The sequence below is a fragment of the Cupressus sempervirens genome, chromosome 11, assembly GCF_028749045.1.
Source record: "Cupressus sempervirens isolate cs-2001-9-10 chromosome 11, ASM2874904v1, whole genome shotgun sequence".
NCBI classification, from domain to species: Eukaryota; Viridiplantae; Streptophyta; class Pinopsida; order Cupressales; family Cupressaceae; genus Cupressus; species Cupressus sempervirens.
In genome coordinates this window covers 196,025,324-196,097,412 of record NC_143128.1, presented here as the reverse complement: position 1 = coordinate 196,097,412, position 72,089 = coordinate 196,025,324, and the positions used below count along the sequence as shown (strand labels likewise).

Below are 72,089 nucleotides of genomic sequence, written 5' to 3'. Positions count from 1 at the left end.
ATTTTTTCCCTTTCAACCCTTCTTCTAATATTGTTAAATTATGTATGATGTTGCTCTTGGCTCTTTCTTGTGCTTCTTCTTTGGTTTTCATTACTTTTTCACCAAGGGAACATACCTAAAATAAAATCATTATGACAACATCAAATTAAGAATGAACATAATAAAACCTACATATTGGTATTAGTACGAACATAACATATTTATATTGTACACTAAACTTGAGTTGATGTTGTTTTGAGATTTGGTTATAAACATGCAATTTATTGGCTTATTCACTAAAATAAACATGGGAGAATGAAGTGGATGTTGACATTGTAGTCAAGTTTGTTATTAGTGACACACACTTATTCAAATAGTAAGTATCTACTAAGCTTATTGTATAGTTAGCAATATTAACCAAGTAATTCATACTATACTGAGTTATATAGTTGCTACTAAGTTCAAGCTACAGTATTTAGTTTGTGCTAATTAGTTTCTACTAGGTTAGTGATTATCAGTGTAAACTGAGCTTCTTAGTGTTTACCGAGTTTCTCAGTGCAAACTGAGTTGTGTAGTGCTTATCGAGTTCACAATTATAGTGATATGAATCTAGTGTTGACCAATCCACATAGTATTAACCAAGTGATTCAGTTTATACCAATCTCGTTGTGATAGCATTGACCAAGCTATGCAGTGTGAATCCAGTGATTCAGTTTATTTGTCGAGTTTCACAATATTCACCAAGTCACTAGTGTAGACCCAGTTCAAACTACTTGGAAGTGATCAGTATGGACTGATCTTCTACATCTATTGAAAGCATGATGATGTCAAGCATTGATAGTGGATGCTGAGTATTAGAACCTCACCAAGTTAGTCTTCAGAACCCGAGTTCTTGTAGTTGGGCCAACTTTGTGTATTTTGTGTATACTTATATTGTGGCTGACTTTGTTGAATTGTAATTTGGATTGGTATATATGTAATGTATTGTATCACATCCAAAATAAGTATTGAACATAATGTAACAATCAGAGAAGAGAAAAAGTGCAAAGTTAAAAGGTTACAATAGTATAAGGAGCAAGAAAGATTTATCTATCATAGCAAGGTGATCATTACACTCAAATAAATCTCACTCAACAAACCAAGTTGCAGATCAGAGATCAGCTATTGTTTCATCCTAATAGGTGGATCAGTTAAATCTTTTCACAAGGTAAACTTAATAGTCTTTTGTAAATCTCTTTACTAAGTGCATACTTCATTGTATGTCTGTAAATCCTTTTGCAAGGTGAACCTAGCAGTCCTTATTGCTCCTAACTGGGAAGACCATCAAAAGTGATCATTGTAAGCCTTAAAAGGCCAACTTTATACTGCAGTACTAAAGCTTGTGGGTATCATCCCCACCCTAGTTTTACTTTCTATTTGGAAGGTATCTAGGTCACCATATTGTGTGTCAAACTGTTATGAATGTTTTAATGGTTTTAGTTTTTCATGCATGCAATTAGATTAGAATACACATGAAGGATTAATTGGTAAATAAAGGATTAATTTTTATTGGTTACTAATTCACCCCTCCCCTCTCAGTAACTTAGCCTATCATATATATTTCCAATAGTGGAGATAACTCAATAATCTAATGTGAGTTTTTAAGTGTTAAGTGGGAAAAAATGGTACATTTAATGGTAAAGTTCACTTGATTTGAATCATTTAAATGTGTGAAAAGTTGTTACTACTCACAAATTCTTCCTCAAATTATTGGGAAAATTCTACCCACTCTTGATGTGGGTTGTATGTTTTGTGTAATAGGGTTGTTCATTGACATAGACTTGTTGTATGTGGTATCTTGGTGACCTTTGGAATGTTTTGAGTGGTATATTTTTGGTCTATGTCTCTCTACCTTTTAAGCTTGTTGTAAAGGGGCCAATACCCTAATTTGTTGCATAATCAATCAAAAACATGTACAATATAGCGAGAAAAGCATTCTTACATACTATGATTTTTCAATGATATTGTAGTATAATAAAAAGATGCACTAAAGGATCATAGTTCAATTATTTGCGCAATATTAGTGAGGCTATTGGCATGTTACTTGATTACATGATCCATCAAGATTCAATCCCCTAGAATTTGAGAAAGAAAAAATAATATGATAATCTTTGTTAGAATTAAAGATAGTGTAACTGAGAGGGGGGGTGAATCAGTTACTCCCAAAATTTAATTCACAAATCCCTTAGATGTCTTGAAGATCTAGTTACTACTTGTACTTGGTAAATAATTGTTGTAACTCAATAAATTAAACTATTACTTTCTTTTCAAGCATTCATGCATGTAACTGAAAATAAACTGACCACAAGAGACACTAGATCTAACTTGGAAACCCAATATGGGAAAAACCACCAAGTAACTAGTTACCAATTTTTCACTCTTATGAAGTGAGCCCTATTAGGAGCCAACCTTGTTAAAGGTTATAATACACACTATTAGGTGTGACTCTGTTAGAGGATTTAATCACCCTGCTAGGAGTGGCCTTGCTAGAGGTCTTTTGAACAATTCAACTAAACTGTAACCTTGTTAGAGGATTTACAAAATGGCTGTTAAACCAACTCTATAAAGAGATTTGAAATCAATGCTACAATGGTTAGAAAGAAACAATGAATTGACCTAAACAAGATGCAACTAAATTTTTTGGATACAGGTCTCTGTTCAGCATCATTAGATCCTCCTTGATCAAATATGGCTCTGCTACTTCTCAATGATCTCTAATCATCCTTCGAATCTAATATCACAATAATTAGTCTTCATATCACATTAACTTCTCATTTTTGTATACTACAATTAAAATTCACAACTTGACTTCTTACTTATACCATTTAGATTGTCAAGTTGGCCTATTTACATGTTTCATTTACCAATAAACCATTCATCAGTCGGCTACAGATATTATTCTTAAACAAATAAATGTTCTATACTGGTCGACCTTGCTCTATAAATACTGCTTCTAGGAATTTCTTGAGTTAACCATCTTGACTCGATTAACATTGCAATATCCTTAAAATTCTTTGTCTGCCAAGTGTACTCAATAAGAACTACTTTTACCAAATTACCTTTGATGACTGAGTGAACTCAGTAAGAACGAAATTTTTATCATATTTCCTTTGATTACCGAGTGATCTTGGTAAGAACTACTTTCTTCATGTTTTCTTCGATTATTGAGTGAGCTTGGTAAGAGCTAAATTTCTTTGATTACCTTGAAGGCTCGGTAACCAGCTATCTACTCGGTAGACACTACAAGCTATCTTTACTAACCTTTTGGGCTTGGTAGACACTCTCTATTTCCTTGCTAACCTTCTGAGCTCAGTAGACACTATCCTTTTCTTTTTTGACTTTTTGAGTTCGGTAGGCACTATCTAATGACTGATATGACATTTGTGTGACATCAAAGACAACACACAATTGAACAATTGTAACCAACAATCTCCCTCTTTGGCATTGATGGCAACACAACATGTCATTTCAGAATGAAATTTGAAAACAAGTCTTTTAATGACAAAACTCCCTCTTAAACAAACTCTTATTATTTGCAAATTTCAGAAAGATATGACAATATATATTCTCCCTCTTTGATAACACATGCCAAAGATAACTCAAAACAACTGAATAGCATTGTACCTGATGTATTAATTTATATGCAATGTCTTCATTGGTTTGCTACATCAACTGATAGATCTTCAATTCTATTTCTATTGATGCATCACAAAGATGTATTTTAGTGAGCTTCAGATAAGGGAATGACTCCTAACTTACCTCTTAGATACAAGAATGCATCTTTAGGTTAAGGCTTTGTGAATATGTCAGTAATTTGTTCCTTTATATGCACATATTCCAATCTTATTTCCTTTTCTTGACCAATTCTCTAACAAAGTGACACTTTATGGAAATGTGCTTGCTTTTTGAATGCATCAATGGATTTTTGGAGATGTTAATTGTACTTGTATTATCACAAAACATAACAACTGGTTCTATAATTTCTTACTTCATACCTTTCAATAATTGTTTAAACCACACAATGTTTGAGCAATTTACTGCTACTGCAACATATTCAGCTTCTGCTATGGATTGAGATGTACAATTCTGCTTTTTGCTTGTCCAAGAAACCAACCTTTTTTCAAGAAAGAAAGCTCCTCCACTTGTGCTCTTTCTATCATCAATATTTCCTGCCCAATCTACATCAGTGAACACATTTAAATCCAATTTTCCTCCAAGTTTATACCATAATCCATATACTTCAATTCCTTTCAAGTATCTCATGATCCTTTTGAATGCCATCATGTGATTTTCTTTTGGTTTTCCTGAGAATCCTTCTACAATTCTTATTGCAAGGGCAATGTCTGGTCTTATGTGCACTACATATTGCAACTTTCCAATCATAGATCTATACAATGTTTGATCTACTTCCTTTGATTCATCATCCTTGGTAAGTTTTAATCTGGTACACATGGGAGTCCCAATTGGTTTACAGTCTTCCATACCAAAAAAATTCAGTATCTCCTTGATGTATTTAGATTGAGTGATGTAGATGCCATTCTTACTTTTCTGAATTTGAAGACCAACAAAGAACTTTATCTCACCAAACATTGACATTTCAAATTCCTTGTTCATTTGTTCTAAAATTCTTTGCAAAGATCATCATTGCCTGTGAACAAAGTATCATCTACAAATATTTATGTCAAAACAATTTTATTATCTGGTCCTTCCTTTATGTACAAACTAATATTGTCATTAGTTCTTTGAAAACCAATCTGAATAAGATAGTTATGCAATCTTTCATACCATGCTCTAGGGGCTTGCTTTAGACCATATAATGCTTTATGCAAATTGAAGACCATGTCCTTCTTGTTTGGATCAACAAAACCTTCAAGATGCTCAATGTAATCCTCTTCATCCAATATGCCATTAAGAAATGCTGACTTAACATCCATCTGATAAAATTTGTATCTTTTGAATGCACCATATGCAAGTAAGCTTCTAACACCTTCCAATCTTGCAACAGGAGAAAAAGTTTCTCCGTAGTCTACACCTTCTTCTTGTGAATATCCTTTGCATACTAGTCTAGCTTTGTTCCTTGATACCTTACCATCTTCATTTAGTCTATTTCTAAATACCCACTTTGTTCCAATCACATTCTTGTCTTTGGGTCTAGGTACAAGAGTCCATGTTTTATTTTTCTCTATCTGTTCTATCTCTTCATTCATAGCTTCAATCCAACTTTCATTGTCTAGTGCATCTTTGACATTTCTGGGTTCAAAATCAGCAAGTAAACAAGTTCCTTTCAACTTACTTCTTGTCATTGTTCCTTCTGATTTATCACCAATGATCTGATCTGGTGCATGATGCTTTCTGACATATTTAGCTAACACAGGCTCCTTTCCTTTTGAATGAATTGCATTCTTGTCCTTCTGTCTCTCAACTTTTGGTTCTGATTCAAGTTGCTCGGGCTTGGTAGATGCTAACTTGGTAGCTTTTGTTTGCAACTCGAGTTCTTGCAGCTTGGTAGATGCTGACTCAGTTTGAACTTCTTGTGACTCGGTTAATGAAGACTCTAGAGTTGAGGATTCCTGATTGATAGGTATACTTGGTATTGTGTCAGGTTTAATGTAAACAAATCTTCTATAGTCTTTAGGTTCCTTTTTACTTTCTTCTTCTGTTCTTTCTGCAACCTCATCAACTTTCACATGTGCACTTTCTATAACTTTGTGAGTAGATAAATTCAAACATCTATATGCTTTGCTTTTGCAAGAGTATCCCAAAAATATTCCTTCATCACTTTTTACATCAAATTTACCTTTCCTAGATTCTTTCAAAATGTAACATTTGCTTCCAAATACCTTTAGATAACTTACATTGGGTTTGTAGCAATACCACAATTTATAGGGTGTTTTGAATGAGTCCTTCTTCAGCTATACTCAGTTCAATGTATGAACTACAGTGTTGAAGGATTCCTTCTAGTATTTGATAGTAATGTCTTTCTCAATCATTAGAGTTCTTGCACAATCCATGATAGATATGTTTCTTCTTTCTGCTATTCCATTTTGTTCAGGAGTTCTAGGTGTTGAAACCTATCTTTTGATTCATCTTGCAATACAAAAGTTATTGAACTCATGTGAAATGAATTCACCACCTTTGTTAGACTTTAGGCATTTCAATCTTTTGCTAGTTTCCTTTTCTACTCTGGCCAAATGCCATTTGAACTTTTCAAATGCTTCTGATTTCTCTCTAAGGTACATGACAGTTATCATTCTTGAATAATCATCAACAAATAGAATGAAGAATTTTTCACCAGTATAACTTTCAATGCCAATAGGTCCACACAAATCAGTATGCACAATTTCTAGAACTTCTTCAGTCTGATAGTTCTTGCTTTTAAAACTAGTCTTTTCCATTTTACCAATTTGACAATTCTTGCATAGACCAACCTCACGTTTCTTTATGTCAAGAATACCTCTTACTTTTCTAAATTTACTAATCTTTATTAAGTTGTCAAAGTTTACATGACACAACCTCCTATGCCATAACCAACTTTCTTCAATTTGAGCAATGAAACATGAACATTCACCAAGTTCAAGATAAAATAAGTTACCTTTTGTTTGAGTGCCAAATCCAATTAGCTTTCCTTTGCCATCTAGTAATCTTGTTTTTCCATGCATGAATTCTACCTTGAATCCATTATTGAGTAGTTGTGCCACACTAAACAAATTATGCTTTAGTCCTTCTACCCAATATGCATTATCACACACAAGTTCCTTGGTTAGAGAGATTCTTCCTTTTCCTCTTATACAACAAGGTTCACTTTTACCAAATCTTACACTGCCACCATCATAGTCTTCAAAATATTCAAACTTAGTTTTATCACCAGTCATGTGATGAGAACAACCACTATCTATGATCCATGTATCATTTTTTCTCATATGAGAAATTAGTGTCATTTCCTCATCATTATCAAATTCATCTTTTATAGCAATGTAGACAATTTCATCTTCTTCTTCATCATCAAAATCATTGAAATCTTTTGCTATAAAACATGTTTTCTTACCTTTATCCTTGAAAGATTTGAAGTCTTTCTTGCCATTGTACTTGTGACCTTTCTTTTCATCTTTGTTCTCCTTATTTGGGCACCTAGCAACAATATGTCCAATTTCTTCATAAGAGAAACAAATTAGAGTAACTTTACCTTTGTATTTTCCTTTGCCTCTTGAATATTTTCTTGCTAGTAGAGCTTCAACCACTTCAAGATCACTGTCTAAACTTTGTTCTGATTCTTCATCAGTTTCTGATTGTGGTTCCTTCATCTTTTCCCCTTTTTCTTTGAGTGAAAGCTTGGCTTCAAATGCTGACTTCAACATTCTTGGTAGCTGGAACATAGTTGTCATAGTTGTCTAGTTCAAATGCAGTCAATCTTGCAACTATGACCTCTAAATTTATTTTATGATTTCCTTCACATCTCCTTTCTTGAATTGCAAAAACTCTAATTGCATAAATGGGAAGTAGAGTTCTAAGAACTTACTTATAACTATCTCCTCACTAATATCTCCTCCAAATGCTTTGATTTCTCTAACACATGCTTTAACTCTTTCAACATACTTTGTAATTTTTTCATCCTCTCTCATCCTCATTTGGTCAAATTGTCCTCTCAAACTTTTTTCTTTGTCTCTTCTCACAATATCATCTCCTCCATAGATTTCTTTCAACTTGTTCCACATTTCAAAGGTAGTTTTGCAATCCTTGATGTCATCAAATTCTTCATAACTCAGAGCAGATGCTATATCTATCATCATGTTGCTGTGAGTTTTCTTTTCAGCAATATCATTGACAGATAATATACCAATAGGTTTTGCATATTTTTCATCAAGGTACTTTAGTCTTGTATCTCCAATAGAAGCTAGATGAAGTCTCATCAATCCTTGCAATGCTGAGAAGTTGTCCTTATTAAGTCTTGAAATTTCTCTTTTGTAAGACATCCTGATCTTTAGCTTAGATCCTTGAAATATTTTCCTGTAAGCACCAAAAGCTCTAATACCAGTTGTTGGAATTAAAGATAGTGTAACTGAGAAGAGGAGTGAATCAGTTACTCCCAAAATTTAATTCACAAATCCCTTAGATGTCTTGAAGATCTAGTTACTGCTTGTACTTGGAAAATAATTACTATAACTCAATAAATTAAACTATTACTTTCTTTTCAAGAATTCATGCATGTAACTGAAAATAAAGTGAACACAAGAGACACTAGATTTAACACGAAAATTCAATATGAGAAAAACCACCAAGTAACTAGTTACCAATTTTTCACTCTTCTGAAGTGAGCCCTATTAGGAGCCAACCCTGTTAAAGGTTATAATACACACTGTTAGGTGTGACCTTGTTAGAGGATTTAATCACCCTGCTAGGAGTGGCCTTGCTAGAGGTCTTTTGAATAATTCAACTGAACTGTCACCTTGTTAGAGGATTTACAAAATGGTTGTTAAACCAACTCTATTAAGAGATTTGAAATCACTGCTACAATGGTTAGAAAGCAACAATGAATTGACCTAAACAAGATGCAACTGAATTTGTTGGATACATGTCTCTGTTCAGCATCATTAGATCCTCCTTGATCAAATATGGCTCTGTTGCTTCTCAATGATCTCTAATCATCCTTCAAATTTGCTTCCACAATAATCAGTCTTCATAGCACATTAACTTCTCATTTTTGTATACTACAATTAAAATTCCCAACTTGACTTCTTACTTATACCATTCAAATTATCAAGTCGGTCTATTTACATGTTTCATTTACCAATAAATCATTCATCAGTCGGCTATAGATATTATTCTTAAACAAATAAATGTTCTATATTGGCTGACCCTACTCGGTAAATACTGCTTCCAAGAATTTCCTGAGTTAACCATCTTGACTCAGTTAACATTGCAATATCCTTAAAATCCTTTGTCTGCCGAGTTTACTCGGTAAGAACTACTTTTACCAAATTACCTTTGATAACCGAGTGAACTCGGTAAGAACTAAATTTCTATCATATTTCCTTTGATTATCGAGTAATCTCGGTAAGAATTTCTTTTTTCATGTTTTCTTTGATTATCGAGTGACCTCGGTAAGAGCTAAATTTTTTTCATTACCTTCAAGGCTCGATAACTAGTTGTCTACTCAGTAGACACTGCAAGTTATCTTTACTAACCTTTTGGGCTCGGTAGACACTGTCTATTGCCTTGCTGACCTTCTGAGCTTGGTAGAAACTGTCCTTTGCTTTTTTTACTTTCTGAGTTCGGTAGGCACTATCTAATGACTGATATGACATTTGTGTGACATCAAAGATAACACACAATTGAACAATTGTAACCAACAATATCCCTCTTTGGCATTGATGGAAATACAACATGTCATAGCAGAATGAAATTTGAAAATAAGTCTTTTAATGACAAAACTCCCTCTTACACAAACTCTTATTATTTGCAAATTTCAAAAAGATATGACAATATATATTCTCCCTCTTTGACAACACATGCCAAAGATAATTCAAAACAACTGAATAGCATTGTACCTAATGTACTGATTTATATGCAACGTCTTCATTGGTTTTTTGCATCAATTGATAGATCTTTAATTCTATTTCTATTGATGCATCACTAAACTATATTTTAGTGAGCTTTAGATAGGGAAATGACCCCCAACTTACCTCTTAGATACAAGAATGAATCTTTAGGTTAAGGCTTTGTGAATATGTCAGCAGTTTGTTCCTTTGTATGCACATATTCTAATCTTATTTCCTTTTCTTGCACCAATTCTCTAACAAAGTGATACTTTATAGCAATGTGCTTGCTTTTTGAATGCATCACTGGATTTTTGGAGATGTTAATTGCACTTGTATTATCACAAAACATAACAACTGGTTCTATAATTTCTTGCTTCATACCTTTCAATAATTGTTTAAACCACACAATGTTTGAGCAATTTACTGTTGCTGCAACATATTCAGCTTTTGTTGTGGATTGAGATGTACAATTCTACTTTTTGCTTGTTCAAGAAACCAACCTTTTTCCAAGAAAGAAAGCTCCTCCACTTGTGCTCTTTCTGTCATCAATATTTCCTACCCAATCTACATCAGTGAACACCTTTAAATCCAATTTTCCTCCAAGTTTGTACCATAATCCATATTCTTCAGTTCCTTTCAAGTATCTCATGATCCTTTTGATTGCCATCATGTGATTTTCTTTTGGTTTTGCTGAGAAATATCCTGCAATTCCTACTGCAAGGGCAATGTCTGGTCTTGTGTGCACTACATATTGCAACTTTCCAATCATAGATCTATACAATGTCTAATCTACTTCCTTTGATTCATCATCCTTGGTAAGTTTTAATCCAGTACACATGGGAGTCCCAACTGGTTTGCAGTCTTCCATACCAAAAATTTTCAATATCTCCTTAATGTATTTAGATTGAGTGATGTAGATGCCATTCTTAATTTGTTGAATTTGAATACCAACAAAGAATTTTATCTCACCAAACATTGACATTTCAAATTCCTTGTTCATTTGTTCAAAGAATTCTTTGCAAAGATCATCATTGCCTATGAACAAAGTATCATCTACAAATATTTATGTCAAAACAATTTTATTATCTGGTCCTTCCTTATGTGCAAACTGCTATTGTCATTAGTTCTTTGAAAACCAATCTGAATAAGATAGTTATGCAATCTTTCATACCATGCTCTAGGGGCTTGTTTTAGACCATATAATGCTTTATGCAACTTGCAGACCATGTCCTTCTTGTTTGGATCAACAAAACCTTCAGGTTGCTCAATGTAAACCTCCTCCTCCAATATGCCATTAAGAAATGCTGACTTGACATCCATCTGATAAACTTTGTATCTTTTGAATGTAGCATATGCAAGTAAGGTTCTAACACCTTCCAATCTTGCAACAGGAGCAAAAGCTTCTCCATAGTCTACACCTTCTTCTTGTGAATATCCTTTGCATACTAGTCTAGCTTTGTTTCTTGATACCTTACCATCTTCATTTAGTCTATTTCTGAATTCCAATCACATTCTTGTCTTTGGGTCTAGGTACAAGAGTCCATGTTTTATTTTTCTCTATCTATTCTATCTCTTCATTCATAGCTTTAATCCAACTTTCATTGTCTAGTGCATCTTTGACATTTCTGGGTTCAAAATTAGCAAGTAAACAAGTGCCTTTCAACTTACATCTTGTCATTGTTCCTTCTGATTTATCACCAATGATATGATCTGGTGCATGATGCTTTCTGACATATTTAGCTAACATGGGCTCCTTGCCTTTTGAATGAATTGCATTCTTGTCCTTCTGTCTCTCAACTTCTGGTTCTGATTCAAGTTGCTCAAGCTTGGTAGATGCTAACTCGGTAGCTTTTATTTGCAACTAGGCTTCTTGTAGCTCAATAGATGCTGACTCAATTTGAACTTCTTGTGACTCGATTAATGAAGACTTTGGAGTTGAGGATTCTTGATTGATAGGTATACTTGGTATTGTGTCAGGTTCAATGGGAACAAAGCTTCTGTAGTCTTTAGGTTCTTTTTTGCTTTCTTCTTCTGTTCTTTCTACAAACTCATCAACTTTCACATGTGCACTTTCTATTACTTTGTGAGTAGATAAGTTCAAACATCTATATGCTTTACTTTTGCAAGAGTATCCCAAAAATATTCTTTCATCACTTTTTACATCAAATTTACCTTTCCTAGATTCTTTCAAAATGTAACATTTGTTTCCAAATACCTTTAGATAACTTACATTGGGTTTGTATCCATACCACAATTAATAGAGTGTTTTGAATGAGTCCTTCTTCAGCTGTACTCAGTTCAATGTATGAACTACAGTGTTGATGGCTTCCTTCCAGTATTTGATAGCAAGGTCTTTCTCAATCATTAGGGTTCTTGCACAATCCATGATAGATCTATTTCTTCTTTCTGCTATTCCATTTTGTTCAGGAGTTCTAGGTGCTGAAACCTATCTTTTGATTCCTCTTGCAATACAAAAGTTATTGAACTCATGTGAAATGAATTCACCACCTCTGTCAGACCTTAGGCATTTCAATCTTTTGCCAATTTCTTTTTCTACTCTGGCCAAATACCATTTGAACTTTTCAAATGCTTCTGATTTCTCTCTAAGGTACATGACAGTCATCATTCTTGAATAATCATCAACAAATAGAATGAATAATTTTTCACTAGTATAACTTTCAATGCCAATAGGTCCACACAAGTCAGTATGCACAATTTCTAGAACTTCTTTAGTCTAATAGTTCTTGCTTTAAAACTAGTCTTTCCCATTTTACCAATTTGACAATTCTTGCACAGACCAACCTCACGTTTCTTTATGTCAGGAATACATCTTACTTTCCTAAATTTACTAATCTTTATTAAGTTGTCAAAGCTTACATGACACAACCTCCTATGCCATAACCATCTTTCTTGAATTTGAGCAATGAAACATGAACATTCACCAAGTTCAAGATAAAATAAGTTACCTTTTGTTTGAGTGCCAGATCTAATCAACTTTCCTTTGCCATCCAGTAATCTTACTTTTCCATGCATGAATTCTACCTTGAATCCATTATTGAGTAGTTGTGCCACACTCAAAAAATTGTGCTTTAGTCCTTCTACCCTATATGTATTATCACACACAAGTTCTTTCATTAGAGAGATTCTTCCTTTTCCTCTTATACAACAAGGTTCATTGTTACCAAATCTTACTCTACCACCATCATAGTCTTCAAAATATTCAAACTCAGTTTTATCACCAGTCATGTGATGAGAACAACCACTATCTATGATCCATGTATCAATTTTTCTCATATGAGAAATTAGTGCCATTTCCTCATCATTATTAGATTCATCTTTTATAGCAATGTAGACAATTTCATCTTCTTCTTCATCATTAGAATCATTGAAATCTTTTTCTATAAAACATGTTTTCTTACCTTTATCCTTGAAAGATTTGATGTCTTTCTTTCCATTGTACTTGTGACCTTTCTTTTCATCTTTGTTCTGCTTATTTGGGCACCTAGCAGCAATATGTCCAATTTCTTCACAAGAGAAATAGATTAGAGGAACTTTACCTTTGTATTTTCCTTTGCCTCTTGAATATTTTCTTGCTAGTAGAGCTTCAACCAATTCAAGATCACTGTCTGAACTTTGTTCTAATTCTTCATCACTTTTTGATTGTGGTTCCTTCATCTTTTCCCCTTTTTCTTTGAGTGAAAGCTTGGCTTTAAATGCTGACTCAACATTCTTGGTAGCTGAAACATAGTTGTCATAGAACTTGTCTAGTTAAAATTCAGACAATCTTCCAACTATGACCTCTAAATTTATTTTATGATTTTCTTCACATCTCCTTTCTTGAATTGCAAAAACTCTGATTGCATAAATGGGAAGTAGAGTTCTAAGAACTTTACTTATAACTGTCTCCTCACTAATATCTCCTCTAGATGCTTTGATTGCACTAACACATGCTTTAACTCTTTCAACATACTTTGCAATGTTTTCATCCTCTCTCATCCTCATTTGGTCAAATTTTCCTCTCAAACTTTCTGCTTTGGCTCTTCTCACATTATCATCTCCTCCATAGATTTCTTTTAGCTTGTTGCACATTTCAAAGGTAGTTTTGCAATCCTTTATGTCATCAAATTCTTCATAACTCAGAGCAGATGCTATATCTATCATCATGTTGTTGTGAGTCTTCTTTTCATCAATATCATTGGCAGATAATGTACCAGTAGGTTCTGCATATTTTTCATCAAGGTACTTCAGTCTTGTATCTCCAATAGAAGCTAGATGAAGTCTCATCAATCCTTGCCATGTTGAGAAGTTGTCCCTGTTAAGTCTTGAAATTTCTCTTTTGTAAGACATCTTGATCTTTTGCTTAGATCCTTGAAATCTTTTCCTATAAGCACCAAAAGCTCTGATACCAATTGTTGGAATTAAAGATAGTGTAACTGAGATGGGGGGTGAATCAGTTACTCCCAAACTTTAATTCACAAATCCCTTAGATGTCTTGAAGATCTAGTTACTACTTGTACTTGGTAAATAATTGTTGTAACTTAATAAATTAAACTATTACTTTCTTTTCAAGCATTCATGCATATAACTGAAAATAAAGTGAACACAAGAGACACCAGATTTAACATGGAAACCCAATATGGGAAAAACCACCAAGTAACTAGTTACCAATTTTTCACTCTTCTAAAATGAGCCCTATTAGGAGCCAACCCTATTAAAGGTTATAATACACACTATTAGGTGTGACCTTGTTAGAGGATTTAATCACCCTGCTAGGAGTGGCCTTGCTAGAGGTCTTTTGAACAATTCAACTAAACTATCACCTTGTTAGAGGATTTATAAAATGGTTGTTAAACCAACTCTGTTAAGAGATTTGAAATCACTGCTACAATGGTTAGAAAGCAACAATGAATTGACCTGAATAAGATGCAACTAAATTTGTTGGATACAGGTCTCTGTTCAGCATCATTAGATCCTCCTTGATCAAATATGGCTCTGCTGCTTCTCAATGATCTCTAATCATCCTTCGAATCTGCTTCCACAATAATTAGTCTTCATATCACATTAACTTCTCATTTTTTTACACTACAATTAAAATTCACAACTTGAATTCTTACTTATACCATTCAGATTGTCAAGTCGGCCTATTTACATGTTTCATTTACCAATAAACCATTCATTAGTCGGCTACAGATATTATTCTTAAACAAATAAATGTTCTATACTGGCCGACCCTTTTCGATAAATACTGCTTCCAAGAATTTTTTGAGTTAACCATCTTGACTTGGTTAACATTGCAATATCCTTAAAATTCTTTGTCTGCCGAGTTTACTCAATACGAACTACTTTTACCAAATTACCTTTGATGATCGAGTGAACTCGGTAAGAACTAAATTTTTATCATATTTCCTTCGATTACTGAGTGATCTCAGTAAGAACTACTTTTGTCATGTTTTCTTCGATTACTGAGTGAGCTCGGTAAGAGCTAAATTTCTTTGATTACCTTGAAGGCTCGGTAACCAACTGTCTACTTGGTAGACACTGCAAGCTATCTTTACTAACCTTTTGGGCTTGGTAGACACTATCTATTGTGTTGCTAACCTTCTGATCTCGGTAGACACTGTCCTTTGCTTTTTTGACTTTCTGAGTTCGGTAGGCACTATCTGATGACTGATATGACATTTGTGTGACATCAAAGACAACACATAATTGAACAATTGTAACCAACAAATTGTACCCTACATTATTTGTATAGAATAGATAATGCACAATGTTTGAATAATGTCCAATGCTTTATTAACAACAAATGAATTCTTATAGCTTTACAATGGATAATGGCCCCATCCTTAACTCTAAGCCAAAGAGACATCAATATAGATTTGTGCTTTCTTATTACAACATGTAAAATCATGTGATCAAAGTATATGAGCACCTCCAATGTTGAACAAATTTGATGAGGATATTAGTTTGTTACTTGATTATATGAGCCATAAAGATTCAAACCTCTAGAATTATATAAACAAAAATAAACCTCTAGATCTATAGAAAAAAATTGAAACAATCATTACTCTAAACAATTTTGATAGAATAGATAATATCAAATCCATAAATAATCTTGAATCCTCCACTGAAAACAAATGAACACCTACAACCTTGTATTAAAATTTGAGAGGTTTTGGGAGACCTTCAAAGAAGCCAATATGATGAAAATTAATCTTGAAAACTAAATCAAACTAGCAGAGTAACTTGTATGCACATTCCTTCTTGTCTATAAAATGATTGCAATGGCTTGGTCATATGGATTAGATGGAAGAACTCCAAACCTGGTTTATGCATTAAAGAATTATGAAAGATTCATAAAGAGGCTTGCCATTATAAATGAGAACAAGATCCTTCTTTTATATGGGATTCTTTTTCAATAACAAGGGACTCTTGTTCCCTCGACTCATGTCTTGCTCAATACACTCATAATTGATACCCTTTTCTTCGAGCCCAATAACAATATCTTGGGAGATAGTTATATTTGTTTGGATAGAGTAAGAGTTATAATCTTGTAAGATGTGTTAAGGAGAGTTATGGGATTCCATCTATTTACATTGTCTTCATTCTTCCCTTTGGGGATAAGATTAATTAGACCTTAATTATAGTAGCTCCAAGAGACATTGTTTTGATGCCCTCAAGATAGACATTGTAAAAGTCTTCTTTTATATGGGGCCAAAGCTTTCTTGCGATAGAATTCAACTAGTAAGCCATCCATTCTTGGACTATTTTCTAAAGCCAAATTGTGTATATCGCCTCTTCAATCTCATCCAAAGAAAGATAGTGATCAAGAAAGGCATTGTAGTCATGTTGAAGGCTATTTCTTACTCCCAGACTACAAATATCCTAAGATAGGAGAATTAGGTGAAATACCAGAGTATGCCTATATTTAATACATTGTTTGCAAGGTTGTAATCTTCTTCAAAATAGTTTTACATGAATAGCAGAACTTCATGAACCTATAACCCTTTTTCATACAAGAAGAAACACCTAAACCTAAAAGAAATAATAAAGTTCTTCTAGATTAAACAATTGTACATGTTTGATTAATTGTTCAAGATTAACCAAATACTATTTGATGCAATTGTACATAAGAAAAAGGAATGCACAATAGCAATAGAAGACAATAAACCAGAAACCACCTTGTTGACAAATGAGCACCATTACATAACATAAAGCCTTGAGCAAGTGAAGAGTAGAGGCATGATCAAACAAATAAAAAATAAAAAATAAAAACTCAGCTAGTAAATCAAACTAAGCACTAATGTAAAAATAAATTTGAGCATTTAAGATGAAATATGGGTATTATTGATGTTGAAATTACTAAAGATAAAAATTGAGTAGCATTGACATTATTAAAGGTAAAGATCTCAAAAAAAGATTTATTTCACAAGATGCCATCTTCCATGTTTATGTGTGGTATGTATAACAAGATAGTATTACATTTAGAATAAGAGTATGGAGAAAACATTGTTAACATTATTCAATTAATTTGAAGGTAGTAAATTTATTTGGATTTGTATTACTTGAAGCAGTGAGACTGGATTCATGATATTGAATAAAGAATTTAAATATTTAAGATTTTCAAAATTTTGTTGGGCAATCCAATGAATCTAAGAAGACGTCCTCAACTAGCAATCACGAAGTTGCATGGGACAAATTTCTTATAAGCCTTTTGACAAATAGCTGATGTGCCTTACCTATGCTTCCATATTTTTGTGCATTTTGAAATCATGGTAATGTATGAAAGAATTCTTTGAGACATTCTATTAAGCATTTCGTGCGCTTATCAAAGTGTACACATTTTGCATAAATATTGACTAGGGTGATTGCACAGCTACAACATCAAATAAAATTTACTTTCAGTAAGTATCCCATGGTCGATATCCATGCCCTATAATAAAGCTTTCAATTTAGTACAGGCTAGGAGGATGGGAGAAAATGTTGTGGGGTTTGGGCTTATGACTACCTTTTTCTAAATGCATTCTATGCATGCCCTACAATCATAGTGTTCCATGTCACCACATTCCCTTGAGGTATACGCTCAAACAATTTGCATTCCATGTAAATGCTTTCACATTTTTCTTACATGTCTATCAGAGTATTTACCCTTGTAAAATATGACAATAGTCACCTTATTTTATGCTTATACATTGTTGGAAATCCATTGCATGCAAAATTCACTCCCGTAAAGAAAGTGTGTCTATAGATACCTCACAAAAAATTTGGAAAGAACGAAAGTCTTTACACCTGAAACTTTTCTTTAATGCCCATTCCATCAAACACATTCAAAATTCTAAGGGGGTTCTTTTGAAATTCAAATGTATGTTAACTGCGACTATTACTTAGACCAAATAGATGTCATGGAAGAGACGTTAGGCAAACAAAATAGAGGAAAGAAAAAATTTGATAACAAGAAGATGTGAAATCAAGCCTGGAATTTGATGGCTGTATTAGTCGTTTATGCACTTTTGAACTGTATATGATAGGTTAAAAAATTGTAAGACCGTATGAATTGATAGGCTAAACTTTTAGAGAACCGTCAATATGAAAAGTAAATTTATTACTAAACCATCAATATTTGTTATAGGCAATTTAGTATTTTATTTAATATACATAATTGTGATGTTATAAATAATAAATATATATTATTTTATATTTATAAGTCTCTCTTTTTCTTTCTTGTTTAGGTATGTTTCTATTTTGTATTTTGGTGATTGCATATTCATATTAATTTAGAAACTTGCTTCTTTTATTTTAGACTTTTGTATAGATTACTAATTTATAATTATAAGTTATTCGTAATAGAAAATTTTGCATATATTAGTAATTAATATTTATTATTTTCTTAAATATAAACTTAAATTGATCCATTAAATTATTTTAAAACAAAAAATTTGACAATTAACTTTTTTGAGGTATAAAAAAATTAGTCATCATGAAAAAATCATATGGACCCCATCAAATTCCAGACCTAAGAGTGGGCCCGGCCACCCAAGCGTCAATGCTTGGAGCGTGACGATTAAGCCCAGCTTTGTCATTTTTGTGTTTTCACTTTTCAATTCTAGTCTTATAAATATAGAGTTCTGCTACTACAAATTGGAAAACACTCGCCTCTGATGAGGCTGGGTGGGATTGGGATCGTATTGCAGCATCCAATTTCAGTATGGCGTATCATTGTTTTGTTCTTCTTGTTCTTTGCTTTCAAACTTGACCATGGTTTTTTAAGAAGTATGGCAACATTCAAAAGTTGAGCATGTTGATAGTTTGATATTCAATGATTCCTATGTTTGTTATGAGTTAAATTATTCTTCTACATCAATTTATGCTGCCTTCTTTTGGGAGTGGAGTTATGATTATTTAGATCATAGGCTGTGATTATTTTCTCTTAAAGCTTTTCTGTTTTCTATCATGTTGGAAAAACAAGGGCCTTTTAGCAGAGCCTACATTGTTCTTGTCTCTGCTAGTCTTTTATTTCTGAGATGGTTTGATCTTACAATGGTTTAAAAACACTGCATCTTATGGTCATCATAAATAACGTATGACTAGCTTTTGTTACGGTAACCCTGTAATTTTCAACTCTTTTTTCCAATAAAACATAAATAATGTATACCCAGGCTTTTCTACCATTTATATTCATAATAGATAATAATTATTTTGATATTTCCAATATTCAAATTTACAGTTTTCTACAATACATCTATGTTACTATTTAGCAAATAGTTACGTTAAGCTTTTCAGTAAATGATTATTTACTTGTTAATATCTTATTATTATTATTAAATAAAATGTTTCTAATATCTAAATTTTTAGTTCTCTGCAGTACTTGTTAACCTATAATTAAGTTCTGCTATTTTTGATGTCTAACTTTTTTTTATTTTCTACAATTCATTTCTATTTAAGATATGATATTTTTAATATCCAAACTTTATTTGTATTAACATTATTGTTATTTCTAATATACTAATTTCTAGTTTTCTAGAATTCATGCTAATATATTTTAGCAAATATTTAGTTTGTACAATCTATTTGTATTAACTTTAAGATATTTCTGATATACAAATTTTTATTTTTCTATAATATTTTCGTAGCGTTAAGACTTTTTAGACATGCAAATATTTAGTTTGTACAATCTATTTGTATTAGCCTTATGATATTTCTAATATACAAATTTCCAATTGGTAATATAATCTGAGCAAATAGTAGGGCTAGACTTTTCACCATATGAACGATATACCTTTTAAAAGGTCATGTACTAAATTAAGTCTCGAATAGCTGGACTTTCATTTTGATTCTTTTAATTTTAAACTCACTTATTCCATTTCATTTTGTTTCTCTTTACTTTTAAGTTGTTCCATTTTAAGAAAATAAGAAAACAATTAACGTAACGTTCCTAAGACTCTATTCGGCACTGATCTCAAGCCCAAGATCATAGACATTCTGGTTCCTTTACATCGATTGAAAGGTGAGGTAGAAGAACTCAATTTTGTCGAACAATATTTCTTTTTGGTACAAATCATTTGTTCAGATACACATTATGTTGATTGGGCATATAAGGTAAGTGAACATTCATCTAGATCCCTTAGTGCCACAAAGTTTTACAATACCTTCTACATGTCTTCTTTCCTGATTTATATGTTAGCTTCTCTACAATTGTGGCTAGGCCTTCCCAGAATAGAGAACTTTCCTGATGATGTGAAAAGTTATGAATTTTATCCATGTTATTCTGTAATTGCAATGGCAGAGGCAAGGGCGGCTATTAGTCAGTTTGGTAGCTATTTTATTCAGTTCTCATCCTTTTCGTATTTACATCTTGCAACTTTCAACGAATTTCCTTTGAAGCTGCCCAGATACCCAAGAGATCTGCTTGTGCTAATAGAGATCATGAGGCAAGCGATCCAAGTGAACGTGCTGAGCGCAAGCTTGAGGAAGAAAGGGTATGAATTCCCTATGAAGGTTGGAGCTTATAGTTGTGAGTCTTGGTCTAATGCCAAAAACATGCTCAAGGCACTTGAAACTAAGTACAAGGGTATGTACAGGATCATGGTGTGCCAAAAAGTGGCGATGTGAAAAAAATAGAGTTTGAACACGTCTAAAAGCACTTCAAAATCTGCTCTTCCTTTTTTCCACCTATCCAGGTACCAAGCCTAGAAGGAAAGGCCGAGCCTTATCGGATATCCAATATTCATGGCATTATTATAATAATATAAAAACATTATATTATAACAGTATAATACATTATAATATAATATTATTATAATATTATAATATAATATTGTTATTAAATATATAATATAATATTACTATAATAATAATAATTATACTATAATATAATATAATATTTCAAAGCTATATGTTATATATAAAATATAACTGGCGATCGGATATCCGATTCAATATCGGATATTCGATACCTGCGGCATTACATTAAAAAAAAAGAACAAACCCATGGGCCCTTATTTCTCACATTTTGGGGGCCAGTATCAACGCGCGATCAAATATCAGTTATAAAATTAGATATCGGATATTGAGGTATTTTTTTTTTTTTTAAACTAATTTTTAATCTAAATTCAATAGATTTTAGCATGATTTTGTTTTTTTTAGTTGAATCTAGGGTTTTTTTGAAAAAAAAAATTTAAAATTAAGATTTTTTTTAAATATATATTACGTTTTGCAATTCAATAGGAATGGCTGATCATAATGATAACACTGAGGCAGGGAATAATATTCCTCGTAACCCCCCACCAAACAATCCAGTACCCCCACAAAACCATGCACCAAACGATCCTCTACCCCCTCAAAACCCTCCTTGAATCGAGGATTTGATAAATGAAAATCTCACCGAGTTGAGAGGTTTGCATAGAATATATAATAATGTACCTGCATTGGCTCCTATGTTATCCATGTTAAACACCATATTGGATAACATTGAAACCCTTACAAACCAACAAAATGCCGCTCTTCATTGGCGTGATCAAATGCATGAGATGTTTGATGATGGTTTGGATTATGATGAGGTTGCGACCCTCAACATAAGCAAAGACAATTTGGCCAACCCTTTTGTGAACCCAAAAACAGGTTTACTAGTTGATCCAAAAAATCCAAACTATCGATTAAATGGTGCACAAATGATGCCATACGTGCAAACTTTTGGAATCGTTGGTGGATGGTCTTTGATATCCCTCCACATGGCAATTTAGACATACCATTTTATTTCCTTAGAAAATTATATGCTGAATTTGTGTTGAAATTTAAAGTGAACTATTGGAGCATGAAGCCCAACATGGGCTTAGGACTAGGAGCTCCTCAGGATAGACCCTCTTCCCATCGGAATAAAGCTGGCACTTTTGTCCCCCCCACTGATATCTCCCCTCCTCCTCGAGTGCAACATCTAGATATTATGATAGAGGCTAGCTCTCAGACTATCAGAGCCATTCATAGGCTGAGTAGCCTAATGATATCTCAAGCTAGGTCAATCCTGCCTCCTTGTGTTGATGATGCTGGTGCCAGTTCATCATCGACTAGCTCATCACATGTTTGTGTGCCTCACACTTGCATTATGTGCAAGAATATTTGCCTGGGTCCCATAGGTGATCTTCTTGAGTATCATTTTTTATTAGACGAAGATACACTAGACACACACACAGAGGCTACAGACCTTGATCAAGAGAGGAGGGGAATGCAGAGGCATGGACTCCTTTGGTGTCGGTACATGTATATTTTTTTTTGTTATGAAATATGTGATTTAAAGTTAATTTTTATAATAGAGTAATTTTAATTTTTAAGCCATATTGACTTTTATATGTATGTGATATTCATTCACGTTTAGTTGATGACCGAGGAGGAGCTTAGATAGATTGATGATGCCATGCTCTCGGCCATTTCATTTGGCCTTGAGACATCTACAGTACATTATGTTGTGTTCGCATTTTTTTTTCTATTTGATATTCTAGCATATATGGTTGTTGATCTTTCTTTTATTTTGTAGGTAGCACCTGTCCCAGAGGGACAAAGTGCCGAGGGTGAGCTAGCATGCACTGACAAAGGAAAGGTAATTAGGCACTTTCTATTTGATTAAATATTGATGCATTCTTGTAAAATGTTTGTGGTAATCCCATTTAATTACATTCTTTATTGTATATAGGGTGTCGCTACTGGTGATGAGCCTATACAGATTTTGCGTCGTATACCATCAAGGATTTCCATTTGCACTGAGAGCCCCATTGTATGTATAAGTATCATTTATTTTTTATTATCCTTATCTTCATAAATCAATTCAAAACTGATTTCCGTGATATTAACAACTACTATTTTGTATCTCATAGGAGACTCCTAGTGCACAAGAGGTCCAACGGGAGAGTTATGTAGATTTGATGACACAACCACTCACTCCCGAGGAGGAGCCTACAATAGTAAGTTGTAGTTTGAATTCATGATTAAATATGTTATAAATTTAGCATGCTATGAATTATAATGTTATAGTTTAAATTGTAGATTCATCTGACAAAGGTATTTGAACATATATAGCCCACAATCAGAGAGGTACCAGCATTGTTGAGGGCATACGAGAGGACTCTTGACTGGCATAGGAGGTCGAGGAGAGAGGTATTTATTATGAAATTTTGATAGTATTAATCTCCATTACAAAAAAGATCATTATGCATTTGAGTAATTCAATGTTGGATACGTAGAATCATATAAATTTAGTAGTCTTACTTTGGGTTTTCCTTTTTTGTTTATGTAGGAGGCATTCGATCCACCTAGTGCAGCGAAGAGGCTGCATTTTGATCATCCACCAGCACCCTAGGATAGTATGGTTGTCGTAAAAACACAACAATTTTTTTTTTGTAGCTTATGAAGTCGCATAAGAAATTACATATTGTAAAACAAGGTTATCATTGAATAGGAGTTCAAGACTCATGTGGATAGTGTCATTTAGCTGTAACATTTCAATCACATGTGGTTTTCAAATAGATTGGATGACAGTCTAGTTCAAGTTAGCATCACGAGTCAAAAGAGCAAGTTCAAGATACAACACTCATAAATTAGTGAGGTAATTCATATCCTAACAAGCCTCTGATACTAATATTCTATTAACGTCTGTTGGTCGTATCATATGGACTAGGTCGTGATTCTAGCATGTAAGGGAAGGGGATCAGAATTACTTATTATCCTCATTACCAATGTATACACATTCATTAATCATTACAATATATATTAATGTGACAATTACTATATGGTGTGGAAGTGTAGTATATCTTAATCGATTAAACACACGTATCTAGAGAATTTAGATTTAGTACTCATCACATGAGCACCCTTAGTCAAATAAGAAAATGTACACTTATCTACCACACTATATCGGATCTAACCATTGGAAATTAGAAAAGATATGCCCCAAAGGTAGCTTCGAAGTCTACATGATGGAGAAGGGGCCACTTTTATTGATAGTATCCATCATTCAACACATACTATACAAAACTTATGGAATAAACAATTTGTTTTATGTGCCAAATGTGTATCATGTGCTTGCATCCATATCTTACTAGTTATAGGTCCTCTCAAAGATTGGACCAATACTGAGCCATTTTCTCCATCTTTACTCTATTTTGTCATCCTTATGCATTCTATCAACATTGCTTCCTCACCAAACTAGCACTCACTACAATTTCCTAAACACAAAAATTACTATTTCAATACATAAATTAAACTCACACTAACAAAAGACAATTACTAACTATCTAGCTCATCAACTACTAACTAATCTAGCTACATTGCCATGCTTTTACATTTACTATTTTAATTACTATAATTACTATACTATTACATTTACTTTTTACGTTATTACATCTAATTATTCACCATAAGCTTACTTTCTCACTATCAATATTATTATTATCAAAGCATGTTAAGATTCAAAGTAGTTTCATAGTATGAATTAGTAAGCACATAAAATGAGAAACTCTTAGTAAGTCTAAGGACCAATTCAAAGTACTTAACTCAATAATAATTCATGATCAGTATTTAAACACATCCTACTACATCATTGTATTGAGTGTGTCAATTTAAATTTGTTAGATGAATTTTTTATGCAAGGATTAGGTGCAAGCATATAAATAACTTTTGTATATAACATACCTTGTCATTCTGACATATATGTATTCATCATTTCATGCAACTAACGTAGTAAAATGTGGTGTACATGAATCATATTATCATTAATTATACATAGGGTACATGAGCCGACGAGCTACCTCTAATGACATGCCTATTGACCCTTATTACATACTAGCTAACTAATGCTTTATTCCTACACTACATTTTCAAATTGGTATATATATTCTAGCGACTTTGATATTCTACTAATATCTTCAATCAAATCCACAACATTCATTATCTAACTAACATTCCCTCAAGCCAAATATAAAATTCACTTGACATTAAATCCAACATCTACACATGTTTGTCATGCATTCAATTCTTCTAGTAACTCTTATCTATCAATGTGCTTTATTGAATAGATAAAACTAGATTTGAGTTATTATTTTAATCCACCATCCATCCTTATCCTTGATTCTCCAATCCCATCATCCTGACAACTTACTTCATATTAACCCTATTATATCTACATCCAACTATCCTAATTTATAGTCTTAACACTAATTTAATTAAACCCTCCTTACTTAACATCATGTTCAATTATATATGCATTCTCATAAACTTATTTATTTCATTTAATTTATTTTCCTATATTGATCTTTTCCATTACCATATGGTTTAATTGTTACATGTTTCTAAATGAGTCCCTTGATATAAACATTACCCTTAAACTAAGCTCAAATACACTAAGTGTCATTATCCTCTACTCAAGACTTGAAATGATTAAATAATTATCTAATAAAAATAAAAACAAATATAAAGGGTGAATCTCCTATCTATCTTAAATCTTCATCATTCCCTAACTCTTACCAAGGCCACATTTCTTCCTACACGTGGTCCCCACAAGGTCCCACGTGGGTCATGTGTAGAATTTTGACTAATACAAGCCTTAGGACATCTTTTTCCCATCCCTCCAATCGGCAATCCTAATGTGAACAAGTCATATTAAATGTCAGCTTGACATTCTCCTAAGTACGAATCCCTTGGGATTGCTATCCCACTCCCCCTTAATTTCAAGTCGACTACCTATGCTTGGGAACACTTGACCACTGCTGCAAGAAATTTCAAGTTGACTACCTATGCTTGGGAACATGTGACCACTGCTACAAGGAGGGGACAACTAGTGCATAAGACAAGGATGTGACATAAACCCTTTCTCCTATGCACCCAAGTATATTAATGGGGATGAAACCCCTTTTCAAGGAGGCAAGCTCAAGGATAAAATTTTTGACATGACATGTCAGAATGAATGTTAGATTTAACAATACACCTTGGGGAGTGGAGAAATTTTTTTGCATTATGATGGCTTAGGAAATGTTGGGGGCTACTCTAGAAGGGCAGTCAAGATCAATCTTGGCTTTTATTGAGTGCATGTGATATGAACATAAAATTTTCCTTCCAAATTATTGAGTGCACAACAAGATTGTAAGAAATCTACTAAGTTTTAAATTTATACAATCAATGGTATCACATAACATCTATGGATTGTTATTATCAACTAGTCATTTACAATACCACAAGGAGAAAACTTTCTTTCACATTTTCAAATGATAACAATGATGTCAAAGTAAATTTGCGACTCATACCAATGCTTTCATAACAATATAAACTCCAAATGAAACATGCATATACAACCTTATCAATCATTTCCTCTACACGTACATTAGGTAACAATGATACAATCTCCTTCCATTACAATAGGGAAACATAAGGGACTTTTCAAAATCATAAGGAACATGAACATTGAAAGATATGGACAATGAGTAGCATGAACATTGTCCAACATGATCGTTGAGAATGTGAACAAGCTGGTGAATCCTCCTTCACAAATGAGGGCACAATCTCAAGTTTTCTCATCCAACATCAATCTGCAAGATGAGCATTCCAAGCCATTTCCATTGCTCCCTTGGACACAAATCTGCATATGCAACACAACAAAATAACAAGGACCATGGGTGCTTTCCACCCAACCATAGGCCTCAAAGAGACCACCCCTGCACTAGGGAAAAAGGCTCAAACTAGGATACATAAACATTACATTTCAAACTTGAACAATTTCCCCCCAAGGCTATTTCACAATGGCTTCACGGATGGAACCATAAACATAGGGTGAAGGTGTGTTCTAAAATGGAGACTTGCCATACTAAACCATATCTACAATAAACAATTTTCATGCCCTCTCGGGGCTATCATAATTCAAAAAATTTCATGCCCTCTCAGGGCTATCATAAATCAACAATTTAATGCCCTCTTAGGGCCTCCACATTTCCTCCTCCAAACCCACTACCATTAGCTATAACTCCTCAAACATCCTTTCTACAACATACTTTCCTTATCACCCCCAACAAAATATGAATGGTTATGGCATACAATGGATAATACAACACCCATAATACAACAAGGAAATAGAGGAAATCCAAACCTCATACTCACAATACTCCACACAATACAACAAGATGCACAATGGTGTCACACTAATCAACATGGAATGAACACCATTCAAGCACTCACATGAATGCTACTCCACAATGCAATGCAATGCATACTCCATTGATAAACTCCACACTTGCATATTTGCTTAACCATGCTCAAAGAAAGAAATGGAAAAGAAGCAAGTTTGAGATACCAACCTTGGTCTAAGCTAGGGTAAGGATAGTTGTAGTAGAGCTCCCCTAATCTCCCTCCAAAACCTAACTATCTCTAAAATTAGAGAGCGGGTAGACACACCACTAGTTTGGCCAAGACCCTCTAATAAAGCCTTCCCACTAACTTATTTTAGATAAAACACTAAGCCACTACTTCTTACAAACTTGTCTCCTCTAATGGTTCATTGATAGCCCTCACTAGCTCTGAGCTATGACCCTCAAAATATCGACCTCGAAATGCACTTGGAGCACCTTGGAGACTCCTTGATACGGGGTGGCCGCAAATGATGGATGGTCTCCATGGCTGGAACAAGGGTGTGACTAGGGTTCACCCGCCCATCTGGAGCTAATAGTACTGATGATTCGATGCCAAGATCAGTAGTTTCAAAGTTATGCTATGGTGCACCTATGAATTGAGGCACACTATGAGTTTTGGCATCGAGCAAGATCATTGTGTCGAATCGAAATGGAATGTGATCTCTCAAAAAAGAGATAGGTTATTTTAGGCCTCAGTATCACCATCTTGTAGCATTTGATAGTTCATCGATAGCCCTCATGAGCTTTGAGAACTTATGACCCTTGAAAGATCGACCTCGAAATGCACTTAGAGCACCTTGGAGACTCCTCGGTACGGGGTGGCTACAAATGATGGATGGTCTCCATGGCTAGAACAAGGGTGTGGCTAGGGTTCACCCGCCCATCCGAAGCTAATGGCACTGATGATTCGATGCCACGATTAGCGGTTTCAAAGTTACGCTGTGGTGCACCTATGAACTGAGGCACACTACGAGTTTTGGTATTGAGCGAGATTGCTATGCCGAATCCAAATAGAATGTGATCTCTTGAAAATGAGATAGGTTTTTTTTGGCCTCAACATCACCGTCCTGCAGCATTTGATAGTTCATTGATAGCCCTCACAAGCTTTGAGTTATGACCCTCGAAAGATCGACCTCAAAATGCACTTAGAGCACCTTGGGGACTCCTCAGTACGAGGTGGCCGCAAATGATGGATGGTATCTGTGGCCAAAATAAGGGTGTGACTAGGGTTCACCTGCCCATCCGAAGCTAATGGTGCTGACAATTCAATTCCATGATCAACGATTTCAAAGTTACGCTTTGGTGCACCTATGAACTGAGGTACATTGCGAGTTTTGGCATCGAGCGAGATCGTTGTGCCAAATTCAAGAAATGTGATCTCTCAAAAATGAGATAGGTTATTTTAGGCCTCAGCATCACTGTCTTGTAGCAATTGATAGTTCATCGATAGCTCTTACGAGCTTCGAGTTATGACCCTTGAAAGATCGACCTCGAAATGCACTTAGAGCACCTTGGGGACTCCTTGGTATGGGGTGGCCGCAAATGATGGATGGTCTCTATGGCTAGAATAAGGGTGTGACTAGGGTTCAACCACCCATCCAGAGCTAATGGTGCTGACCATTTGATGCCACGATCAGGGGTTTCAAAGTTACGCTATGGTGCACCTATGAACTGAGGCACACTACGAGTTTTGGCATCGAGCGAGATCGTTGTGCCGAATCCAATTGAAATGTGATCTCTCAAAAATGAGATAGGTTATTTTAGGCCTCAACATCACCATCCTGTAGCATTTGATAATTCATCAATAGCTCTTACGAGCTTCAAGTTATGACCCTCGAAAGATCAACCTCGAAATGCACTTAGAGCACCTTGGAGACTCCTCGGTACGGGGTGGCCACAAATGATGGATGGTCTCCATGGCCAGAACAAGGGTGTGACTAGGGTTCACCCACCCATCCGGAGCTAATGGCAATGACGATTTGATGCCACGATCAATGGTTTCAAAGTTACGCTGTGGTGCACCTATGAACTGAGGCACACTACGAGTTTTGGCATCGAGCGAGATCACTGTGTCAAATCCAAACGGAATGTGATCTCTCAAAAATGAGATAGGTTATTTTATGCCTCAACATCAATGTCCTATAGCATTTGAAAGTTCATCGATAGCCCTCACGAGCTTCGAGTTATGACCCTTGAAAGATCGACCTCAAAATGCACTTAGAGCACCTTGGGGCTCCTCGGTACGGGGTGGTCGGAAATGATGGATGGTCTCCGTGGCTAGAACAAGGGTGTGAATAGGGTTCACCCGCCCATCCAGAGCTAATGGTGCTAACAATTTGATGGCATAATCAGTAGTTTCAAATTTACGTTGTGGTGCACCTATGAACTGAGGCACACTGCAAGTTTTGGCATCGAGCGAGATCGATGTGCCGAATCCAAACAGAATGTGATCTCTCAAAAATGAGATAGTTTATTTTAGGCCTCAACATCAATGTCTTGTAGCATTTGACATTTCATCGATAGCCCTCACGAGCTCTGAGTTATGACCCTCAGAAGATTGACCTCAAAACACAATTAGAGAACCTTGGGGACTCCTCGGTACGGGGTGGCCATGGACGATAGATGGTCTTTGTGGTTGGAATAAGGGTGTCACTAGGATTCACCCACCCACTCGGAGCTAATGGAACTGACGATTCAAACAGTTCTAGCCATTAGGAGTTAGATTTTGAAAAGTTGTCAAGAAAATTGCAAAAGTTGCTAAGCAACTTTTTGCAATTTTTGTGCTAAGACAAGTTTTATTGCAAATTTGATTGCAAATAGACTCTAAAAACTCCTAGGGACCCTAATAATGTTCTAAACATCTAGAATTACCTAAAAAGCATGGAATTTACCAAAAATCCACTTTATTGGACCAATTGGTGGCCAAGGCTTATAGTTGCACCATGGGGTCTTGTGTCCATTATAAATGTGGATGGTCACAGGCAGATCATTAGATCTATCCCTAGACTGTATTACATCAAGAAAAGAAAAATGATTAGGTGCTTTGCACTAGTGTTCCCTATATTTCATAAAATTTAAACTATAGAGTTTCCTTCCAAAATGCTCATGTAGCCGTTACATTCAAGATTTGAATTTTCTAAAGCAATAAGCTAAATTTTAAGTGACTTATTGAATGTTTCAACTTATGAAATGACTTGAGATTATTATGAGACCTTATTAGGACCTATGTAATGACTCACTTACCCTATGTAAACTTAGACATTACTAAAGTTCAAATCTCATGGTCCTTTACAACTTTTCAATATGAAAGTCTTTCAAAACATTATACAATATTATGACTCTTTATGCTTTCAAATGCCATCATTGGTTGCAAAATAGAAGAAATCAAGTATTCTAATTGTTCATCCATACTTTCTAGATTTTTCTTATTTGATTAGTTTGATAAAAATAGTTTTAATAATCATAATGTCAGCTTTATGTCAAATAAGGAAAAAACCAAATTTGTAATAAGATATCCGCAAGCATCTTTCATATAGTTATAAATGCTCTTAAAATTGTCCTTATAGCCTTGTATCACATGCAAATATGATTTGCAAGAACTTGTTCAATATATTCCTCTTATAATTCCTTACAAAGAACCTACCAAAATACAAATTAGAATGTGCAACTAATTTAACCTGTCTTTTTCATTATTACAAAAACCATATACAAAAAAAGTTCACATTTTACATCATAATACATCATAAATCTTAGGAATTCTCCCAAATAGAACCCCCCCCCCCCAACTCTTCATGATGTACCTACATTCCAATATCATAAAAAAATTAGTAACTTATTGTATTAAACAAGATAATCATCAGTTCATTGAATCATTATGAAGAAAATAACATAAGAAGTAAATATACCTAGTCGAGTGTTCCAACAGGTTCCTCTCTCTATTTTAGCGTCTCCAATAGGGCTTCATGATCAACATTAGCAATAGTAAAAAGTTCTTTTACTTTTGGTCTTCCTTTATGCTTCAACAACTTTACATTTGTTGCTATAATAAGATACGAATATATGAGAATTATTTTATGCTTCTGATAGTCTTCGAATGCAGGAATTTTGTTCCTTCTAAGCATGTATGTCCGCAACCATGTTCCACCGACAACCACTGAACCGGTAGGATATGTGAATCCATCATCATCGATGATTGGTTGTGCAAGTTTTTTTTTACCTCTTACACAACATGCTAACCAATAATTAGATTTCTCATCATTCCCTTGTGGTGCAACCAATGCAAAGACATGTCCTGGCTGAAGTAGATCTGATAGATGGTTATGCTCAAGTGAACTTTCCATGTCATCATTTCTGATAGAGGATATGATAGACAATGGAGTAAGATAATGTGGAGCCCATGTGTCCACCCACTCACTTGACTCACAGCGATCCCAATCACACTGAAAATAACTAGGACAAAAGCAAGCTAGTTGTCCTGTCCAAATGGTCCATGTACTAGAATCAGAGCTTCGGAATGAATGCATTTTTGATGAGTCTCTCACTGTAGCACAATCTAATCTATCATCTACGAACCCTTCCTCAACTAAACAAAAGAACCTATGTACCACTGAATCAAGAGTCCCCCCCTGTGATAATGCTAAACTACACCCATCAACAATGCTATGAGCATCAAGAAGCTCTGCTGCTAAAATCTTCAGTTGTTCCTTGACTAGAGCTCTCTTCACACATGCCCCCGCTCCATCATGCTCCCCTTTTCCATGGCCGAACTCAAAAAAAATCCAAATATGAGGCACCCCTCTCTCTACGTGCATCCTACACAACCAATAAAACATGCAAGCATTCTTGAATTGACCTGTATAGTTATCTGACCAAATGATATGTCTATCCATAGCAATTGCATGCTCATGTAAGAAATCAAAATAATTCTTGAAACAATGTTGCACAAACTCATGAGAGTGAGATTTATCATCACTCATATAAAAATGATACTCTCTAATAATCTTTCGATTATCTTCCACAATATCAGGGGCATGTCTATATGTTATGTGAACAAAAATAGCAATCTGAATAGAGTTGTAATACTGAGATTGTGTCTCATTTTGAGGTTGCAATGTGTAGTTCTCAGCAAAATCAATAACTAATATAATAGTGCCAATGGAAAAAGTCTCCTTGCACATTGTAAATTGTTCATCCAACCACTTAGACCTGTGACTATGTCTTGCATACTTGTAAAAAAGATTTTCCTTGAAATCTGAAACAAAACTAGCCACACTAACATCTTTTCCAACCAATTCACATCTAGAGCTCTCACCTCCACTCTTCAATGTGTATTTCATCGTTTCATATACCTTTTTTTTCACTATTGTCTTTCCAAGATCTTGTTCGCACCCCTCATGGAAACATGTGTCAAACTTGGATAAGCCACCACATTCTGAACACTTCTCATTTAAGCAAGCATTTCCATAAAAGAAACAACCATCAACTCTATGACATAAAATTTGATCTAGCAAGTCTCTTGATGATTTTGGAAGCTCACTAGCACCACAATCCTTCAACATTTCTTTACTATGCAAAGTAGAACGGATGGAGCGTAATAGTTCATAGTGCATAGAAAACTCAACATGATATTTGCAACAACATGTATTTCAAATTTTGAGTGGGAGACAATAAAATGGCTTCAAAGATTCAAAAGCCCTTTGTGATAAATGAAGACTTGGATGACTCGCTCTAAATTGTTTGAACAACATAGTTTGACTTACCTCCAAATAGTGTTTAGGATGTGGCGTGTGATCTCTGATGCCAATTCTCAACTTTAACACGTCTTTAGCATTGGGTGATACTCGTGAGTTAGAGTGCCAAAATTGTGTAATTTCTTCCTTCACATCATCGGATAGCTTCTTATCAAAATGTGGAAGTCTCCCACGAAATGCTCATGTTTCATTTTGAAGAGGATCATCAATTTTCTCTCGTTGACTAAGTTCTCTTCTCAAAGTAGTGCGATTTAGATTTAAATTAATACAAGTTTGTCTCATATATCTACCCTTTCTCAAATGATGACTTACCAAAGAGGTTGTAATAACCCTTCGAGCAGCTCTATTATTCTTCTCCCTGTTATTTTTTCAATGCTATTGAGAGCACTAAAAAGATTCTTCACAACAATGGCATTTCTTTCCAACTTTTTATTGACACAAATCTTCAATTTGAAAAGCATAGGTCTCATCTTTTGCATCTTTAATAAGTGCATGAAAAGCTGACATTGCTCTACCACTGTCTTGTTGCCAAAAAAAATTGATATAGTCTTGAAGCCCATAATCGAATGGTTCTTTCTGATTTTTTCCCTTCTAAACTAGTAATAATCATTTCATCAATTTCAATTATCCATTTTGGTGTTTTAGAACCTTCATGTCGATTATAATTAGGAGAGATGTAATGTTCTTGTGCATTAGGTTCATGTGCATTGTCATGTTCGACATGGTCAATTATGCAATTTGGATTATGACTTGGTAGCATTTCATCTTCAAAATTTTCATTCTCTAAATTTTCAATTTTGGCATTATCATTTTCAATAGGTACATTTTCATTCCCCAATTGTACATACTCATTATCTGACTCTATGATTTCACCTTCGACCAATTCATCGTCAACTTGACTAATATTTAGCATACCTTGTCTTTTTATTCGGTGTTCCATTTTGTCTCTTTCCCTATATGCCGCAATGTCATCATTGGATATCTTCCTTTTGCATTTATCCTTTCGACAACTATTGCTCCCCATTGAGATGAAAAATTTGAACACCTAAGGTTATATTTTTGAATTTTTTTCGATTGGTTGGGCCCCAACACACACTTTTTTGCAAAACCCATGAAAAAAGAACAGAAAAAGCGATGTTGTCAGGTCTGCAGGGATAGGGATATGTTAGAAACTGGTGCCAAGGAAAATCAGATATCCAATTTCAGATCGAATATCCAATTTCATATCAGATATCCGATTTGAAATCGGATATTCGATCTTATCCAGTGAGATTTGGAGGGAAAACAACCTTTGCTATATTAGTATTAATATTAGAATAATAATTAGAGGGAAACCGACTTTGGTTTATTAGTATTAATATATAGTATCAATATTATTATTATACCTATAATAATATTCCTATTATTACTATAGATATAATAGTATTAATATTTAGTGTTTATTTATATTATTATTATTATTATGCTACAATAGTATTAATATATATATTAATACTATGCCATAATAGTATTAATATATATATTAATATTATAGCTATAATAGTATTATTATTATTACTACAGATATAATAGTATTAATATTTAGTGTTTATTTATATTATTATTATTATTATGCTACAATAGTATTAATAGTATATAAATATGTCATCATTTAATGGGTCAAAGGGGGTCATAGGTCACCCTATGACCCCCTTTGACCCATATGAACGATTCTAATATGTCCATAGAGGTCTTAAGACCCCTAGGGACATATATCATCATTTAATGAGTCAAAGGGGGTCATAGGTCACCCTATGATCCCCTTTGACACATATATACAATTCTAATATGTCACTAGGGGTCCTAGGACCCTTAGGGACATATTTTGTCATTTAAAAGATCAAAGGAGGTCATAGGTCAACCTATGAACCCCTTTGACCCATATTAACCATTCTAATATGTCCCTAGGGGTCCTACGACCCCTAGGGACATATATCATCATTTAATGGATCAAAAGGGGTCATAGGTCACCTTATGACCCCCTTTAACCCATATATACGATTCTAATATGTCACTAAGGGTCCTAGGACCCCTAGGGATATATATCATCATTTAATGGGTCGTGGGGGGTCATAGGTCAACCTATAACCCTCTTTAACACATATTAACCATTCTAATATGTCCTTAGGGGTCCTAGGACCCTTAGAGACATATGTCGTCATTTAATGGGTCAAAGGGGTTCATAGGTCAACCTATGACCCACTTTCTCACATATTAACCATTCTAATATGCCCCTAGGAGTCCTAGGACCTCAAGGGACATATGTCATCATTTAATGGGTCAAAGCGGGTCATAGGTCACCCTATAACCCCCTTTGACCCATATATACCATTCTAATATGTCACTAGGGGTCCTAGGACCCCTTGAGACATATCTCATCATTTAATGGGTCGTGGGGGCCATAGGTCAACCTATGACTCCCTTTCACACATATTAACAATTCTAATATGTCCCTAAGGACATATCTCATCATTTAATGGGTCGTGGCGAGTCATAAGTCAACCTATGACCTCTTTTTAATAATTTTAACCATTCGAATATGTCCCTAAGGGTACTAGGACCCATAGGAACATATGTTGTCATTTGATTGGTCAAAGGAATATGTCCCTAGGGGTCCTAGGACCCCTAAGGACATATGTCATCATTTAATGGGTCAAAGCGGGTCATAAGTCACCCTATGACCCCCATTGACCCATATGAACGATTCTATGTCATCATGTAATAGTTAAAAAGGGGTCATAGGTCACCCTATGACCCCCCTTGACCCATATTAACCATTCTAATATGTCCCTAGGGGTCCTAGGATCCCTAGGGACATATCTCATTATTTAATGGGTCAAAGGAGGTCCTAGGTCAACCTATGACCCCCTTTGACACATATTAACCATTCTAATATGTCCCTAGGGGTCCTAGGACCCCTAAGGACATATGACATCATTTAATAGGTCGTGGGGGGTCATAGGTCAACCTATGACCCCCTTTCACACATATTAACAATTCGAATATGTCCCTAGAGTTCTTAGGATCCCTAGGGACATATGTCATTATTTAATGTGTCAAAGGGGGTCATAGGTCACCCAATCAACCCCTTTGACCTATATAAACAATTCTAATATGTCCCTAGGGGTCCTAGGACCGCTGGGAACATATGTCATCATTGAATGGGTCAAAGGGGGTCATAGGTCACCCTATGACCCCCTTTGACCCATATTAACCATTCTAATATGTCTCTAGCGGTCCTACGATCCCTAGGGACATATTTCGTCATTTAATGGGTAGTGGGGGGTCATAGGTCAACCTATGACCCCCTTTCACACATATTAACCACTCTAATATGTCCCTAGGGGTCCTAGGATCCCTAGGGACATATGTCATCATTTAATAAGTCAAAAGGGGTCATAGGTCAACCTATGACACCCTCTGACCCATATTAACCATTCTAATATGTCCAAGGGGATCCTAGGATCCCTAAGGACATATCTTGTTATTTAATGGGTCAAAGGGGCTCATAGGTCAACCTATGACCCCCTTTGACACATATAAACTATTCTAATATATCCCTAGGAGTCCTAGGACCCCTAGGGACATATGTCGTCATTTAATGGATCGTGGGGGGTCATAGCTCAACCTATGACCCCCTTTCACACATATTAACCATTCGAATATGTCTCTAGGGATCCTAGGACCCTTAGGGACATATGTCATCATTTAATGGGTCAAAGGGGGTCATAGGCAAACCTATGACCAGCTTTGACCCATTAAATAATGACATATGTCCCTAGGGGTCTGAGGACCCCTAGGGGCATATTAGAATGGTTAATATGTGTGAAAGCCTATGACCCCCTTTGACCCATATTAACCATTCTAATATGTCCCTAGGGGTCTTAGGACCCCTAGGGACATATTTCATCATTTAATCGGTCATGGGGGGTCATAGGTCAACCTATGACCCCCTTTCACACATATTAACCATTTGAATATGTCCCTAGGGGTCTTAGCACCCCCAGGGGCATATGTCATCATTTAATGGGTGAAAAGGGGTCATAGGTCACCCTATGACCCCCTTTGACCCATATGAACGATTCTAATATGTCCTTAGGGGTCCTAGGACCCCTAGGGACATATGTCATCATTTAATGGGTGAAATGGGTCATAGGTCACCCTATGATCCCCTTTGACCTATATATACCATTTTAATATGTCATTTGGGGTCCTAGGACTCCTAGGGACATATCTCGTCATTTAATGGGTCGTGGGGGGTCATATGTCAACCTATGACCCCCTTTCACACATATTAACCATTTTAGGACCCCTAGGGACATATGTCGCCATTTAATTCGTCAAAGGGGGTCATAGGTCAACTTATGACCCCTTTTGACTCATATGAACCATTCTAATATGTCCCTATGGGTCTTACGACTCCTAAGAACATATGTCGTCATTTAATAGGTCAAAAGTGGTCATAGGTCACCCTATGGCCCCCTTTGACCCATATAAATGATTCTAAGATGTCCCTATGTGTCCTAGGACTCCTAGGGACCTATGTCATCATTTCATCCCCTTTGACCCATATGAACGATTCTAATACGTCTCTAAGTGTCCTAGGACTCGTAGGGACATATGTTGTCATTTCAAGCATCGACCTATGACCCCCTTTGACTCATATGAACGATTCTAATATGTCCCTAGGGGTCTTATGACCCTAGAGACATATCTCATGATTTAATGGGTCAAAGGGGATCATAGGTAACCCTATGACAACCTTTGACCCATATTAACCATTCTAATATGTCCTTAAGGGTCCTACGACCCCTAAGGACATATTTCATCATTTAATGGGTCGTGGGGGGTCATAGGTAAACCTACGACCCCCTTTCACACATATTAATCATTTTAATATGTCACTAGGGGTCCTATGACCCCTAGGGACATATGTCGTCATTTAATGGGTCAAAGGGTGTCATAGTTCACCCTATGACCCCCTTTGACCCATATATATCATTCTAATATGTCCCTAGGGGTCCTAGGACTCCTAAGGACATATCTCATCATTTAATAGGTTGTGGGAGGTCATAGGTCAACCTATTACCCCTTTTCAGACATATTAACCATTTTAATATGTCTGTGCGATATGTCCCTAGGGGTCCTAGGACCCCTAGGGACATATCTCATCATTTAATGTATCGTAGGGGGTCATAGGTCAACCTATGACCCCCTTTCACACATATTAACCATTCTAATATGTCCCTAGGGGTCCTAGGACCCCTAGGGACATATGTCATCATTTAATGGGTCAAAGGGAGTCATAGGTCAACCTATAACCCCCTTTCACACATATTAACCATTCTAATATGCCCCTAGGGGTCCTAGGAGCCCTAGGGACATATGTCATCATTTAATGGGTCAAAGCGGGTCATAGGTTCCTTTTAACCCATATTAACCATTCTAATATGTCCCTAAGGGTCCTAGGACCCCTAGCGACATATGTCATCATTTAATGGGTCGTGGGGGGTCATAGGTCAACCTATGACCCCCTTTCACACATATTAACCATTCGAACATGTCCCTGGGGTCCTAGGACCCCCATGGACATATATCGTCATTTAATGGGTCAAAGGGGGTCATAGGTCACCCTATGATCCCCTTTGACCCATATGAAAGATTCTAATATGTCCCTAGGGACATATGTCATCATTTAATGGGTCAAAGGGGGTCAGAGGTCACCCTATGACCCCCTTTGACCCATAAATACCATTCTAATATGTCACTAGGGATCTTAGGACCCCTAAGGACATATCTCGTCATTTAATCGATCGTGGGGGGTCATAGGTTGCTTTCACACATATTAACCATTCTAATATGTCCCTGGGGGTCCTAAGACCCCTAGGGACATATGTCATCATTTAACTCATGAAAGGGGGTCATAGGTCAACCTATGACCCCCTTTGACCCACATTAACCATTCTAATATGTCCTTAGGGGTCCTAAGACCCCTAGGGACATATCTCGTCATTTAATGGATCAAAGGGGGTCATAGGTCAACCTATGACCCCCTTTGACCCATATTAACCATACTAATATGTCCCTAGGGGTCCTAGGACCCTTAGGGACATAGGTCAACCTATGACCCCCTTTGACCCATATTAACCATTCTAATATGTCCCTAGGAGGCCTACGACCCCTAAGGACATATGTCATCATTTCATGGGTCAAAAGGGGTCATAGGGGTCATAGGTTTGATCCATATGAACGATTCTAATATGTCCCTAGGGGTCCTAGGACCCCTAGGGACATATCTCATGATTTAATGGGTCAAATGACCTATGACCCCCTGTGACCCATGTTAACCGTTCTAATATGTCCCTAGTGGTCATATGACCCCCTTTGACCCTTATTAACCATTCTAATATGTCCCTAGGGGTCCTAGGACCCTTAGGGACATATTTCATCATTTAATGGGTCGTGGGGGTCATAGGTCAACCTATGACCCCCTTTCACACATATTAATCATTCTAATATGTCCCTAAGGGTCCTAGGACCCCTAGGGACATATGTCATTATTTAATAGGTCAAAGGGGGTCATAGGTTTTGATCCATATTAACCATTCCAATATGTCCATGGGTCAAAGGAGGTCATAGGTCACCCTATGACCCGTTTTGACACATATTAACCATTTTAATATGTTCCTGGGGGTCCTAGGATCCCTAGGGACATATCTTGTTATTTAATGGGTCAAAGGGGGTCATAGGTCAACCTATGACCCCCTTTGACACATATTAACCATTCTAATATGTCCCTAGGACCCCTAGGGATATATGTCATCATTTAATGGGTCAAAGGGGTTCATAGGTCACCCTATGACCCCCTTTGACCTATATGAACAATTCTAATATGTCCCTAGGACCCCTAGGGACATATGTTATCATTTAATGAGTCAAAAGGGGTCATAGGGTGACCCATATGAATGATTCTAATATGTCCCTAGGGGTCCTAGGACCCCTAGGGACATATGTCATCACTTAATGGGTCAAAGGGGGTTATAGGTCACCCTATGACCCCTTTTGACCAATATGAACGATTTTAATATGTCGCTAGGGGTCCTGAAACCCCTAGGGACATATGTCATCATTTAATGGGTCAAAAGGAGTCATAGGTCACCCTATGACCCCCTTTGACCTATATTAACCATTGTAATATGTCACTAGGGGTCCTAGGACCCCTAGGGACATATGTCATCATTTAATATGTCAAAGGGGGTCAATGGTTGACCTATGACCCCCTTTGACTCATATATATTAATAATATACATATATATATATATATATATCTATATATATATATATATATATATATATATATATTTATTTACGTTATTATATATATTAATAACATATATATTTATATGTATGTATGTATGTATGTATGTATGTATTACGTTATTATATATATATATTAATAACATACATATTAATATAATAATATATAATACATATTATATATTTATATATAATATATTATGTTATTATACATATATTATATTATTATACATATTAATATAATAATATATAGTACATATTATATATATATATATATAAATAATTTTATTATATTTAGTAAAAATAGTAATAATATAAATTATATTTATAGATTGTAATAAGATTAACATAATATATTATTACATAGTAATAGATTATATCTTATATCTTTACATTACGTTATTATATATATATAATATATTAATATATGTCTTTACATAGTAATATAAGTGAAATAATTTATAAATCATAAGCTATAACTTTTAAACGCAATTTTCTCTCCAAAATGGGTTGGAATTTGAAATTTCTCACTCAAATTTTGCCAAACCATATTGGATATCCGATTAGGCTTGGTATTTACCCAGCCTACCCGGTGAATCCAAAAGACGTGTTTGAAGAGGGTTTTAGTGATACTCAGACTTCGGGTAGCCGTTTGACAATGTTATTTTGATCGAAATTGAATGAAACAAAAAGAGTTTTTTAATATCACTCTCGAGATTCCATCAATATAATTTCTGTCAAATTCTGAGTTTGATAAGTATTTATTAGTTAATTATCAATGAAGATTATTATAAAGTGCTGATTGACATACTGATTGAAAAATAGCTATAACTTTCAAACGGTATAACATTTTTTTAATCTAAAAGTTGCGTCACATTCTATGCTTTGCCTAGTATAAGAAAAAAATAAATTTAAATTAAATTTGGTAAAATTTTCTATTAGTTAAGGTGGTCAAACACGAGAATTTTTTTTTCCAAATTTTTTTTGGTGGAAAATTCATATTTAATTATTTATTTGGAATAAAAATACAGAAAAATATGTGTCACATCCGAGCATGAGTCTAATTTTCATATCTATAATTATATTAAAAAAATATTAACATTTGATTTTGATTAAGGTGGTCAGACATACACCTACTTTTTATTTTTGCCCTAAAATTTTCGTAGTACTGCATTAAAATTCAAACTTTTGACCAATCAATTATTTTTTTCTCCTAATAAGGCCTAGTAGTTTAGAAACTACATTCAATTTCTTACAGATTATTTTCTTACAACTTTTTTGATATAATGTCTATAACGACTTCAAAATTATGTGTCAAGTTGACATAACCCTGATGTGTTGATTTTTCACTGCTACTTAAGGCCATAGTTTGGTACACCATGATCCTGCACATGCCCACAAGTTGGAAGAATATGAGGTTGTGAGACCCATGTTCGATCCAAATGGATATGAAAGAGAGGTACTACAAATTGGGAGTGTGATCAAGCATGCCACCATTATAGAAGATTATTGGGCCAATTGCAAAGATCGTGCTTTCGCCAGGCTCATGGTGGAACAAGTAAAGACATATGGTGTCAATCTCAATGTTGAAATATTAGAGGATGATGGTCAAAATATGTATAGCAATACCTATTTGACTAAGTTAAGGGGGATTCCCATCAGTTTTGAGCCATATGTAGATGTGGAAGAGAATCTTGATATCATGATGGCTAGGATTGAATCAAGAGAATGGGGAAATGTGTTGAGTGGACACCCAGGAAGAGCCAGAGTAAAAGTGCAGCCACCCAAGTGTCTCTAGCAGCTACAACACCTACTTCATCTTAGAGTGCTACACCAGGTGTGACCATAGCTTCTACTCAAGGGCCAACTCAACCTTCAGGTGGAGGTGATCAACCTTCAGACAAGAATGTCCCTATAGCTAAGACTTGTCATAATGGTTCTCTCCCAGTCATAGGAACCCAAGCTGGTACTAAAGAGAAGAAGACAAAAGAGCCAAAGGATAGTGTCTCCACTCTAGTCCCATCCCCTCACACTACCCTGGTTCCTTCCCCTCATACCACTCCAATTCCATCTCCTCATCATAGCCCTGTCCCATTAGTAAGTGCTTAACTTCTAAGGCCAAGTGGTTCCCCTATACAGATAGTAGACTTAGGGGATGGAAAGAGTAGCAGCAGCGAGTCTACTGAGTCAGATGAGGCGGGGAAGAAAATTTCAGAAGTGGAGAAGGGCCAAACTTCTTCCAGGTTCATCTCTAAAGATTTGAAAAATCCTTTCTCTTCAACTGTTGTAACAATAACTCTAGTTAAGAAAAGGATGTTCAGTATTGAATCACTTGGAACGGCTTCCAAAGTGATAGGAATAGATTCCTAGTTGGAAGATACTTTGGAAAGGAAGAGAAAGAGAAAGGATGAAAGTGTTTCCACAAAAGATAATGTATCTCTCGTAGTTCATTCTAGCACTACATTGACAAAAGTTAAGAAGCAAAAGACTTTGTCGATACTTGGGCAAGATCCAGAAATAGGGCACTTGATAATGGAAATAGCCAAGCCAAACAAAGGAGGGAGAATTGAGGACATGACACCTGATGATTTCACTCTACACTCTATCGATCTTGGAGAGGCCAGACATGACACAAAAGTGGGCTTGTGGAGGTCAAGTAATGAAGTAATAGAAGAAAAATTAGAAAGTCTTAAGTTATCAAAGATCAAGATGAAAGCCAAGATAGAAGAATAGAACAAATTCATCAGGCAACTAGTCACTCCGCTAGCAACTATCTCTAGTGTGTCTATGACCCAGACTCCTACTACAGCTGAAGTGCAAGCCCTCATTTCCCAACTCCAAGAAGATAGGCATTATGGCCAGATTAGTAAGGAATGAATCGAGAAACTCAATCGGAAGGCGTCACAATTGTGGAGCAGATTGGTAATGTTATCTTAAGATTGGAAACATAAAAGATAACATTATATCAAATAGCAATACTTTGGTTGGAGAAAGAGTGAAATGTGAAGATTGCATCTCCCTCTTGAATATGATCATCCAAATGAAGGCCAAAGAAGTGGTGGAAGCTAAAATCTTACCAAAGGGAGATGAGCCTCTGTTCGAGTGGCTTCAAAGAATGCAATTTAAAACTGAGATGATCCAGTTTGCAAAAAAAGGGCTAAGAGAAATAGAGAAAAAGGTGAAGAAGACACAAGACAGAGGATTTGAACTAATGAGGGGATTACATACAGATTCTGAAACTAGTGGCCAAGGAAAAGCACTTATTGGGGTCAATGTCATGAAGGAGAACTTTTCCAGATTCCTGGATAGTTTTTCAGATATAAACTTCCATAGTCAAGATAGGATCACTGAATTACAAACACTCAATGGATGTATAGATATGGCCAAAGAGGAACTGCCAAATCAGTCCAATGTTGTGAAGGAATTGGCTAGAGAGCATTCTAAATGGCTCTTAAGGTATACCAATCTCCACGTACCTAGGCATGAAGAGCTAATTCCAATAATAGTTGCTGCTAAGGCATATAGGGCAAAAACAGAAAAGGGGAAGAAGTCTAAATGATTCATATTATGCCCCCTTTCCATTTTCTTTTGTAATTTTGTAATACAACAAACTGGCATCTTGCCATTTTTCATTTTCAAAAGATGAACCGATTAAGCTTCCATTATAATGGTCATCTCAAAACTCTATATGTATGAAATGGAAAGATTAATGAAGGGTCAGCAAATTTTTGGTGTGAATTACTTTTTGTTGTAGAGACAATTGAATCTTATTTTATTTCAATCATTTTCTATTCCAGTTGTTGTTATATTTAGTTTACGTTTTCTCTTTTGTTGAGTTGGAACAAGGAAAAAACAGAGTTTCACCTCCCCTGTTTTGAAGAAACAAATGAATGTAATAGGTGTTGTTATTGTTCATTCAAAGAGAAATCTCTTCAGCATTTTTTTTTCAATTTATTAATCACAATTCATATTCAAATTCACTTAGTTCAATATTAGCTATTATTTAGATAAGTTTTATGAATTCATAAGATGTGTGAATATGCATAAACTATTTTGGGTTTTCAAAAACTTCTATTCGCCTGAGTTAGATTCTATTTAGGTCTAGCTTGGTTATACCTCTTCTATTCTCGGGTCAAGAATATACCCCCAAATTAATTCAGGAAGAAAACATAATTAATTGCAAATCTATTTTAGGGAGTTGTACCGACCAATTCAAAGAGAAGACAACTTATCCACAAGTGGCTTTTCAATTGTTTGTAATCAGATATTGTTCCAAGTTGGGCATTTAAGAGTTATAATTTGAAAGAACAAATCTGTTTACCAACACAATCTCATCCAAAGAAAGATAATGATCAAGAAAGGTAGTGTAGTCATGTTGAAGGCTATTTCTTACTCCTAGACTACAAATATCCTAAGATAGGAGAGTTGGGTGAAATACTAGAGTATGCCTATATTTAATACATTGTTTGTAAGGTTGTAATCTTCTTGAGAATAGTTTCACATGAATAGCAGAACTTCATGAACCTATAACCCTTTTTCATACAAGAAGAAACACTTAAACCTAAAAGAAATAATAAAGTTGTTCAAGATTAACCAAATACTATTTGATGCAATTGTACATAAGAAAAAGGAATGCACAATAGCAATAGAAGAAAATAAACCAGAAACCACCTTGTTGACAAATGAGCACCATTACATAACATAAAGCCCTGCACAAGTGAAAAGTAGAGGCATGATCAAACAAATAAAAAATAAAAAATAAAAACCCAGCTAGTAAATCAAACTATGCACTAATGTAAAAATAAATTTGAGTATTTAAGATGAAATATGGGTATTATTGATGTTGAAGTTACTAAAGATAAAAATTGAGTAGCATTGGCATTATTAAAAGTAAAGATCTCAACAAAAGATTTATTTCACAAGATGCCATCTTCCATATTTTATGTGTGGCATGTATAACAAGATAGTAAATTACATTTAGAATAAAAGTATGCAACAAACATTGTTAACATTATTCAATTAATTTGAAGGCAGTAAATTTATTTGGATTTGTATTACTTGAAGTAGTGAGACTAGATTCATGATATTGAATAAAGAATTTAAATATTTAAGATTTTCAAAAATTTTCTGGGCAATCCAATGAATCTAAGAAGATGTCCTCAACTAGCAATTAGGAAGTTGCATGGGACAAATTTCTTATAAGCCTTTTGACAAACAGTTGATGTGCCTTACCTATGCTTCCATATTTTTGTGCATTTTGAAATCATGGTAATGTATGAAATAATTCTCAGAGACATTCTATTAAGCATTTCATGCGCTTAGCAAAGCTTACATATTTTGCATAAATATCGACCAGGGTGATTGCATAGCTACAACAGCAAACAAATTTTACTTTTAGTAAGTATCCCATGGTCGATGTCCATGTCCTATAATAAAGCTTTCAATTTAGTATAGGCTGGGAGGATGGGACAAAATGTTGTGGAGTTTGGGCTTATGACTGCCTTTTTCTAAATGCATTCTATGCATACCCTGCAATCGCAATGTTCCATGCCACCACATTCCCTTGAGGTATATGCTCAAACAGTTTGTGTTCCATGTAAATGCTTTCACATTTTTCTTACATGTCTATTAGAGTATTTACCCTTGTAAGATCTGACAATAGTCACCTTATTTTATGCTTATACATTATTGGAAAGCCATTGCGTGCAAAATTCACTCCTGTAAAGAAAGAAAGTGTCTCTAGATACCTCACAAAAAATCTGGAAAGAACGAAAGTCTTTGCACCTAAAAATTTTCTTTAATGCCCATTCCATCAAACACATTGAAAATTCTAAGGGGGGTCTTCTGAAATTCAAATGTATGTTAATTGCGACTATTACTTAGACCAAATGGATGGCATGGAAGAGGCGTTAGGCAAAAGAAATGGAGGAAAGCAAAAACTTGATAACAAGAAGATGCGAGATCAGGCCTAGAATTTGATGGTTGTATTAGCTATTTTTGCACTTTTGAACCATATATGACGGGTTAAAAAATTGTAAGACTATGAATTGATAGGCTAAATTTTTAGAGAATCGTCAATATGACAAGTAAATTTATTACTAAACCATTAATATTTGTTATAGGCAATTTAGTATTTTATTTAATATACATAAATGTGATCTTATAAATGATACATATATATTATTTTATATTTATAAGTCTCTCTGTATGTTTCTATTTTGTATTTTGGTGATTGCATATTCATAATAATTTAGAAACTTGCTTCTTTTATTTTAGACTTTTGTATAGATTACTAATTTATAATTATAAGTTATTCATAATAGAGAATTTTGCATATATTAGTAATTAATATTTATTATTTTCTAAAACATAAACTTAAATTGATCCAATAAATTATTTTAAAACAAAAAATTTGACAATTAACCTTTTTCTTAAAAAGAAAAATGAAAGATATGAAATAAAATTAGTCATCATGAATATGGACGGCCGTCAAATTTGAGACGTAAGAGTGGGCTCAGCCACCCAAGCGTCAATGCTTGGAGCGTGATGATTAAGCCTGGCTTTTTAAGTTTTGGGTTTTCACTTTCCAATTCTAGTCTATAAATACAGAGTCCAAATTGTAAAACACTCGCCTCTGATGAGGCTGGGTGGGATTGGGATCGTATTCTAGCATCCAATTTCAGTATGGCATATCGTTGTTTTGTTCTTCTTGTTCTTTGCTTTCAAACTTGACCATGGTTTTTTAGAAGTATGGCAACATTCAAAACTTGAGCATGTTGATAGTTTGATATTCAATGATTCTTGTGTTTGTTACGAGTTAAATTATTCTTCTAAATCAATTTCTGCTGCCTTCTTTTTGGAGTGGAGTTATGATTATTTAGATCATAGGCTGTGATTATTTTCTCTTAAAGCTTTTCTGTTTTCTATCATGTTGGAAAAACAAGGGCCTTTTAGCAGAGCCTACATTGTTCTTGTCTCTGCTAGTCTTTTATTTGTGAGATGGTTTGATCTTACAATGGTTTAACAACACTTCATCTTATGGTCATCATAAATAGCGTATGACTAGCTTTTGTTTCAGTAACCCTGTAATTTTGAACTCTTTTTTCCAATAAAAAAAAATAATGTATACCCAGGCTTTTCTACAATTTATATTCATAATGGATGATAATTATTATGATATTTCCAATATTCAAATTTACAGTTTTCTACAATCCATCTGTGTTACTTTCTAGCAAATAGTTACATTAAGCTTTTCAGTAGATGCTTGTTTACTTGTTAATATTTTATTATTTTTATTAAATAAAATGTTTCTAATATCTAAATTTTTAGTTTTGTACAATCTATATATAGCACTCGTTAACCTATAATTAAGTTCTGATATTTCTGATATCTAATTTTAAAAATTTTCTACAATTCATTTTGTTGGTAATTATATAACTTTTGCAATTTGAATGTGATCAAGTTTTGATCTTTTTATTCTTTATCTTCTCTTGCATTTTGATGATAGATCAAGGAATGTGATGGGAAATATTCATGATAAATATTTCTATACACAATTAAATTTTGGAAACTATTATTAAAACCAATATTGTTAAATCACTTGTCTTAAATTCAAATGGAAGTAGTGAATATATCTTTACCTCCATTCCATGAGAATTTATTCAAGGAAAGTCCAGTGCTATTCTCCAATATACGAAAAGGTCCAATTTCCTTTGAAGCTCCATAAGCCACTGATGAGCATCCGAGACCTGCAATTTAACCATTATCAATTAAATTAAATTCGGGTCGAAATCAAAGTAATATTCAAGCAAGCAACTGCATTCAATTGTTTGAGTACAATTAGTGATGATAATTATATACTTTGTGAAAAAATATGGTTGAAAATTAAAATTGTGTTCAAAAGACTCTAGTTCAAACACTTCTTAATTGTTTGAGTATAATTTGAGCAGGTGATTGTATATTTTCTAATATCATTATCTATTAATTAAAGAATAAAAAAGTTTCAGTCTATTATAATTATTCTTTTGTTTCTCAATTTTATTCTATAGAACAATTATTATTATTATTAGTTCTATTGCATCAATTAACTATTTGATTCTGACCAATAAAAATGAAATATTTTTCAACTCAATCAGCTGTTTCCAAAGTTTGATATTTATCATTCATTTATTCTTTACAAATAAAATTAGTTATCTGAACTGTAATTGGCTGCTGGAAATTTATGTAAGGCAAAAAATGATTTTCTAATACTTTAAATTGGCCCAAAAAATATCTACCCTAGCGTTAGGCTAAAAAATTATCCCCCATACTAAATGCAATAGTACTGACAGAGGCCACTCACAATTAAAAAAAACATATTTTCTAGACTGTTCACCAACTATAATTAAGAGCATCTAATGATGTGTGGAAGCATTAAATTTAATACGTGTCATGCGTCTTGCCACATTCATTGTTATCGTCTTATTCCAGTGTCTTCAGTGTTGCCATTTACATCATCTTGGTTGTTTTGCCAAATTTCAGAGGATTTTTATTTGTTTGAGGTAAACCGTTTCCCTTCTACATTACAATATCATTCTTCCATTTCCGTTGATTGTTCATGCCTGCAATTGATTATTTTATTACTGACTGAAATAGATATGTTGTAGGGTATCTTCGGACACCAAAATTTTTGGGTGATTTTCATTTGTGCTCCATCTTCACTGTGGCCATACACGCCAGTTATTGCGAGGTAGGAATTTTTATTTGTTCTGTGTATTGGATTTTCAAAGAATTTTCGTCATTACATGCAATTGGTCTACTTTTGGCTTCCAAAAAGAAGTTTTTCTCATAGCTCTTGCAAAGCTCTCTCTTGTAAAATATCCATTTTTTTCCTCCTTCCAGAAACAGACTCTCTCAAGAAGGTCAGACTCTCTCAAGAAGGTCATGGTAGCAGGGGGTAGATTTGCCATCTCGGACGGGAACAAATTTGTAAGACAGTACATAAGGCATGTTAATTATTGTTAGTTGGACAGCTGTTATTTCTGACCCGGAAATAGCAACACTATTTATGGGTAGCTTGGACAGCTATTCGTCCTTATCTATGAATAGCGGTTGTATTTATGGGTGGTTTGGACAGCTGTTTGTCCACTTGCCAAAAATTAGTAAATAGTTATTATTTACTAATTTTAGTGATTCCTTTTGGACACCTTGCAACCAATTCTATTATTGGCTGTTGAGTTGTCTTAATCTCAGCCGTTGGTTTGATTTAATCTCGGTCGTTGGTTTACCAACGAGAGTAGTATAAAAAGGGGTCTAGGGGGCATTTGGAGAGCAAGGCGGTGATGCTTTGGTGAAGTTGTTTGCAGTGTTAGCAAACAGTCTTGCAGTGTTAACAAGGGCAAAGGCAGAAAGCTTTTGGAGAAGCAGTTTGCAGTGTTAGCAAACAGTCTTGCAGTGTTAGCAAGGGAGAAGCTTTCGTGAAGCAGTTTGCAGTGTTAGCAAACAGTCTTGCAGTGTTAGCAAGGGCACAAGGAAGAAGCTTTTGTGAAGCAGTTTGCAGTGTTAGCAAACAGTCTTGCAGTGTTAGCAAGGGCACAATGAGAAGCTTTTGTGAAGCAGTTTGCAGTGTTAGCAAACAGTCTTGCAGTGTTAGCAAGGGCGCAGTGTTAGCGCAGGGATAGCAGTGAGAAATATCAGCAGGAGAAATTAGGAGGTTGTCGGAGTTCTGCCAGTGTGAGGCAAGGAATTTTGTATCTCTTGATTTGCTGAAGTTTAATATAATTTTTCATCTGTAGAACTGGTTTTCCCTTAGGGGTTTTTCCAGGGACAATTTGTCCGAAAATATTGTGTTGATTCTGTTGCGCATTTCTTTCCGTATTTTAAGTGAAGTTGCAGTTGTGTTATTTTTCGATATTAGCTGGGAATTTATTTTCAGCAGTTTAATAATCATTTGTGATAGGAGATTAATAATCAGTGACTACAATAGTTTGATTTTTCACATGGTATCAGAGCATTGTTAAGGGTAGAAGAGTTTTGCCCTAGGAAAGAAATTTTGATCTCTTTAGATTTACTATTGCCTTAAACCCTTGAGATGGCTTCAGCTGGTTTGAGAGATCAGGATAGATTGGATGGTGCCTCAAATTTTGGTGTCTGGAAGGCCAGAATTTCTTTATTGTTGGAAGAGAATGGTATCAAGGATTATGCTACCAGTGGTGTACCTGTACCAACGGATGCAACACAGCTTGCAGCATATAGGAAGGACGATGCCAAAGCGAGGAGGATTATCCTTGATGGTGTCAAGGATCATATTGTTTCACATATCTCGGAGCTAGATACAGCAAAGAAGATGTGGGACGCCATTCTAAATCTGTACCAGAATGCTACCACTAACAGGAAGTTGATTCTCAGAGAGAAGCTAAAGAATACCTGGATGAATCAGGGAGAAGACGTCACAAGTTACCTCACCAGGCTCAGACTTGTCAAGGATGAGTTAGCAGCTGTTGGAGATAGCCCTAGTGATGATGAGCTAGTGAGAATAGCCCTAAATGGGTTTACTAAACAATGGAGTGTCTTTGTTCAAGTTGTCAGTGGACGAGATACTTTACCGAGTTGGGATCGACTATGGACTGATTTCACTCAGGAGGAGTTTAGACTAAGTCTTGTCAATGGGGCCAACAAGAGTCAGAAAAATGAGGTGGAACAAGAGAACGTTGCCCTAGCGGGTAAAGGGAAAGCAAAGAAGGGATCTAGCAAAGGATCAAATTCACAAAGTGAAAAGAAGAAGAAGGACCTTTCTAAGGTCAAGTGCTTTGGATGTCACGAGTTTGGCCACTATGTCAGTGATTGCCCAAAGAGGAAAAAGGGTAAGAAGCAGGTGGCAGCTTCAGCAAGTGCAGAAGAACTCTCCAGCAGAATGGAAGATGAGTTTGCACTTATAGCTTGTATGGTTAGCTCAACCTCACAGTGTGTTTGGTATATAGATAGTGGGGCATCATTTCATATGACAGGAGTTAGAGAGTACTTCTCCAGTTACAAGGAGGAGGACACCAACATCCAGATTTCTATGGGAAACTTGTCCAAACTCAACCCTGTTGGGAAAGGGACTATTCAGTTTCAGAGGGAGAATGGAAAGATAATTCCTCTTCATGATGTGTTATATGTGTCAGGCTTAGGTATGAATTTGATTTCTGTATCTGTTCTTCAGGATAGGGGGTATAATGTACTCTTTAGAGGGACACATGTGTTGATTAAGCACAAGGATTGGAAATCACCCATAACTATTGGAGTTAGGAGTGGTCGCCTTTATAGATTGCAGTTTGATACTCCTAAGGCACTTATGAGCAACAATAATCCTAGAGATCTTGGAGAGCTATGGCATAGGAGGTTGGGCCATATTCATCATGGAGCACTTAGATTGCTTCGTGAGACAGTGACAGGTGTTCCAGATGTGAGCACAGAGCATGATGATACATCTAAGGAGAAAGATGTAGATCCCACTTTATATAGACAATTGATTGGTTCGCTTATGTATTTGGTCAACACTAGACCAGATATAGCATTTGCAGTAAACTCTCTTAGTCAGTTCATGGTTGAACCAAAGAGAATGCATTGGAGAGCGGCTAAGCATGTGCTACGTTACTTGTGTGGTACAGTCGAGTATGAGATCAGATATGTTCGAGGTGAAGGTATCAGGTTGATAGGCTATACTGACGCAGATTGGGCAGGAAGTACAACAGACAAAAGGAGCACTTCAGGGTGTTGTTTCAGCTTGGGATCAGGAGTTGTATCTTGGTTCAGCAGGAAGCAGAAGTCTGTGGCTCTAAGTTCAGCAGAAGCAGAATACATAGTAGCTAGCATGGCGACATGTGAAGCTATATGTCTTCGGAAGTTGTTAGTAGCCTTGTTTGGTCAGAAGGTTGAGACTACTGTGATACATTGTGACAATCAGAGTTGCATCAAGTTGTCTGAAAATCCAGTGTTTCATGATAGGTCTAAACATATAGATATCAGATATCACTTCATCAAAGATTGTGCACAAAGGGATACTCATGAGTTTGTGGGAGCTCCTAGGAAGAGTACTAGACAGCGAAGACAACCAGCCAAGTTCAATGACTATGTTAGTCAGTTGGTAGATAGTGAGCCTTCTAGCTATCAGAGAGCTGCAGAACATCAGGTATGGCGAAATGCTATGGTTGAGGAATATTCTTCAATAATGCAGAATGATGTGTGGGAGGTAGTACCTAGACCAACAGATAGGGCTGTAGTTGGATCACGCTGGATTTATAAGATAAAGCACGGTGCAGATGGTAGCATCGAGAAATACAAGGCTAGGTTTGTGGCAAAGGGGTTCTCTCAGAAGGAGGGAATAGACTATGAGGAGACATTTGCTCCAGTTGCCAGGTATACTTCTATACGAGCTGTAATCTCACTTGCAACACAGATGGGATGGAAGATCCATCAAATGGATGTCAAGACAACATTCCTCAATGGTGAGTTGAAGGAGGAGGTATACTTAGAACAACCAGAAGGCTTTGTAGCACACAGCAAAGAGACCCACGTGTGCAGATTGAAGAAAGTTGTTCGACTACAATACATACCTACAGATGAGCAGGTAGCAGACATTCTGACGAAGGCTTTGGGAAAGGCCAAATTTATCTTCTTCAGAGATAAGATGGGTGTCATGCAGAACAGCTTCCTCGCTAAGAGGGAGTGTTAATTATTGTTAGTTGGACAGTTGTTATTTCTGACCCGGAAATAGCAGCACTATTTATGGGTAGCTTGGACAGCTGTTCGTCCTTATCTATGAATAGCGGTTGTATTTATGGGTGGTTTGGACAGCAGTTTGTCCACTTGCCAAAAATTAGTAAATGGTTATTATTTACTAATTTTAGTGATTCCTTTTGGACACCTTGCAACCAATTCTATTATTGGCTGTTGAGTTGTCTTAATCTCAGCCGTTGGTTTGATTTAATCTCGGTCGTTGGTTTACCAACGAGAGTAGTATAAAAAGGGGTTTAGGGGGCATTTGGAGAGCAAGGCGGTGATGCTTTGGTGAAGCTGTTTGCAGTGTTAGCAAACAGTCTTGCAGTGTTAACAAGGGCAAAGACAGAAAGCTTTTGGAGAAGCAGTTTGCAGTGTTAGCAAACAGTCTTGCAGTGTTAGCAAGGGAGAAGCTTTCGTGAAGCAGTTTGCAGTGTTAGCAAACAGTCTTGCAGTGTTAGCAAGGGCACAAGGAAGAAGCTTTTGTGAAGCAGTTTGCAGTGTTAGCAAACAGTCTTGCAGTGTTAGCAAGGGCACAATGAGAAGCTTTTGTGAAGCAGTTTGCAGTGTTAGCAAATAGTCTTGCAGTGTTAGCAAGGGCGCAGTGTTAGCGCAGGGATAGCAGTGAGAAATATCTGCAGGAGAAATTAGGAGGTTGTCGGAGTTCTGCCAGTGTGAGGCAAGGAATTTTGTATCTCTTGATTTGCTGAAGTTTAATATAATTTCTCATCTGTAGAACTGGTTTTCCCTTAGGAGTTTTTCCAGGGACAATTTGTCCGAAAATATTGTGTTGATTCTGTTGCGCATTTCTTTTCGTATTTTAAGTGAAGTTGCAATTGTGTTATTTTTCGATATTAGCTGGGAATTTATTTTCAGCAGTTTAATAATCATTTGTGATAGGAGATTAATAATCAGTGACTGCAATAGTTTGATTTTTCACAAGGCAGCCCTTTGACGACCCTCTCGAAAACTTCGATGACGAAACCCCCACTGATCTTAGGATTCTCACCATGGGTTGCAACCACAAGCTGATTAAAACCGTTTTTTAAAGGAACAGCGATTTTGAGCTCTTCGGTGGTGTGAACGGGCACTGCTCACCCGCGGGGCACATTTTTTGACTTGCCGGGCCAAGTAACGTTTGCCAATTCTGATAAATTCTCACTCCCGGACCCGTTAATCCATAACCCCACCGCACAGTACCCGCCAGCCTTGGATCCTTTCACATTGAGAATTTCATATGGGGAATTACCTAGCTCTCCCAGAGTAGTCGTTCTGAGCTGCCCGCTCAAGCCATCGTAATCCATCTGCAAAAGTACCTGCTTCAAACGTTCTCCCTGCTGCAAAATTCTAGTGAGATTCGTCCTCTGGGTCAGTGACAAAGGCGACAATTCGAAGCAGGTTACATTTATCTGCTGTAGAGCCCTAGCAATTATGGAAATAGAATCGTAGGCATAATACGCGTATATATTTATCTTCATGAGCCTGTCGTCAACGGCAAATTCACTTCTAATAGTAAAATACAAACTCCTGCCTTACAGGATACTTTCATACAATAGGTATGTGATCTGTATCGGCTATATGATTATGCCCTGCTGTTTTACTTACCAGCCTCTGTTCAATGTCTGCTTTTGTTCATTGTCTTTAATTACTAATGCCCATTAAATAGCACAACAACCAAGGCAAAGGTTATGCACACTTCTTTTCATTAACTAATGCATAGAGTTTTTTATGGTATCAAAGTTCGGTGATCAACATCATTTACATTTTAATTTGCTCTTTCCTGCAGGTATGATGAAGCTGCCAAACACGTTCCACTGATTCCATTCTTCCATACAGTATAGTCCACGAAAAACCTTACGAATATGCTCCTCCGCACACCTGCACTAAGCTTCCAACTTCAATGCTTAATACTATCTGCCACACATGGCAGGAACTACGACGCTACGCGTCTCTTGTTGTATAAAAATTTTCCATTTAGAAACTCTATAATTGATCATTAGAATGTAAGAGCTGAAAAAAAAAAAGTCCTCCTTTTTAACTTTTCATTGTGATTGTAAATCATGAAATACAATACTATAAGTTAATATAAAACTTATTCTAAAGAACTTAATCCAGAAACAAAAGCACGACAACAATAAGATCTAAAGATATTTGGGGCGTGGTCCACGCGAGTCATAATTATGAACATGACATGACAATGCCATGATTCATATTTTGTGCAGAAAGTTGGGGAAGAGTGCTCCCCGTCTTGATTTTTTAGCTAGTGGTGTCACTGCTGCCATGTGAAGGAGATCCTTTTTCAAAGTTCCTTGTCGTTTGTTATGATTGCATCTTATCTTCGAAATGCGATGCCGAGTGAGGGACCAGTGGGAGTAAGCGTGGAAGCCAAACATGGATTCTGGTACACGATACAGCTGTATATTGTGTCACATCTCAATAAGTTTTGTCGTAAGTCTGATTTTTTCTTTAACACTTCCAATCGATATGCGCTGTGTGTAAGCCACCGTCATGACATGTAGTGCGTCGTTACAAATGCATGCCAGCTATCTATTAATTGGACAACGTTATTTATAAGTGGAACTCAAATGAGAAACGGCATTCCAGAGTATGGATCAGCACTAGGAAAAGGTGGCGGAACACTGCTGTTTCTCAAATTTTGTTTTATTCTCGACCGACTTCGAGAAGATTTTTCCAATCTTATCATCTGAAATACGGCTCTTGTAATTGGGACCACTGGAAGAAAATGGGGAATAATACCCCTTCAGAGGCTCAGAGGCTCAGAGGCTAAAGCTCTCATCGAATGAGGAGGTTTGCAGTTGTAACGCATTTCTCTTTTGTGCGTTTGAAACACTTTGAAGTTGTGTCAAAAGATGCTTTATTGATGTCCGATTCAAATTAGGTTTTATTGTATTCCATTTTTTTCAGCAATTTGTGATGGTTTTCTCTATGATGCTTTATTTTACGTTACTTTTATTTAGAGATTTTTCATGGAATCTATTTTAATTTAAGATCTGCTTTTGTTTATGCATTAATGCAGCCGACAATTTTAACCAATTTTGACCATTTGATAATATAATTAAAAATTTAAAACAATGTTCCAGTTATTTTTAATTTATTCAATAAATATTATTAAATAGTCAAATTATCGGCTGTGTAGCCGTCCCCAGTATAATCTTTGAAAATTTGAGTAGATTTGTTTTTGTATGTTTTATATTTAATAAAATATTATATTATATGCATTTATGTTCCTTTTATAGGGGGTTGATTTCACGAGAGCATTTTTGGATTGGGATTAACAGTTTTCATGTAGGAAAATTTATATTGGAAAATGTTAATAATTACTGTATTTTTTTATTTCATGACAATGCTGAGTTCGACTGTGTAATTTTGTATTTTTGTACTAGTTATTCTTATTTTCATTCATGCAAAATCACCATACAATTGTTGCTCAATTTTCATTGTTGCAAAAAATAGTGGGTTTTTAATAAAGGTGAAATTATTATATATAATTTTAATTGATTTTATTCATCAATATCTATCATAGTTACAAGAAATTTAATGACGGAATAAGTAACATTATTAAGTAGTGTTCTCTAAGATTTAGAACAATTTAATTATTTTTTATCGATGTGAGAGATTTGGAAAGAGCTAGCAAGTATTTCTTCAATAATTTATGTTCCCACTTTTTCAGAAATACACAACTTTGTTTTAATGGTAAATAGATTACAACTTTTGAGATATAGGAAAATTTCTATCATCATACGCTACAAATTTGTAAAATCGAGACATTTTTTTTTGGTGATGGACATTAGTTTAGGATAGTTTCTGCAGTCCATACAGATATAACGAAAATGTTTTAATTTTTATAATTGAAATAATGTTAACAATACAAATAGAGGTAAATGCTGCCACCATGAAGCATGCTTTTTACTGTTTGTGTCTGCAGGCTTTTAGAAATCAAATGATAGCTTTTGAATTTGATTATATGCTATTTTTTTGGGATTAATATTGTGGATCAGACTCTGTAGATTTAAGACAAATCAAATAATAGCTTTTGGATTTTGATTATATGCTATTTTTTTGGGATTAATATTGTGGATCAGACTTTGTAAATTCAAGACAACACTTTGTAGATTTAAGACATTCTTTTGTAATCAACATTAAATTGGAAGTGTGCTCCTTCAGCTATTGTTTGGGCACTTTGGTGGGAAAGAAACAAGCGTATCTTTCGTCATGTTCTTTCACATATGAGCAAGGTGCAAGATCAGATTGAGAAATCTATATCTGAAAGCGTAAATTTTTCAATTGCTTTTGTTAGTTTTAATCACTATTTATCAGCTTCAAATAGTAGTATCATTCAGAATTGGAAAGCTATTCGCATTCCTATGGGTACTCATTCAAATCCAAAATTATTCGGCAAAGTTGATAGATCAAATGTCAAGTGGACTCCTCAGTTATCTGATTTTGTTAAGATTAACTTTGATGGTGAATCACGTTGAAACCCAGGCAAATCAGGAATTGGAGCTTGCATTAGAGATGAGTGTCGAAGGGTTTTAGCTATTTAATCTCAACCTTTACCTCCGGGGACAAATAATATGGCAGAGGCACACGCTTTGCTAGCTAGCTTAATACTAGCAAGAAGAAATGGTTTTCATTCAATTCATATTGAGGGTGATTCAATGATTATAATTAAAGCATGTCTCTCAAAAAATTCTTTCAATTGGAAAATTACTTATCCTAAAACAGATTTGGGGGTTATTGGATTCGTTTCGAGAGTATCAGATATTTCATATATATAGGGAAGGTAATTATGTGGCCGACTATTTAGCAAATATGGGATGTGATGATCAACATGTAGATTTTGTTGCCTCGGCTTCACATCCCTTTAGCAAAAATTTTTATCAAGGATTCAAATTAATGTCTCCAATTGCAACCCTTTGTAGTTTGTTTTGTTGTAGGGGAAATCTTTTGTGGGCTGCTTTTCTTTTGCTTATTTCTTTTGTATTTCAACGACGAAATGGGGTTTTCTTTCTATTTCTTTCCCCATGGAGTTATCGAACTAGCTATTTTAATATATAGTTTGTGGCCCCGTCTACATTTGCAAAAAAAAAAAAAAAAAAACATTAAATTGTAGGAAATATAATAAAATAGTTTTTGAATTCGATTGGGTGCTAATTTTCCCATCAATATTGTTGATAAATGAATCATGAATCATGAATCATGAGTGCTACATTTCCATCAAAGTTGTAGATAAACCTTCATAATTCATCATTAGGATGTTAAAGAGAAATTGGTATGTTAGAAAATTGGTGAAGGGATGACACTAAAAATAAGATGAAGTGTGTCACTTGAACATCTAAAAGAGCGTACATCAAACTATCTACCTCAGCCTTTAAGTATTGGGTGTACTCTAAGATCTAAAGCTTGTATCGTAAATCAAATTCTTCGAATAAGGATTCTTAGCCTTCCCATGAATGGATTTACTTACTTCCTTACTTTATGTAAATTACTTCCTTACTTTAACACCATGTAAACTAGAGCAGAACATCTAATGTATACATGCTTTTCAAAAGTCTATTTTTTCACATCAGAACTAATGAATTGTACAATATCTCACAGTTCTTGTTTTGGTTCTTATCAATTCTAATAGTAGATGAGAAAGTGTGATCAAAATCAGAAATATTGATAAAAAAAATTAAGTACAACTGAACTCCAGAACAACTAGTAGTACTTACAATAAGGGATGGTTGGAAAAGGAAATAAACATCGTAACATCTCAAGCTTTGTTATCGTGCAGGGGTCAAAATATATTTTTATTAATTAATTGAAAAATTATGTATAACAGTTTTATGAATTTTAATTTTTCAAAAATACAAATGCAGGTGCATTTTGGCCCCCTTCCATTAGGAGGACTTCAAATATTAAAAGGTCTAAATGTATTTTTATTAATTAATTGAAAAATTACGTATAACAGGTTTATGAATTTTAATTTTTCAAAAATACATATGCAGGTGCATTTTGGTCCCTTCCATTAGGAGGACTTCAAATATTGAATAGACAATTTTATGAATTTTAATTTTTCAAAAATACAAATGCAGATGCATTTTGGCCCCTTCCATTAGGAGGACTTCAAATATTAAAAAATCTATTCAAGGAAATTTTTGAACCTATTATATCTAGTATTTTTAACAATTATAAATTAAATTAAAAATCAGACGGTTGATTTGTGATGTGAGTTTCCAATTTCTAATTTAATTAATAAAAGTTCAAAAAGGTCATTCAGATGCAAACATTAAACTGGATGGCCATTGCACATTTTAAGCATACCATATTTCAAATCTAAATTCCACAAGACAGTAGGCCTTTTTAGGCATATATTTAAAAAACATTAAAAATTAAAAAAACACCCACCTCCACGCCATGGTTAAATAAGTTAAAGGCTACCTGCTACCGAAAGAAAGAACTGTCTAGCAGGGTCCACCATCCCGATAAAGATTGGCCACCCCGGTGATAAGCTGGTAAAATACAGAAGCCAAAAGGCTGCTGTAGCGCATAGCCCAGAGGCGTTTGGGATTCTGAAAAATAATGCTTGCAGGAGCAGCATTTAGACCATTAGCAGGGGAGAAAACCTAGTCTCTGATAGGAGGTCCTGTCATAATAGCTGTTATAGTTTCTGTTGGATATTTTTTATTTATTATATTCTAATAATGGATCATTTTTAGGGTTTCTTTTTTTGGTTCTTTTTATTCTTTTTTGTGATTGATCAATTTGTACATAAAAATGGAGACTATTGAAACATTTAACAACATTTAATCTTGATATTACATAATAAGTATTGGATGAAAGTTTTGAATGACAATTTTTTCAATTTAGATCTTCCAATTTATAAAATTTTAAAAACTGAAACCTTATCTATCAACTCTTCACTCATCTATAAAATAGACATTTATAAGATTTTAAAAACTGAAACCTTAGCTTTAAACTCTTCACTCATCAATAAAATAGACATTTACACAAAAAAATCAATGACCTTTACTAGCCCTTTACCATCCTTTACCAATGTGAAAGCTTAGACATATACACAATAAATCGACCTTTACCGAGGTGAAAGCTGTTAAAAGATAAGGACAGAGAAATCACTACAAAATGAACTTTGACTAGTTTTGGATAAGCAAGCGAAACATTCCTCAAACATTCCATTTACACTTGAATTCAAGTGCAATAAACTTAAGCCCACTTAGAAACTTCTACCAGTACCGAATGTTTGCGACAGAACTTTGACCCAATATATTTTCATTAGCATGGTCGAAGGTATGAAGATTAATGCCACGATTGACGTTGTTCGGAAATGGCAAACTCCAGTTCCACCGCTGATCTTTCAGCTCATAACAGTTAACATAAAAAGTCTTATTATATTGCATGGTTATCGTATTATATTGCATGGTTATCGGCAGTTTTTTAAGAAGTTTATCAGTAGTCATATAAATTTCTAAATTTGATGCTTAATAATGCATGGAATCATGCTGAAGCTCCTGTATAGAACTTGAGTTTAAGAAGTAGTTTTAATTAGTTCTTTTCTAAATAAATATACCATCAGTGGTATTAAATATGATCAGTTCTGAAAAATCTGGGTAATCTGTAATAAAAAGTTATTCATTTGATTCTGTTCAAGAAAAATAGAGTGTACTCTATTTCTTCATTATTGAAGGCTTGTTTATTTTGTTTGTTTATCATCTCTACTGTTATAGATCAGATTTTGTAGGAGTTTATATTCTACATTTGGTATCAGAGCTGAAGGTGTTTGGAAGACAGCAGCATGGCTCACAATTTGCAAATCCCAGAGTTTGATGGAGTTGATTACCAATATTGGTCAATCAAGATGAAGACTTTTTTGATTGGGAAAGATTTTTGGGAGATCATTGAATCTGGATATGAAGAGCCTGCAGATTGGAATACTCTCCAACCTAATGACAGGACATTGAAGAAAGAAGCTGAGAAGAAGAATGCAATGGCATTGTTTCACATTCAGATGGCTCTTGATAAGAGCTTGTTTCCTCAAATTGCTGATGCACAGACAACAAAAGAGGCCTGGAAGACTCTAAAAGATGCTTACCATGGCAATGATCAGATCAAGGTTGTGAAGCTACAAACCTTGAAAAAAGAATATGAGAACTTGAAGATGAAGGAGATAGAGAGTGTGGGAGATTTCTGTGTGAGAGTGAAATATGTGACTCATAAAATGGCCACTTTGGGTGAATCTATTGCTCAAGAGCAAATAATACAAAAGGTATTGAGATCTCTAACCCCAAGATGGAATATTGTAGTAATTGCCATAGAAGAAAGCAAAAATTTAGCTACCATGGAGTATGATGAATTGGTTGGATCTCTTATATCACATGAGGATAGAATAAGGGACACATCTATCAGTGTTAATGAGAAGGCTTTTGCTTCCCAATTGCAAATTTCAAAGAACAATGGTGCTAGCAGCAGTAGTAACAACAACAAAGGCTCGGGAAGGGGCCAATATTAGAATTTTTCAAGAGGATCTAGAGGAAGAGGAGGTGCTCAAGGAGGCAGAGGTAGAGGCAGATTTGATAAAAGGAACATCCAATGCTATCATTGCAATAAGTATGGACATTTTGAGAGAGAGTGTAGACTGAAATCAAGTAACAATAGTGCAAATTATGCCCAACAAGATGAGGATCCTTCCTCGAGTAATTTATTTTTGTGTTATGGAAAAGGTGAAAGTACTGTGAATGATGTTTGGTATTTGGATTTTGGATGCTCTAACCATATGTCTGGCAACAGAGAAATATTTTTAAAGCTTGATGATAGTTACAGATCCAATATTACCCTTGGTAATAATAATACTGTGGATGTTGCGGCCAAAGGAGCCATGGATGTTCAGACAAAGGAAGGTATGAAAAGTGTTCAAGATATTTATTATACTCCCAAGTTAAAGCATAATTTATTGAGTGTTGGGCAGCTATGTGAGAAGAATTATAGAGTGGTATTTGAGAACATGCACTGTACTATCTATGATAAGAATCAAAAAAATAAAGTGATTACAGTTGTTCCTATGACAAAGAATAGGATGTTTCCTTTGAAGTTTGGTCAAAATGATAATCAGCTTGTCAATATACTTAGAAGAAGAGGTATATGTGGGACAACCACAAGGTTTTGAGATTCAAGGCAAAGAAGATTATGTCTACAAGTTGAAGAAGGCTTTGTATGGCTCAAGCAAGCACCACATGCATGGTATGCAAGAATTGATGGATATTTTCAGCAGAATGGCTTTCAAAGAAGTAAGAGTGAACCTACCCTTTACTACAAACAAGAAGGTAATGATATTCTCATTGTGAGTTTGTATGTTGATGATTTGTTATATATGGGTAGTAGTTCAAAGATGAAAGATGAATTTAAAGTTGCTATGATGACTGAGTTTGAGATGAAAGATTTAGGTCTCATGAAGTACTCTCTTGGCATGGAGGTTTATCAAGGTAAAGATGAAATTTTTATTTGTCAAGAAAAGTATGCAAAAGATATGTTAAAAAAATTTGATATGGCTGATTGTAAACCTCTTTCCACTCCAATTGCTCATGGAGTTACATTATGTAGAGATGATGGTGCTAAAATAGTTGATGAGACATTATACAGGAGCATTGTGGGAAGTTTGATGTTTTTAACTCACACAAGGCCTGATATTGCTTATTCAGTTTCATTGGTTTCAAGGTATATGACAAATCCATCAGAGGAACATATGAAGGCAGCCAAGAGAATTTTGAGGTATGTGAAAAGCACAGTAGATTTTGGCATTCACTATTCTTCTAATAAGTTTGAGCTTGTTGGCTTTAGTGATTCAGATTGGGGAGGTTGTTTGGATGACCGAAAATCTACATCTGGTAATTGTTTTTCTTTGGGTTCCGATTTAATTACATGGATTTCAAAGAAGCAAAGTATGGTTGCTCTCTCTTCTACAGAAGCGGAATATGTTGCGGTCACTTCAGCTGGCACACAAGCTTTATGGCTTAGAAAGCTTCTTGAAGAAATTGGAGAGATACAAGTTCAGCCTACTGTGATTTTTTGTGACAACATAAGTGCCATTAAATTGGCCAAGAATCCGGTTCATCACAGCAGGACCAAACACTTTGATCTTAAACAACATTTTATTAGAGATTTGGTACAAAATAAAACGGTTGAGTTGAAGTACATCAGCACAAAGGAGCAAATTGCAGACATCTTCACAAAGGCAGTTACAAAAGATCAGTTTTTGGTACTCAGAGATCGAATTGTTAGTCCTCTCAACATCAAGGGGGAGTATGAAGATTAATGTCAAGATTGACGCTGTTCGGAAATGGCAAACTCCAGTTCCACCGCTGATCTTTCAGCTCATAATAGTTAACATAAAAAGTCTTATTATATTGCATGGTTATCGTATTATATTGCATGGTTATCGGCAGTTTTTTAAGAAGTTTATCAGTAGTCATATAAATTTCTAAATTTGATGCTTAATAATGCATGGAATCATGCTGAAGCTCCTGTATAGAACTCGAGTTTAAGAAGTAGTTTTAATTAGTTCTTTTCTAAATAAATATACCATCAGTGGTATTAAATATGATCAGTTCTGGAAAATTTGGGTAATCTGTAATAAAAAGTTATTCATTTGATTCTGTTCAAAAAAAACAGAGCGTACTCTATTTCTTCATTATTGAAGGCTTGTTTATTTTGTTTGTTTATCATCTCTGCTGTTATAGATCAGATTTTGCAGGAGTTTATATTCTACAGAAGGATCATCCTCTTCAACGTTGGACTCCAAACAAACCAGATTCAATGAGTCAAGACACATTATAATTAAATAAACGAATAAATGACCATACAGCAAAATAAAAAGAAGCAGATATAGCTGACAATTTTCACAGACCTTGAGAACATAGGATATGATTCTACTAGTTTGACCTCGGCTCTGTTTAACCGCCGCAGCCATGGCACAGACTACATCCAGGGCAGCTGAAACGCTTAAAGTCCCCTCAAGGCCAGAGTTCGATAGAAGGTTTGGTGATCACAAAGGAATTTCCTGCGTATCTTGGACCAAACCCTAGCCACCACTTTCCCGTCCTGATTGAAGAAAACTGTACCTTTCCCGGCAACAGGGAAAAATCCTACCGGGATTCCAACAATTATGAAAGTGAATATGAGCCTCACAATATGAGGCAAAACTAGGTCCCACGTACATATTTTATTGCTTTGAAATTTGAATTTGTGATTTTTTCAAGAATATGAAATTTCCATCTGCAAACGGACAGGAACAGGCTAATCTACCACTAAAAGTAGCAAAGACAATAAAATTAGACCTTTTTTAAATTTTATTTCAGAATCAGGAAAATAGGAAAATAGAATGATTTTCTTTTTCAAATGCTAAAATTTTCAAAAAAATCTATGATATTTTCAATTGTTTAAAAATTGATCGAGTGTACATTTTCTTGAGAGGGTCACAAGAAAACTACCAACAATACACCACAGAATTGTAACGCGAATTCCGTCAGCCAATTAAAGCAAATAGCAGTGCAAAGTTAATGCAAGAATCAAACTTCCAACAGGCGATTTCATTTGTGGATGATCGTCTTCCCGGGTTATGTCTGCTTTTGACAGCAGATGGGATTAAATTCTCCGTCGCAGCACTTGTTTTGACAGCAGCCGACGTTGTCCTTTGACGGGGCCAGCGGCAGGGGAACCAGAATCAGGCAAAAGAACGTCGACAATGATCTTTTCACCTTTTCTGCAGCTTGAAATGTTGCCGCTGACGAAGTAGAATTGGTCGTAGCTAGAGAACGGGTACACCGTATTGCCGCCGCCGAAAGAGGCGATTGGATTCGAGATGCTGCAGCTGTTATACTCCTCTGCACTCACCTGCACCACGGAATGCACACTTGGATTGTACTTGAACACTACATTAATGTCACCACCCACAAACAATTATAAACAGATTTTTACATTCATATATTCTTACTTTGTGATCTATCATGAGGACTAATAAAATAAAAATAATAAGTAGAATACCAAACATAATCTAAACTATTGGCCGGATGGTTTGAATATATATTGTATTGAGATACTTAAAATCTAATAACGTTTGAATCATAATGAGGAGATCTTCTACACTTGATTATGTATAGGTTTTTACATTAATCTTTCATCACACTACCTGGTATATAAGAGATCTCTAATACTTCATGACTTCATCCGAATCATGATGCCAATACATAATAATAAAAACTATATACAAAAATCAAATTCAGCAATTCTTACAGATAATTAAGAACACAGGTAACGGGCATTAAAATGTCACCGAGGAAATCATTGACAAATAGAAGGAACTTCCCCGCCCAATCATTGTAAGGGGCGGGCGGAACCCAGCCAGCGCTGCCGCCCACCTCGAACTGCCGAGCCGCCGCCCCACTGATCATAAGCGCCGCCAGAAGAAAGCATAGCAATACGATGAAAGCATTGCAATTCGATGCCATTTTCGGCCGCGAGGGAAGCTTATAACCCAAAGACTAGTTAGAGAGGAGAGATTCAATTGAAAGGCAAAGGAAGCGGTCTGGTCTGGACGTACTTCTGTGTGCTGTAAAAAGTTGGCATTATCGGGTGTTCCTGAAAATATGATCTTTAGCTTCGATTTCAACTGGTTTTGCGACGCGTGTAGGCGGAGGGTATTTTGGTGCATATTTAATTGGTCAGTTGCGCTACATAACGAGAATGGTTTGAACCAACAGTTCCATTAATGCACGCCTCATAAAGAAAATGGAGAATCTACAAGCGTGGGTATATATATATATTTTTTAATTGAAGAACGCTGAAAGAATTACAAATAAATAGTTACAGTTATGAATCTTTAGGACAAAACATGGTGAACCAACATAACTTTAACCAGCCACAAGACTTAGAACAGCAGACAAATAATCAGCCAAATTGTCACATAAAGGAACAATTAGACTCTGGCTCCATCTTTACACTTAATCTTCAGCTGCGAACATAGATAAACTAGTTCAAACAACATGTCTGAGTAAAACAGTAGAATATCTATTTCCTGATGCAAACAATGATTAGTGAAAAGTGCTTGACATCTACTTTGCCATATATGTAACAAAATGCATTGCCGCATAGAATCTGAAAATATGTTCTTATAAAACCCAATCCCGAAGATTGTCTCCTTCAATTTCAAAGTATGATGAAAAATAGCAGAGAAATGCTGAAATATAACATTCCATTTCTTTCTTACTCTAGGACAACTCCAAAAGATATGTTTCAAATTTATGACAAAAAGGGCAAGAATTGGCTTTCACGGGCAAGAATCTTAGGAAAGTGAGTATATTTATTATGTAGAGGCATATACAATGGGAGAAGCAAATCCCAACACGAGAATATTCAAAGGATTAATCTGTGTCAGGAAAAAAGATTTGATGGGAGTTGCAAGACAAATTTAATTTTAAAAATCAATTTAAAATAACAAATTTTATTTGGCATTCACAAAACAGTTTAAAAACAAATTAAGATGTGTATTGCCATTTGGCACTCATAATTGTTAACAAATAGAAATAGAAAAAAAATTTAATGGGAGTTAAAAACGAAATTTGTTTTTAATAAAATGTGTAATGCCATTTGGCAATCACAATTATTAATGTATAGAAAAAGAAAAGAAATTTAATGGAATTTACAAACTAAAGTTGTTTTTAAAAATCAATTACAAAAAGAAAATGCCATTTGGCATTCACAAAAACTATAAAAACTATATTTAAATACGGAATGTCATTTGGCAATCATAACTATTAAAAAAAATAATAGAAAACAAATTTGATGTGAGTTACAATATTTTTAAAAAAATCAATTTAAAATAGAAAATGTCTTTATTCAAGAAACTTTTTTTAAAAAATAAAAAATTGTCAAATAAGATTCTCAAAAATAAAATAGATAAAAATTAATATTAAATATGCCAAGTGGCATTTTGCTTTTTCGGATTTGATTTTTCAATTTTCTTATTATTTTTTTCCCCTAGAGTTTCTATTCTAGAAGCTAGAAAAGTGTATATAGGTAGATTTAGTAAAAATAAAATATGAAATTAGATACATCTTATTTTATAATTAGGATGTTTCTATTTTTTCTTTATATTTTTCTATAAGAAATGTCATTATACTTAGTTAGAAAAGTAAATATAATAATGTAGAAACAATTTAGTCTTCGAATGATAACTATTTCTTGATTTTTATTATTAATCATAGTTAATGATTTCTTTGAAAGTAATAGGAATACCATGAATGATAAATCCTAGAGAAAAATAATTCAATGTGAAATATACAAAGCAATCATCACATTTCTAAATTTAATATTAATCTATAATCTGTTGTGTATATTTACTTTTAATTCTTTATCAAATATAATTATGTTGTACTTTTTGACTTAATATTCCAAATCACAACTTCTCCCTTAATTGAGACTTGAACTCTAACAATAAATGTTCATGTTTCAAATCAAAATATTACCTTAAATAAATTGAAATTTACTCAATAAAATTGAGACTTGGCACTAATACTAAATTAAGTTGAAATCTAATTTTTTTTATAACTCCACTTGTAATCTTAATAAAATATTAATAATTATTTATCTAATATATTAGATATTATAATTCATGTTTAACTAACTTTGACAGAGAGAGAAAGAGAAGGTACACAAGAGTGAGCTAAGGGATGAGAGAGAGGAGAGTGAGCATAGAGGGAGAATCGGGTAGAGGAATAGAGAGAAAACCCCATATAATGTTTCTAATAGAACAAGGAGTACAGGGAAATATGGGTGGAGAGAGAGAGGGTGAGGTGGGGGGGATGTTGAAGGGAAGGGAGGGAGATGGACATATCTAGAGAGAGACAAGGCACCCTATTATGTTTTCAATAGAGAGATCTTAACGATGTGGTTACAGAGCAATACGATGGTGAAATAAGGGAAGAGAGATGGAGGGAGGTAGGGAGGGGGGTCAGGAGGGAGAGATTAAGAGAGAGTAGGGAACGGGTAAAAGAGAGAGGGAGAGAAAGGGAGAGAAAGGGAGATAGACATTAGACAACATATCTAGAGAGAGATGGATGATAGTGAAATAAAGGGGGAGAGTGAAAGAAGTTTATTAGAGGAAATAACTAGAGAGAGAGAGAGAGATTAAGGGGCATATCTAAAGAGAGACAATGCACCATATTATGTTTTCAATAGAGAGAAAGCTTAGAGATAAGGTTAGAGAGAGTGATCATGATGGTGAAATAAGGGGAGGGGGAGAGAGGGGGGGAAGGGATCAAGGATGGAGTGAGGGATTGAGAGAGTGGGAAAAGGATAAAAGAGAGCGATAGAAAGAGAGATAGATATTATACAACATATCTAGAGAAAGAGAGAGACAATAGTAAAATAATGGGGGAGAGTGAGAGAGGTTTATTAGATGGCATAGAGAGAGAGAGAGAGAGAGAGAGAGAGAGGGTGATTAGGAGTCATATGTAGAGAGGTGAGGGAAGGGGTAGGGGAGGGGGGAGAGATTGACAGAAAGTGGTGAAAGAGAGAGGAAGAAAGATGGAGATAGATATCAGACAACATATCTAGAGAGAGAGGGACAATAGTGAAATAATGGGGGAGGGTGAGAGAGGTTTATTATAGGGCATAATGGGGAGAGAGAGAGAGATCAAGGGGAATTTCTAGAGAGAGAGATGGCACCCTATTATGTTTTCAATAGAGAGAGAAAGCTTAGAGATAGAGAGAGTGATCATGATGGTGAAATAAGAGGGAAGAGAGAGAGAGAGAGAGAGTAATGAAATAATGGGCTAGAGTGAGAGAGGTTTATTAGAGGGCATAACTAGAGAGAGAGAGAGAGAGAGAGAGAGAGAGAGAGGGAGGGGGGGAGGGTTATTAGGTGTCATATATAGAGAGGCAAGGGAAGTAGTAGGGGGGTGATCCCACAATAATGGGTTCCACTTTTTGACCAATTTTGACACTGAAATCAATATTTTTGCAACAAATGTCACGTTTAAGTGACTATATCTCCAAAACTATAAATAATTTCAAGATGACATAAACTAGTGATTTTGAATACTTTGTTCCTACTTTGTAACCATATTTTTTAATTTAAAAAAAAAAAATTATTTATGTCAATTTTTTTAATCTCCTCTGAAAAGTGGTACATAATAAAATTCAATATTTTAAAAAGTGACAGTCCGTTTGACACACATAACTTTTTTTTTTTTCTAGAAATGATAATGAAGTAATTCTTTCGACATTAGATTTGTAACATCAATATCTAGAGGATGCATTTGGTTTGATTTATTTTGGTTGAATATTGTATAGTTTATGAAGTTTTGAAGTGACATGAACCGTAATTTAGACATACATTCCGTTTGACACTGATAATTTGAAGTCAATTTATCATAAACCATTTTTATTTATTTTTGAATAGAAATGTATCTCAATAAGCCAGTTCCTCCATATTTTTAAATTTTTTTTTGACCTAATTCACTAATTTTTTCGAGGTGTCAAAGTCGGTTGATGTTCAATTGGTAATGAACCTATAATGAGTTAAACTCCTATTTGAAAGTCTTAATGATTAAATTATGTATTAAAATTATAGTCATTGGAAAGCTTGCTCCGAGCAGCACATTTTGACATTTTTAATTTTATAGTAGGAGATCATTCTCCTACAATTATGGCAGTTAAAAGAGCAAAAAAAAGAAAAAAGAAAAAAAGGTTGAAATTTTTGGATTTTGCATGTTCATGCGAACATGGCATTTGCGCGAACACATTTACCATGTTCACGTGAACGTATGTTTGCGCGAACATATTTATCACATATGTTCGCACGAACATGATTAAAAAAAAAGTTTGCGTGAACATATGGTAAACTCAATTTCTCATTTTGTAATTTTTTCATTTTTGTTCGTCCCACTAAAGTGGAACCCATTATTGTGGGTTCACCCAGGGGAGGGGGGAGAGATTGATAGAGAGTGGCGAAGGGGTGAAAGAGAGAGGGAGAAAGAGGGAGATAGATATTAGACAACATATCTAGAGAGGGACAATAGTGAAATAATGGGGGAGAGTGAGAGAGGTTTATTATAGGGAATAATGGGAGAGAGAGGGAGAGAGATCAAGGGGCATTTCTAGAGAGAGACAAGGCACCCTATTATGTTTTCAATAGAGAGAGAGCATAGAGATAGGGTTAGAGAGTGATCATGATGGTGAAATAAGGGGGAGAGAGAGACGGGGGGAGAGAGAGAGTGAGGAAGAGGTAAAAGAGAGAGCATAGAAAGGGAGATAGATATTAGACAACATATCAAGAGAGAGAGAGGGACATAGTAGTGAAATAATGGGGGAGAGTGAGAGAGGTTTATTAGAGGGCATAATGAGAGAGAGAGAGAGGGGGGTGGTGGTTAGGGGTCATATATAGAGGGGAAAGGGCAGGGGAGGAAGGGAGTGATTGAGAGAGAGTTGGGAAGGGGTAAAGGAGAGAGGGAGAAAAATGGAGATAGGTATTAGACAAAATATCTATAGAGAGAGGGATAATAGTGAAATAATGGGGGAGGGAGAGGTTTATTAAAGGGCATAACTAGAGAAATAGAGAGAGACAATGGACCCTATTATGTTTTCAATAGTGAGAGCTTAGAGATAAGATTAGAGAGAGCGATACGATGGTGAAATAAGAGAGCAAGAAAGAGAGGGGGGGAGAGGTAGGGCAAGGAGGGATAGATTCAAAGAGAGTGGGGTAGGGGTAAAAGAGATGGAGAGAAAGGGAGATAGATATTATAAAACATATTTAGAGAGAGAGGGATAGTAGTGAAATTATAAGGGAGAGTAAGAGAGGTTTATTAGAGGTCATAATGAGAAAGAGAGAGAGAGGGGAGGGAGGGAGAAATTGAGAGAGAGTGGGAAAGGGGTAAAAGAGAGAGGGATAGAAAGGGAGATAGATATTAGACAAAATATCTAGAGAGAGAGGGAGATAATAGTGAAATAATGGGGGAGAGTGAAAGAGGTATTAGAGGGCATAATGAGAGAGAGGGGGTGGTGGGTAAGGGTCATATATAGAAAGACGAGGGAAGGGGTAGGAGAGGGAGGGAGTGATTGAGAGAGAGTTGGGAAGGGGTTAAAGAGAGAGGGAGAAAATTGGAGATAGGTATTAGACAACATATTTGGAGAGAGAGGGATAATAGTGAGATAATGGAGGAGAGAGAGGTTTATTGAAGGGCATAACTAGAGAAATAGAGAGGGGCATATCTAGAGAGAGACAAGGGACCCTATTATGTTTCCAATAGAGAGAGCTTTGAAATAGGGTTAGAGAGAGCATTATGATGGTGAAATAAGAGAGCAAGAGAGAGAGGGGGGTAGTGTAGGGAGGGGGTGATTTAGAGAGAGTGGGGCAGGGGTAAAAGAGATGGAGAGAAACAAAGATAGATATTAGAAAACATATTTAGAGAGAGAGAGGGGGCAATAATAGTGAGATTATAGAGGAGAGTAAGAATTGTATGTGTGTGTGTGTGTGTGTGTGTGCTTGCGTGCATGTGTGCGTGAGAGAGAGAGAGAGAGAGAGAGAGAGAGAGAGGTGGGGGGGTGATTAGGGGTCATATATATAGAGAGAGAGAGAGAGAGAGGCGAGGGAAGGGGTAGGGGAGGAAGAAAGAGATTGAGAGAGAGTTGGGAAGGGGTAAAAGAGAGAGGGAGAAAAAGTAAGAGATAGTAGAAAATATATCTAAATAGAGAGGGATAATAGTGAAATAATGGTGGGGGAGAGATAGAGAGGTTTATTAGAGGGCATATCTAGAGAGAGGCATATCTAGAGAGAGATGAGGGACACTATTATGTTTTCAATAGAAAATGAGCTTAGAGAGAGCAATATGATGGTGAAATAAGGAGGGAGAGAGAGAGAGGGAGAGAGAGAGAGAGGAGGAGGAGGAGGAGGAGGGGGTGAAGGGGTAGTGGAGGGAGGGAGAGATTGAGAGAGAGTGGGGAAGGGGTAAAAGAGAGGGAGA

The 72,089-nt window shown here is 35.3% G+C and overlaps 1 protein-coding gene across 1 annotated transcript; it reads right to left on the bottom strand.

Moving 5' to 3' along the window:
* Window positions 1-64,713: 64,713 nt before the first annotated feature.
* On the bottom strand, window positions 64,714-65,576 carry LOC149528862 (mavicyanin-like). The gene is made up of 2 exons (XM_089808080.1): window positions 65,378-65,576; window positions 64,714-65,000 (listed from the first exon to the last, which is right to left on the bottom strand). The coding sequence occupies exons 1-2, from the start codon at window positions 65,574-65,576 to the stop codon at window positions 64,714-64,716; spliced, it is 486 nt and encodes a 161-aa protein (XP_089664206.1).
* Between the last annotated feature and the right edge of the window lie 6,513 nt (window positions 65,577-72,089).

What these genes read in the sequence shown, in the direction of transcription:
- LOC149528862 (XM_089808080.1), bottom strand. Translation starts at nt 65,576, where the DNA reads ATGGCATCGAATTGCAATGCTTTCATCGTATTGCTATGCTTTCTTCTG. An exon ending in CATTTTAATGCCCGTTACCT is followed by an intron (nt 65,001 to 65,377) that starts GTGTTCTTAATT and finishes ACATTAATGTAG; the next exon opens with TGTTCAAGTACAATCCAAGT.